Source organism: Sceloporus occidentalis, unplaced genomic scaffold, assembly GCF_023333645.1.
Source record: "Sceloporus occidentalis isolate IW3139 unplaced genomic scaffold, rSceOcc1.0.p SCAF_78, whole genome shotgun sequence".
Classification (NCBI taxonomy): domain Eukaryota; kingdom Metazoa; phylum Chordata; class Lepidosauria; order Squamata; family Phrynosomatidae; genus Sceloporus; species Sceloporus occidentalis.
In genome coordinates, this window is record NW_028317058.1 from 847,525 (window position 1) to 918,509 (window position 70,985).

The 70,985-nt window shown below is 41.4% G+C and overlaps 6 protein-coding genes and 1 non-coding gene across 7 annotated transcripts in view; all 7 read right to left on the reverse strand.

Moving 5' to 3' along the window:
- LOC149285494 (cyclin-dependent kinase 7) overlaps positions 1-1,300 on the reverse strand; it is an 8,822-nt gene extending 7,522 nt beyond the window's left edge. The window contains exons 1-3 of the mRNA XM_089495291.1: positions 1,217-1,300; positions 632-691; positions 181-214 (exon numbers count right to left, since the gene is read on the reverse strand). Of these exons, the coding sequence (XP_089351417.1) occupies positions 181-214; positions 632-691; positions 1,217-1,300 (178 nt within the window). The remainder of the gene's footprint in view (positions 1-180; positions 215-631; positions 692-1,216) is intronic.
- A 4,312-nt stretch (positions 1,301-5,612) lies between these two features.
- Positions 5,613-10,272, reverse strand: KGD4 (alpha-ketoglutarate dehydrogenase subunit 4). The gene is made up of 4 exons (XM_089495268.1): positions 10,234-10,272; positions 9,458-9,521; positions 8,592-8,800; positions 5,613-5,630 (listed from the first exon to the last, which is right to left on the reverse strand). Exons 1-4 carry the CDS (start codon positions 10,270-10,272, stop codon positions 5,613-5,615), a joined length of 330 nt encoding a protein of 109 aa, XP_089351394.1.
- LOC149285496 (small nucleolar RNA SNORA17) lies at positions 9,134-9,271 on the reverse strand. The gene has a single exon (XR_016277765.1). It is a non-coding gene; the product is annotated as a small nucleolar RNA SNORA17 (small nucleolar RNA).
- A 5,103-nt stretch (positions 10,273-15,375) lies between the features above and the next one.
- On the reverse strand, positions 15,376-21,663 carry LOC149285497 (centromere protein H-like). Its single transcript, XM_089495269.1, has 8 exons — positions 21,524-21,663; positions 20,829-20,884; positions 20,269-20,314; positions 19,975-20,046; positions 17,437-17,500; positions 17,063-17,114; positions 15,566-15,726; positions 15,376-15,468 (listed from the first exon to the last, which is right to left on the reverse strand). The coding sequence occupies exons 1-8, from the start codon at positions 21,661-21,663 to the stop codon at positions 15,376-15,378; spliced, it is 684 nt and encodes a 227-aa protein (XP_089351395.1).
- Positions 21,664-26,169: 4,506 nt separating this feature from the next.
- On the reverse strand, positions 26,170-29,274 carry LOC149285498 (G2/mitotic-specific cyclin-B1-like). Its single transcript, XM_089495298.1, has 8 exons — positions 29,137-29,274; positions 28,952-29,041; positions 28,182-28,346; positions 27,343-27,501; positions 27,024-27,260; positions 26,599-26,739; positions 26,387-26,497; positions 26,170-26,271 (listed from the first exon to the last, which is right to left on the reverse strand). The coding sequence occupies exons 1-8, from the start codon at positions 29,272-29,274 to the stop codon at positions 26,170-26,172; spliced, it is 1,143 nt and encodes a 380-aa protein (XP_089351424.1).
- Positions 29,275-32,986: 3,712 nt separating this feature from the next.
- On the reverse strand, positions 32,987-36,845 carry LOC149285499 (G2/mitotic-specific cyclin-B1-like). The gene is made up of 9 exons (XM_089495270.1): positions 36,781-36,845; positions 35,480-35,633; positions 35,322-35,405; positions 34,813-34,977; positions 34,163-34,321; positions 33,846-34,082; positions 33,408-33,548; positions 33,196-33,306; positions 32,987-33,079 (listed from the first exon to the last, which is right to left on the reverse strand). The coding sequence occupies exons 1-9, from the start codon at positions 36,843-36,845 to the stop codon at positions 32,987-32,989; spliced, it is 1,209 nt and encodes a 402-aa protein (XP_089351396.1).
- A 2,430-nt stretch (positions 36,846-39,275) lies between these two features.
- LOC149285500 (proton-coupled zinc antiporter SLC30A5) lies at positions 39,276-54,948 on the reverse strand. The gene is made up of 16 exons (XM_089495242.1): positions 54,878-54,948; positions 54,487-54,609; positions 53,584-53,650; positions 53,409-53,494; positions 52,711-52,798; positions 52,379-52,466; positions 52,022-52,098; positions 50,954-51,124; positions 50,180-50,468; positions 49,616-49,824; positions 48,983-49,140; positions 48,280-48,409; positions 46,689-46,920; positions 45,537-45,763; positions 39,600-39,728; positions 39,276-39,446 (listed from the first exon to the last, which is right to left on the reverse strand). The coding sequence occupies exons 1-16, from the start codon at positions 54,946-54,948 to the stop codon at positions 39,276-39,278; spliced, it is 2,316 nt and encodes a 771-aa protein (XP_089351368.1).
- Positions 54,949-70,985: the final 16,037 nt, after the last annotated feature.

Below are 70,985 nucleotides of genomic sequence, written 5' to 3' on the forward strand. Positions count from 1 at the left end.
CGCATTTATCTTTTATGCTATTGTGCAATGATTCACACTTAAACAGATGTGAACCCTCGTGTATTCCAGTTTTTTGCCCACAACAAGCAATAGACAAGCAGTTTACAAATGCTGCCGTCAAACATTAAAACACATTGCATTCTATCCAGTGGTTATTAATGGGACTTAATTGCAACTTACCATCCTTAGCTTCTGCTCTGTGTCCCAGCTTAATCTACATTACAAGATAATATTAATGTTATAATATGATAAACACTTTTAACACTTATACACATAAATCCACATGATTGGGTCAGCCTTAAATCATCAGAAGTCTTCAGAAAGGCACTGCCATCCTCCAAAAATAAAAAAAGGAACATACAAAACCGAAATGCAAATACGCACCCAGACTTTCACATAGATACGTTTTATGTCAATGAAGACATGAACACTTTAATTTGTCATTTTGATTTTGAGTTTTTACAGGTGTATGCCAAGGGATTAATAAAGGGTTAAACTGTTAAAGGTTCAGGAACCGCCCCCAACAAGACATAACTGACACAGATAACCGGCCTACCCACTGAATAGGACGTCAAAAACCAAACATGTAAAACATGAGCAAAGGAACAGAAGTAAGCAGATGTAGACATACCTTTTTAATTGCCACAATCCGGTCAGTCTTCTTATCCCGGGCTTTATATACTGTGGCAAACTAGAAATAGAAAAAAGGGTCACTTGGCAGTTTAGGATCAGATGTGTTCCTTTAATGTGCAAATCCCTTGGGGCGGGAAGACTCCTACCATTTGTATATTCACTATTCTTCCTACGTTACATAATACAAACACCAAGTGATATGTGGCCTTCATGCTGAGCATTAGCACAAAGAGCATCCAAATTGCACAGTAGAATGCTAATGTAAAGGCGAGAACACTCCATCATTCCGGTGTATGTTAAAGCCTCAAGTTCTCTCCATACTCAGCGGCTCTGGGTCTCCATATGATGGAAAGGTTTTAACTGAATGTTCCTAACACAATGCAGTGATTTGTTTAAATAGGACAATCCCTAAACACTGATCGCCATAGTTTACATTCAGAGAGCTTGCAAGCGAGCTATTTCCTTCAAAATCCTCATAAATTAAATGTTTTCCCTCCCCATACAGTCACCTAACTTCCCATGTGTTCACCAAGAAGCTATGATGATACCTAAGCCCACATGACGCTGCGCAGCATAAGCTCACCTGTCCTTCTCCTAAGAAATCCAACTTCTCGTACTGCTTGGCCCGGGACCGCACCTCAATCCCTGCAGACAACAAACCCTCCATCATCCCAAATACACCATCCACCTTCTACTGTCAATGCCGGCATTTAACACTAGACCACGCCCACTGCACGCCACTTCCGGGCGCGACAGGAGCGCCAAAGTGACGCAGCTACCGTTCTGTCCTGCTTCGAGAGCTTCATACACTAGATACACAAACAAAGCTTTAACCTCGTCGTCTTTACTTATTAAACTCTCTTAGCCGATAACGTAGCGTAGGTAGCAATGATATTGATTTCCATGGAAATACTCAACACCATATGACAATATGGACAGGGACTGAGATGCGTGTTAAGGTAGTTGAAGTGGGGTTTGGGCGTCCTCTGGTGTTTACCACTCTTGTTTCCAGTAACCACATATGACCCCGGGGTATCCGTTACGGCTATTAAAAGACCTTGGCATATGGAAGGCTGTTATCTCCATGGTTACTAACGGCTTCTAAAGTAGGCGGTGCCAGGACCATTGTACAGAATAAAGAAGATACGGAGGATTCCTAGGGCCTTCACGCCGGTATTAGGACGAAGAGCCGGCCCTTTAACCTTTCTGACTAACGGAATTTTTGAGAGTTTACTGTGAACGTGTATTAAATAAGTGGCGTTTTGGGATTATGGATACATTCGAGACAATATTTCAATCGTTTCCTGTTTTGATTCCGTTTAATTCCTTGTTTTTCCTTTTCATCATATGTAGGTTTAACCCTGGGGCGTTGCTAGTTCTGGGGCTAGAGCAGATTTCATAGCAGTCATGCGGGAATAGAAAAGTGCCTTCCCCAAACTGTTCCAACCAACTTGGAAGCACAGCATTGTCCATATGTTGAAGGAGACATGACTGCGCCCCGGTGCACAAAGCAAGCGCCGTAAAGTCTGGTGTGGAAGAACTTGACCCGCCGCACAGAGTCCTGACCTCAACCCCATCGAACACCTTTGAGATGAACTGGAACGGAGGTTCCCAGCCAGACCTTCTCATCCAACATCAGCACCTGACCTCACAAATACTTTACTGTATGAATTTTTGCAAAAACATTAATAAATTAACAAATTACCATTTCTGAAAACAGAATACTCTACTCTTACAAAGGCCTGCCCGTAAACACGTACATACACACGCACAAACATCTTGGCTTATACCTGCCCTTACACACACACACCCTTTCAAGTCACAAACGCAGCTTTTCTCATGATCTGTTCCCTTTCTATTTATCTCTCTATTTCTCATTGATCCTCATTATCGCTTCCATTTCTCATTAGCTCAGCTCTTCTTTTGCTCTTTGTTTTTCCTCATCTTTCTCTTTCATTGCTCCATTTTCTCTCTTCCCTTTTTCTTTATCTCGCGACACTCTTGCACTTACACGGATGCTAACACCCTCTTGAATACACCCCTTACCCTCACTCACACTTTGCAAGCAGCCTCACTTTAGCTGTGGGGTCATGTGACCTCCCATTACTCTGCTCTGTTCTTGCCACCCTGGGCCACTCCAAAATTGTTTATGAAGGGCTTGACTGCCCTGGGGGCAAATGTGGGAACTCTCCCTGATGTGTGGCACCCAGGCTGGAACATGCCAGTGCTCTTCAAGAGGCCAGTGAGAGGGAGATCTATGATCTCCATAGCCTCAAATGGAGGCTTTGAGGCTAAAGATTTTTTAAAAAAATTTCAGTGGTAGGACTTAGGGACATTAAAAAAAAAATTATTTGTTTTGTGCTGTTCCTAAGGCAGTGTGCTTCAGGATCCCTTCGGGGACCACTCACACTTTTCTTATGTCAAAACCGGGCCCCCAATAAATTTTTATTTATATTTAATTTTGTTACTTCCTCTGCTCCCCTGATCTAGAAAGCCTTCCTGTCCTTCAGCGAACTTCCAGTGAGTATCAACACCGACACCTACTGGAACAAAGTGCCCGATCACGAATTCCTTGTATAATGGCGTACTGGCACTCGTGCCGTTACACACAAACAGTGTGACAGGGAAGAGATCAGACTGTCTATTGACAGTGCAACCGGGAGATGTCTCTGAGACTGCAACAAAGTCAGGACAAACCTAATAGGCATCTTGGCCAGTAGTGTACCTAAGTAGGGCGTCTGTCCCGGGTGCCCCTCATCAGATGGGTACCCGGTGGCCTGGCTTGAGCAGATGTCTTTGCAGCCCAACAGCCACCTAACCCAGGCCCGCAGCTTAACGTTATACAGCTTGCACCCTGTGGCGAGGAAAAGAGTGTAAGTGGTAAGCAGCGAACCCGCCTTAGGTGACCGTCAGCAGCATAGATATCGAGGCCCCAGGGCAGCTCGACCGGCCCCGGGACCAGTGAAAACTGCAGGATAGGTAAGGGGTGCAGGAGACTGAATGTGTGAATGAGTGTTAAGAGGCAGAAATAGAACCAGCAGGCTGTTTAGGGAGGGCAGAGGGGGACAGGCATGCTGTTTCAGAGGCCTACTACATCAATGTCTGGCTTTGCATATAGCAATGGGGGGGTTATGGTGCACTACTGTCAATGTCTGGCTCAGTATATACTTATGGGAGTTATCCTGTACCATATCTGTTCAGTAAATGTTATTTCATTTACTTTTTCAGATTTCTTTTTTTTCCAGTTATTTATTTTATATAGCACCATCAAATTCCATAGCGCTGTACACGGGGTAGACAGGACATAAGTAGTATGTAACATAACAAATTGACTAACAGAGATAACAGGTGAGGAGGGCCCTGCTCAAACAAGCTTACAGTCTAGAGGGAGATACAATTGACATACAATTAACAAATTTGTGAAATAAATATTCTTGCCAACTTTTTTTGTGGGTGTCTTTACATTTTAAAGGGTGTGTGTGGGAGCCACATAAAGGATCTGCTCCCTGTGCCAAATACTCCAAGTACGTCCCTGGTCTGTGCACAGAGAGACTCAAAAGCTTCCCCCCTGAAGGACAATGATACAAGACTATCATCGAGTTATTTCATTATACAGAAGACAGACCCAGGACTAGAAACAGATATAGAAGCTGCGTAATTGTAAAAGGTTTGAGGCTACATAGTTAGTGCATGAGCAGAGCAAAAAGCCGGACTGGGCTAGTCAACCATGCACAAGTCGGATTCACCCACCACATACGGCTGTTAGACAAGCCGTTTGGATGCCCATAAAAAGGTCCAAACTACTGGGTAAGTAGAGTCGGAGCCAACTCTTATTACGTGAGAAAGGTAGTCTAATGTAATAAAAAATAACAAAGTGCTCAATTATTTTTTTATTTATTCCATAAGGGTTTTAAATGCACTAAGGCAAACTTTTACAATACTTTTCTGCTGTTGTGGCGATAATGCATTTTCATCAGTTGCCTTCTATATGCATCACCTGACTATAGGTGAGAAGTAAGCATTTCCAAAGAAATAAATCAGGGACTAACATTACATCACTAAAGACTTCAGGCACAGAGTTTAAAAATGCAAAGGTAATACACTCCAAATGTTATATCTACTTAAATGTGCTGCATTCAGCATAATAGGTGGAATATTCATTAGAACAGAGACATCTCTCCTTAGGTAACACACATTAGGTTATACTGGAGAGCCCTATAATTCACAGAGAAATACCTGTCTTAATTATTTATAAGCTTTCTTTTGTGATTGTATCAGAGAAGCATGGTATATTTGTCTAACAGTTCCCAAGAGAATAGAGCATTGAAATATTTCTCAGGTAGACAGCAACAGCTTCCTAATATCACAAGATCAGTAAAGGAGCTCGGTCAGAAGTACACAAGTGTGCAGGTGATTACCGAATCGTGCTCATAAGATCAGCACAGCCTTTAAAATTTGTTAATGTGGCATCAACAAGAAAATATTAGGTTTGCTTCTTTAATGCCCTTCGAAAGTGAGGTCCATGAGGCAGCAGGGACACATGTGCATACATTTTCAATGCAATTTCCAGTGAGCTGGATTCAAGAGTAAGCGCAGTGATGCCCACTTGCAGTGCTAGCATGCTAACCTGCTGCCGCATGAAAGGGCGGGAGGCTTAGCAAGTCTTAAAAAAAACAAACAAAAAAAACAAAACATTAAACCGATTACAAATGCTTTTTGTAATTACTGTATTAAATAATTTCTTCATACCACTACCTAAGAAATATATTAAATTACTGGACTAAGTTAAAAGTTACAAATAAGCATTTAATTAAATTTGTACAAAACGCGAAAACACTTTTCTAATGTAGCGTTTGAGTTTCCCCTGTGCATGAGGAATTGAGTTTCTTTATTAAAGCTAGTCATTTACAATTGTTAACATACAATTATATCGGTCCAAGAACTTGGTTTCTACTGGTGGTAATCTGAGCTCTTCATTTTCATTCAGGACCTCCACGCTGAAAGAAAAAAACAAATGAATGCATGACTCATGATTTTTGAAAAACTAATTATACATTATATATACACAAACATACATAAAGTTAGATATTAGTCTTTTTTAAAGAAAATCACATGCAATGATCTGTTGAACTGGGGGCTGAAGGGGAATTCAATAGAAACACAATTTGACGGTTGCACGTTTAGTCTTCCTATACCTGAAACCTCCTTTGGTCTTGTCTTATAGTCTTAGACCTGCCCCATGTTGTTTTTAATTATGTCACTGTATTAACTTCTACCACTTTTAATCTCATCTATCAGCCTCTTCATAAATTAAAGTTCCTTACATTGCATCCAAGCCTCAGACTCTCTAGTTTTCAATTTTGACAAACCGTATTAACATTTATCTCTCTTTTAAATATACTTTCCTGTATCGTATTAAACCGTTATGTACAGTGCTGTGAAAGTATTTGCCCCTTCTCGATTTCTTCTATTTTTCCATATGTCAGTTAAATCTTTCAGATTATCTAACCGACATTAATATTACACAAACGTGCTGAAACACTTTTTTATTATTTTTTTTTAGGATTCTCATGTATAGAAGGAAAAAAAAAAAAAAATAAAACGCACAAAAGAAAAAACTCATCCAACCCCACGTGAAAAAAATAACCGTACTTTAGTTACCAACTGAGCCAATTAACCATATTTAATTGATAATTGGGTTTGATTTTACTAGACACATCCAGGCGTGATTACTGCCAGCTCTGCTTAATCAAGAGCATAGTCCAAATGCTCTTGATGAGATACTCTGGGTTGTCTGCTTTACAGAAATGTATACTTTTATGGGGGTATTTATAATTAGAGGGGTCCCAAATGAAACATAGGTCTACTAAAGCAAAGTGTGAAAATTTCACGTTTGGAATCTATAACGCGCATGGTCCTGTAATGTCCAGAAAACCACAAAAAAAAAAAAAAAATTAGGCATGTGGGGTATTTCCGTAATCAGGAGAGGCAGCTGAATAATTTAGGATAGATGTCTCACCTTTGACAGTGATTGGTGGGCGAATAACTGCATGTAGAATGCCCAAATATGATAGGATAGCCTGGATTGTCGGCTTTACAGAAATATATACCTTTGTGGGTGTTTTTCATTTTATTTGTTTAAAGTTAGAGTTGCAGTCCCATCATACCTAATGTAAAAATGTAACGGCTTTTTATAAAGAAATACACACCTTATAGTATGTTGCCTATATGTGCTGGGAAAGTATGAAAATTCTATATAAATTAGGTATTTCTGAAATCAGGACACCTGAATTGATAAATTTGGATGGAATTTTCTGTCACTTTACCTAATGTGATGATTTAGAGGGAAAAAATTTTAAACAAATTGGTGGGTTTTTTTTCTAATTTTTACTAAATTTCTCATTCTACATTTTCAGTTAATCATCTAACTATGGTATCAAAAGAAAGCTCTATCTCTCCTTGAAAAAACAATACATAGTTTACATGGGTACACTATTCACAGGAAAAGAGAATAATCACTGAACCGACATACCGCAAAAATGGCAAAATTGCTCCGGGACATGAGGTACCAAAAACTCCTGGGATTGAAGGGGTTAAAATAAGTTGGATGATCTGAAACCTTTAAATGTAACAAATCAGGAAGGGGCAGATACTTTTTCACAGCACTGTATTTTAACGTTTCTATCCCTCTTATTCCATCCTCCTAACATTACATATGGAATACTACACCAAACCTAAAACAAATCCCCGGCACCAGCTTGGTATGCCTATAGTAGTTGGCTATAGGGCGTTGAGGCAGGTTGGGCAGGCACATGGGACCCGTGCACCCTTGTTACAGGACCCTGAAAGGCAGCGGTGGACAGCTTGTACGCAGTGCAGACAGGTATGAGGAAGCTGGAACAGGACACGTATAATGCCGAGTTAGTGTATGTAATATACTGTAGTGTCAGAGTGTGTGTGTGGTGCCAGAGTCATTGTATTGGGGAATATATGTATTACGCGAGTATAGTGCTAGAATTACTGTGTGTGTATTGTACTGTAGTACTCAGAATTACTGCGCAAGTATAGTGTTAGTGTGTATATCTTATTTATGTATAGTGCTAGAGTCAGTATGTGGGCGAGTATGATGTGGTATAGTGTGTGCCTGTTATAAGACTGGTGTTAATGTGTACGTCAGCAAATAGCATGCATGTGCATTAGTGTCTGTTACTGTATAACCCTAAAAATATTCTAAGATTACCTAAAACAATTGATCAGTGTTGGTGAAGATTACAATATTGTTCTCTTTCCGTTTGGAATGCATATGTGTTAGAATGTTGTAAAAGCAAAAATACGTTGCTGAAAGGTTGCATACGTTTATTTGAGAGATAACTAATAGCTCACATCACTTATTCCTTGGCTTTATTTGTTATGCGATTGTGTGTGATTGAGAGAAAGATATTTAGCGCTGCCATCATTTGCTGATTTTTATTAAATGGATTAATGTTTTCACAAATGTATAGATTATTTATCAATTATATATTTGCCAAATATTCAATATACTGATCAATAATTTATTAAAAACATTTTCCCATCTACATATACTTGAGATCTTTATCATCTTTAGAATATATATATATATATATATATATATATATATTATATTATATATATATATTTTATTATTATTTATTTAAGGGAACATTCAGCATCACCTTTGAAGAGATAGGAAATATATAACCAACACTTTACGTGAAAAGATTTTTTTGACTGGCTCCTAGACCAAGTTTGTCAGCCCCTGCATTAGGGCTCATCAGTTTTTTTTCTTTTTTTTTTTTTCTTTTGAACCATCCCTTGCATTTCCTTTTCTCTACATATCAGTAACAGTTTGTCCTCACATGATCCGCGTCACGTGTCAGTTCAATCACCCTAGCTGGATACAACCATGATAAAATCAATGTGGTTATTCATTGCATTACCTGGATATATTCCATTTCCTCACTAGTCACATGTTTTCTCCTGTATTTCTGTGGTAGTGATTTGAATAAGTCAGAAGTATCAGGGGCGCTTTGTGCTTTGCGGGTAGATGGCGTATTATAAAGACCTGGGGGATTTCCACTTGCTGCATTATGAGTCTGTAACGATGGCACACTAAATGGAAAGAGCATGGTCTTCAAGGCTTCCTGCACTGAAAAACATTAAAATATATATTTAGTGTATTCGTCTAAGTGAAAAAAACACATGCAGGTAAAATTATATAATCCACAACAGTTTTGTTCGAAAATGTTATAAGTTTAGCGGCTGTCTTTTTGAGCGGATTACACACAATAAAACAAATTCTTATTAACTGTAAGGCTGAGCCAAACAGACAAAAAAAGCCTCGCAAGTATGATATTGGCAAGTAAAATCCTTCAGGAGGTTCCATGCCATCATGAGAGGTTTTTGGGACGCTTTTTCATGACAGGTAAAAGATCAGTTACCCCACTAGAAGCAGTGGTACTCTTGCAGCAAATGTTCAGCGTGTGTCTGGCTGACAATCAAACTTAATGCCCCTCATGTGGTACTGAGCACTGAGTGTAGACACTGCCAGTTTTATCTATGCCACCTAATGACACAAGCAAGGCACTTCAGAGATGCTTGTAACGCCTCTAGGGGCAATAAAACAATGTTTTAGAAAAGGGGGGTTTTATGTACAAAAAAAAGTTCTGGTGCAAAGCCATGAAATTAGAAGTTCAGAATTGTTTTCCTTCATTGATATGTGATTGATGGCGGAGAGATCCTCACCCATTTGCAGCATAATGAACAGAGATTACTTACTCACGAGGGAAAGAGCTGACATACTCACCATTGGGCTTAGGACTGTTCTTTCTATCAGGGAATCGAATAGCTGGGACATGTGGCTTTACAACCTACAAGTAAAAAAATAAAAATTAATCAGAGATAATGCCACAAATAAAAATGATTTAATTTTCTCTTCACAAAACGGTCCTAAGTCCTCAGCAGCTAAACATGCAGGGGAGCCTCTTCCTATTATCTGCAGTCAAACTGGATCTTCCTCTATTAAGAATCTTACCAGAGTATAATAACATTGCAGTGGTCAAAGCAACCAATGGATTTTTCCCCCTTGTTTTGCTGTTTTCAGTGTAATTTCAGTATAATGATACGGCGTTATGTTAGGATATTGAGGTTATTGTGTGGTTATCATTAGCTTTTACTTCTATTTTACTCAGCACTTCTTAGATTAATTTGACTACAACTGACTAAGACCGGTGCCACAGGAGCTGCTGGGAAAAAAGCAGCCGCTATTTTATTCAGAGATAAAGATGGAAGGAGAGCCCATTATGAGGCAGACAGAGTATGCCAGAGCCAGAGGGGAGGCGGTTATAGATATTATTTCTATCCCTGAGTGACCTTCCACACTCCGAGTGCTTTAGCAGTTGCCTTACTTGTCTTCTCGAAGTATAACCCCAAGGTCTCCTCTTTCAGGGTGACCCACAGCAGCAAAAGAGCGCGCACAGAGCCTCGGACCGGCGCGCCAACGGCAGGGAGAGCCCACACTATTCCCGCCATGTCCACAGCTTCATGTCATCAGGAAACTTTTCCACACAAACTCATTCTTACCTGAACGACCCTGCTGGCTGCCGCCATCTTACTCCCCATGGCGACCCAGTAAGGTTACATCCGCATCCGGGTAACTTGACGTGACGTCACACGAACCCACTCCACGGCGGCTTATAGAGCTGGTTGGTGCCTTGTAAATGTATATGTATTCGTTACACGAATCGATCTATAGCTGTATTCCACTCCGAAGCAACACGAGCTGACGAACCACGAATCCCATCGCGCTCAGCCAATCTTTTGTTGCGCTAAGCTTCATGGGTGTTGTAGCTTGTATTAATGCGTGCAATATGCCTGGATACACAATGTACAAAAAATGTGTCGGCAGCCTCACAGCTTGTTTCTTCCTTTGTTTCTGAAAACCACTTTCCAGGGTCACTAGTGTACTGGGTGAAATTACCGAGACATTTGCTGTGAAAGTGAGACTGATGAGGCGTTCTTCTCTGTGGCTTTATTACTCGCTGTCCTGTATGAAAAGGTTCTGCTGGTTGTGATCGCACCTGGGAACTTTCTAAATCCACTGACCCTGACACTCTGAAAATATTAACCCTTTAGGCTAGGTTTCCACTTGGTTTTTTTTAGCTAAAAACTGCCATAAAAACGCCAATAGCGCCACCTGGCCAGATGTTAGCTGTTTTTCAATAGGAAATCGCAAAATGCCATATCCACTTGGCGTTTTTCTGTCTGGCGTTTTTTCAGTCCTCTTTGGCGTTTTTCTGCTTTTTTGGGCTCTGCGGCAGTTTTTCAGAATCGCAGCATGTTCACACTCTGGCGTTTTTTCAAGGAAATCTTGGCGTTTTTCTCCAATAGAAGTCTATGGGAGAGAAAAAACGCCATGAACAAGCCATGTGGGTTTTGCCTTGGCGTTTTTTATGGCGTTTTTTCCACAGTTACAATGCAGAGGATGGACCCAGTATCTGTGTGTCCTACGAGAAATAGGCTGAAAACAAACAGTTTCACACAAAACAAAGTCCTGGACTGGTTCATATTGAATTTTACACCATTTGGAACAAACATGCCATTACAAACAAACATACCCGACGCATCAACTGGATCCTGCGTGCCAAAAGCAACAGCAAACAATTTGCACCATCATTTGGGGCCAATCTTCCTAGAGGAGCAGACATTCGGAATAAAGCAGGCCTTACAAACCACAGAAAAGAGACAAAGGGGTCCGCCGGGGCGAGTTTAAGTAGAACTCTACCAAGTAAATGACATCGGGGGCAGATACTTGCCATTTATCCTAATCCCTTTTAGCTGGGTGAAACTGCTAATTTGTAAAGGCTGGAAAAACTGCCTAAGGTCAAAAAAAGCAATTTCCACAGAAAGGCTAAAACGCCAGAAAAAACTCCAGAAAAAAACGCCAAAACGCAGGAAAATGCAGTGGCAGTTTTCTTGGCGTTTTTCATCAAGAAAAAAAACGCAGGACAAAAACCCAAGTGGAAACCTAGCCTTAATCCCATTGGTAAGATTCTAGGTAGGGACTGGCCAAACGTGTTGATATACCGGCCCTCATGGAAACCCATTTATTAAATATGCCGCTGAATTATGTCTAGGGCTGCAACTAACGATTATTTTAATAATCGATTAGTTGGCCGATTATTTTTTCGATTAATCGATTAATCGGATAAAAAAAAACAATATGCAAATTTTTCGTTTATTTAAAATAATTTAATGAACTGGATGTTAAAAAACAACTTAAAATTTACATTAACATTCTTATTTTGTTATGATGTAATAAAAAAACAATATTTTCAAAGTACAAAAACCCAAACACAATATTTATGAAACAAAATAACCCCAAACATTCTGAAAAGAGGTGGACTATTACTGTTCAAGAAACTTTGCCCCAGCCCTGGCACTTTGCACCCAGCACTTTGCCCCACCCCTGGCACTTTGCACCCGGCACTTTGCACCCAGCACTTTGCACCCAGCCCTGGCACTTTGCACCCAGAACTTTGCACCCAGCCCTGGCACTTTGCACCCAGAACTTTGCACCCAGCCCTGGCACTTTGCACCCAGCCCTGGCACTTTGCACCCAGCACTTTGCACCCGGCACTTTGCACCCAGCCCTGGCACTTTGCACCCAGCACTTTGCACCCAGCCCTGGCACTTTGCACCCAGAACTTTGCACCCAGCCCTGGCACTTTGCACCCAGAACTTTGCACCCAGCCCTGGCACTTTGCACCCAGCACTTTGCACCCGGCACTTTGCACCCAGCCCTGGCACTTTGCACCCAGCACTTTGCACCCAGCCCTGGCACTTTGCACCCAGAACTTTGCACCCAGCCCTGGCACTTTGCACCCAGAACTTTGCACCCAGCCCTGGCACTTTGCACCCAGCCCTGGCACTTTGCACCCAGCACTTTGCACCCGGCACTTTGCACCCAGCCCTGGCACTTTGCACCCAGCACTTTGCACCCAGCCCTGGCACTTTGCACCCAGCCCTGGCACTTTGCACCCAGCACTTTGCACCCGGCACTTTGCACCCAGCCCTGGCACTTTGCACCCAGCACTTTGCACCCAGCCCTGGCACTTTGCACCCAGCCCTGGCACTTTGCACCTGCACCCAGTCTCCAACTCTGCCCTGCACCCAGCCCTACCCCCACATTCTGCCCTGCCCCCACACTCACACCCTGCACCCACACTCTGCCCTGCACCCAGTCTCCAACTCTGCCCTGCACCCAGTCTCCTGCCCTGCCCCCACACTCACACCCTGCCCTGCATCCCCACCCCCACCCTGCCCTCAGTCTCCTACCCTGGCCTGCCCCCCCACCCCCACTCTGCCCTGCATCCCCTGAAACCCCACCCCCACGGTGTTTCAGCCCTAATTATGTCACCTGCATTCAAGCAGGGATATCAACCATAACATTGTGGAAGCAAAAGCACCCATTGGGAGTCTTCGATATGTAGAATAGGAAGGCGTCAGAGCTGCAGACAGCGTGACTCTGAGAATCTGCCCCACCACCCCGAGATTGTGGTAAAAATCATAAGTTACCAGATATGTGCGCAATTCACCAAATTGAGTTGCCCCTTACACCCCCCCCAGTATAACACTAGATTAGGAGGACTGTACTAAAACAAAGCTATCGCCCAGGGCACGTATAACCAACTATAGTTTTTGAAGGATCCTAGAGCACAAGGTTGTCTGATTTGACACACAATAGCCGGGTTATTCACTAAACGGAGAGATGACGAGAACTTTGTGATTTTAAGTTTATTATTAAAGGCCAGCACTAGCAACTTTCTCCTTGGTGGTGAGCTGACCCTGTGTAATGTATAATTCAATGTGCAGAGACTTTGAAGAAACCTCACTGATATAACTATATATTACACAGGTTGGCTCTTTATAACATAAAGTCAAGTCAAGAAGCTGCAACACGACTATCCGGATTTTGAATAAACGTCAATGTTTATCATTTGATTAGAAGAAGTCTCATGGGAAAACAATACATTTCAAGTTGAGCATTAAACACAGCGTGCCATACGGTAACGTGGGCCAGCATTGAGGAAAAACCTGTTTTATCTTATTTTGTGACAATTATCTTTACCCGCAGACTAAAGGCTGCTATTGTTGCGTGATATTTTGATGGACTTGTGCGGTCACCACGCTGAGCCGATTCTTTACGTCAATGCTAATGAAGTCCGTTCCTCCATAGACTTCTATTGGTCAGTAAGTCCAGCTGGGTGGTTAGCAATGAGCCATCATATCGTTTATTTCAGGCAGTTAGATAAGGAGTCAGGGTGTTAGGTTGGGCCGAGATAACATGTAGCACACATGTTAGTAATGTAGCCCTTGTATGAAAGCCCTTGCTCTGATTAAGTAACCCATTTTTCTAATGTGAATCTTATAATTTTTCTACCTCAAATTATCTGCAAGGTCATACGTGATCATCATCTTCACCGAGACTCGTCCATCTCTGGCAGCGTTAATCATGTATAATTAACATTTCATCATTATGCTAACATGCCAAGTAAATGAGAAACCTCACAGGCTCCGGTATAAACACGGCTTCTTGAAGCAAGGACTCCCTTAAAGTCTAAGTGGCCCCAGTGTCACTAACATTAAGAGTCCTAGAAGCATGGAAGCCTAGAGCTATATAACAGGTATAATGCGGGGAAAATGTGCCTTGTGGGGCTGATTTGAATATTTTGGGCCAATACCAGTTGTATTTTGCCACAACGATGCTTGCGTAAATGTTTGCGATCATTTGTATTTGTTCCCAGAGCCCGTCAGCTCTATTACATGCATACAGGTCAAGGCTCCTTCCTCCACGTGGAGCTTGATACCCTATATTCATCCGAAAGACAATGTGTCGGTAAAGGAATGTAAATATTAAGGGGTTAATAAAGCAGTGGGAAAGGCTATAGATGGACAAACTGATCACATAATAGCTCAGGAATGTACTTGTTACTATGACATATGAAGCAGAATGAAAAATGAAAAACGTAGAGACAAACAAAAATGTGCAAGGCTACGCTTGTGTGTATTCTATATATTTCAACACATTTTTCAGCTCTTTGTTGATGATACAATTTCCCCCCCAATCCCAGCAGACAGTTTCACACTTTATGAAATTACAAAAACAAAACAAAAAACCCAGCACTAGACGGATGGATTACATAAAGGATGTTCCGGGGTCCCATCACATCCCGGATCCTCTGCTTTAAAAGATAAAACGTAATAAACCGTTCCATACAAACCTTTTTCCTCATAAAGATCCATTTATTGAGCCATTACAGAGATGGGAAGGCTAGGGATTTTTTTGTTTAGTATTTGTTTCTGAAAACACATTTCATTTAAAAATTACGAATACAACAAGCAAGACTCACTCTGTCTATCGGAAAGGTACGGGGGTCCTCGTATTTCATTGTAGGGCAGAAAACACAATCTTCTGTTTAAACTACAACTTTGTTGGTTGCTTCTATATTTTTTTTTCTAGCATTTTTGCCCTTATCATAAACTTGCAAAAGTATTTTTTTTTTTTTTTAAAACATGCCACAGAAAATATTACATGGAACGCTGGTAATTGTCCAAATAAACTACATCTTTGCACATATTGCAAATATAAAAATAGATCATAATAAAATAAATCAATAAAACAAAAATGTACAAAATTAAAATAATGGATTAAATATAAATTTCTTATAACGTGGTTGGATTCTTCTCAAGCTTTAGGACAATTTCTCTTAGCTTTGAATCATCTGCCCAGTTAACACGACTGCCTAGGATAAGATTCTAAGGGGAAAAGAAATCATGAAATTAAAAACAGAAGAAAACAATTGTAATGCATATCCAGAACAAGTTTGGGAGCTTTCTGTTACAATGGATTTACCTGGAATACACTTTGTATCACTCTTGTGGTGTTCACCTCCTCTTCTAGGCGTTTACAGATCTTCTTTGTTTTTGCATTGTCGGCTACTTCCAAGTCATGTCTCTGGCTAATTTTTATGTTTTGGATCTCTGACATTATTTTAGAGCCCTTTTCCTTTAGTCCTAGAAACCAACAAAAAAAAAAAAAAAAAAAGAAGAAACTTACACATTACTGAGCAGCGCCATGCTTTTCAGAATTATCCCAAGTTTAAATGAAGGATCCGCTTTGGAGACTGTTTTTGTTTTTTTGCAATGTGCTTCTTTCTCTGAACTGTCCCGGAACTAGTGCATTGTTATTGTGGGGATATTTCTTGGAAGTCATTTACTTGCATTATATAGATTTGGCCCTAAATGTTTATTATTATTACTATTTATTATTGATTTATATAACTCCATCATATTCCATAGTGGTGTGGAGATGATTGAAGAGATGTAGGTAGGGGAACCGTCATGAAGAGCTTTGAAAGGGACAGTCAGGATTTTAAAATTGAATCTTGAAGAGCACAGGCAGCCAGTGAGGAGACTGACGGGGGGGGGGGTGGGGGGGGGTAGTGTGATGGGCCTTCATGATGGATTGTAACAAGTAACAACGCAGTTCTCATTTCTGACTATACTGTAAATCTTTAAGGTCAAACCCATGAAACTGCCCCTACAGAAAGGGCTGAGCTGGCCATGCTTTAAGTATAGTTAATGCTGTGAAATGTCCTCACTCTTCAGTTTGTATTCAGGGCTAGCTCAGCCCTTCTTCCAGGATCAGCTCATGTTTCCGCTCCTTTACTTCGCTAAACATTATGAAGAGCTGCAACGAGCCTCTCCTACAGAAAGCATTTGGATGGCCCTGTGTAACTTATAGTTAAACTAAAGAGAATTCTTCAGTGCCCTCACCCATTGAATGTTGCGTTCTACAAGGCTAGCTCAGCTCTTCATGCTGGAGAATCTTGCTAGTGTTTTCCCTTCAGAATGAAGCAAGGAAGATGAAACCACAAGTTTTGCGAACTTGGTCACTAATCAAGTTTCAAAACAGAACACAAAGCTTCCCGTTTGCCTCTCTGAACCATCGATGCTTGATAACTGCGATACATATCGCCTGCTTGAGCAAAATTATATTTGCATAATAACAAAAATAAGAGCTGGCCTCTACACATATAACGATGGGGCTGGACTAATATTTTTAGCACCTGGTAAAAGAAAAACTTCCAGAGAGATGCATATAACTCAGCACAAAATCTTACACTTAACAGTAGATGCCTAAGAACCACAGATACCTGGTATCTAGGAAAATAGCGAATATGTCCAAAGTATCAGGGATGCTTATTAGTAGTAACAATATTACAATATCTTCTCCAGAATGACATTCCCACTAAAGATAGCTGAAAATGACAAGACTAATGCTTCATTAAAAGCTGGAGACACAAGCTATACATTCATTTTAATCACCAAGCTGTTAAAACAGACTTACTTAATCTCTTTTTTCTGACTTCATATATTTTTTCTTGTAATTCTCTCGTCTCCTGTAGAACAAAAATTAACATGGATCAACAGTATTAGACCAGGGGTTCTCAAACTGCGGCCCTCCAGCTGCTGCAGGACTACATCTCCCATACTCCTCAGCCAGCCCCTTAGCTGAAGGAGCATTATGGGAGATGTAGTCCTGCAGCAGCTGGAGGGCCGCAGTTTGAGAACCCCTGGTATTAGACTATAATGCACATATGTTTAAAGTGATCACGACGGAGCCCAGCTACAAGCTGTCTTTGCAAAGAAGCTTTTACAGAATTACAGTAGGAATAGCAATGCCAAATATACATTCACAAACACACACAACACACCACTTGCCTGGTGCACTTTCAGCGCTGAAGATGAAAGCTCCACTGTATGTTTAATTGTGTTATGAATTAACCTACAGGGAAAAAGAATGACTTATTTAAACAGAATCTGTCTGTGATACTCGAAGGATGCTAAATATGAAATTGCAAAAACCAGCTCAATATTATGTGCCATTTATAAAAGGTGGCACAAAGTGAAAATTAGCTGTAAAATGTATGTATATTTGTATGTACCGTATTTGCTCGATTATAAGACGACCCTGATTATAAGACGACCCCCCAAAATCTGAATATTAACTTAGGAAAAAAAGAAAAAGCCTGAATATAAGACGACCCTAAAGGAAAAAAGTTTTACCAGTAAATGTTAATTCATGTAAACTATTTTTTTTAATAAAAGCTATGATTGAGAAAAATATTTTTTTTGTTTTTATTTCTTGTATTTTCCAACCTGTCCCCCAGTTACGCACATCTGCCCCCAGGCTTGCCACTCCAATATGGCACTGTGGCCCATGATATGCCTTTTAACCCTCTATATGCCACTGTGCCCCATGGTATGCCTTTTGACCCCCTATGTGCCACTCTGCCTCCAGAAATGCCTTATACCCCTATATGCCACTCTGCCTCCAGAAATGCCTTATACCCCTATATCCCATTCTGGCATTTAGGGGGTTAAAATGCATATTATGGGGCAGAGTGGCATATAGGGAGGTATAAGGCATTTCAGGAGGCAGAGTGGCATTAAGGGAGTTAAAAGGCATTGTATAGAGCACTCTGCCTCCAGAAATGCCTTATACCCCTATATGCCACTCTGGCATTTAGGGGGTTAAAATGCATATTATGGGGCAGAGTGGCATATAGGTGTATAAGGCATTTCAGGAGGCAGAGTGCTCTATTAAATGCCCCCTTAACGCCACTCCAGAAATGCCCTATGCCCCCATTTAACACACACACACACACCCTATACCCCCATTTAACTAACACACACACACACACACACACACACTCTCCCCTCCCCTCCCCTCTCAGCCCTCTCTTACCGGTGCTTCCAGCCGGGGCAGCGGGTTGACGTCGCCTTCTGCTGCAGCCGGAAGGAGGTGGAGTTGGCAGCGGGGGTTTGTCTGCGTCCGTCGCGTATACTTTCCCCGGCTGTCAGAGATCAGAGTTCCCCGCACCGGTGCGGGGAACTCTGATCTCTGACAGTCGGGGAAGGTTTGCGCGACGGACGCAGACAACCCCCGCTGCTAGCCACACCTCCTTCCGGCTGCAGCGGACGTTGTCTACGCGGATCGCGTAGACGTCAACCCGCTGCCCCGGCAATACAGCAGGAAGCACCGGTAAGTGTGTGTATGATGGGGGGGTGAGACAGGAGGATCCAGGTCCCCTGCAGCGGTGCGGGGGATCTGGATCTTAGTCTCCTAATCAGACTCTATTTGAGGTCTGATTAGAAGACGACCCCGATTAGAAGACGAGGGGTATTTTTCAGAGCATTTGCTCTGAAAAAAACCTCGTCTTATAATCGAGCAAATACGGTATTTAGTGCTAACAGATGCACTTTACAGTATATTAAAAAGGGGTTGGTACGACAAGAAAAGTTTTCATACAGAGTTTCTGAAACAATAGGTATGGATAAATTAGTAAAGGAGGTCTCTGCCCCATAGACCTTACAGCCCAAGTAAAGAATTTAGTGACAGAAAGCATTACCAAAAGGCAACTTTTTTTTAAAATTTTTTTTTTTTTTACATAGTTTAGCACCAGGTTTGCAAGCCACAAAGACAATATGAAGTTATACTGTTTACAATATATGTGCAAGATAGCAACACCATTTTAACTGTACAAAATGTTTTATGGACATTAACATGACCTTAAAGGGCAGTCAGTACTAGCCTGGGTGACACCAGACCCGCCGTACGAAACAGTATCTTTTCCTAAAATAACATGGCTTGCATAAGGATGTCTGACGCCATTTGTGGCATAAGTATTTATGCAATTATGTTGCACGCTGCATCACGTGACATATCCGGCGCCACGTTGTAATCTCCAGGAGGCTAGGTTGCGAATAACATAACAAAAGTTTTGGGGTTGGTAAGCACTCACATGAAACAGAAATAAATAACTAAACGATATAAAAGCATAGTGGGAGTTCCCTTCATGATATCCAATAATACTTCTAGGAAATCATTTTCTTTGTTTTCATCACTCTTGTGAACGTCTTTTTGGATAGTCGAGTCGAAGAGTATGACAATTACATTTAACACGATCATACACAGAAAATGTGAAAACTAGACGTTACCTTGATTCGCTGTCGTTTTCCTGCAGCTTTTTTTGAATCGCGTGCATGTATTGCATCCTACAGAAAACAAATCATTTTAAAAGCCATGTCTTTTTAAATCTTCAGATTTTATTGAAAGCTTGAAACCACTGGCATTCATTTGCCCTCTGCAGGGTTTTCCTCAACTGCCACAGCAAATATTAAGGACATTTTTATATATAAAGTTACGAAAGGACCAGAAAATAATAATACTAAACATCAATTCGGAAAACAAATTACCTTTGCAACACTGCTGTTTTGTTTTTATAGGAAAGCTTTACGTTTTCAATTTCTTTTCGCAACTCTTTTGCTCTGTGAAAAATGAACATTAATTATCCTGTAACGTATCAAATCAATCATATACGTTAGCATAATGTGTATCACTATGTTACATTGTTTTTGAACACGGAGGCTTGAGGAAAATACATTTCAAAAATAGCTTGGCACATAAAATGTTAGCAATTATTATTGCACTGATGCCTAGTATTCAATAAAAAGCGTCTGCAAATTTTAATGGGGGGGGAGAACACTTACACTTCAGTCAGATTCTCTTCGGGATAAAAGTCTGAGGAAGATTCGTCTGCAAATAATAACGAAAGTACAGATTTGTTTCATTTCACTTAGAAAAGGAACTTGATTTTGCCAAAAGGCTTTGACATCAACATATTGCTAATGAACAACCACCCTTCCATTGAACGCATCTCATAGGAATACTCCATGTGTTACCAAGCCAGATCTTATAGTTTTTACCATTTCTTCTAGATTCGTTACTTAATTTATAACTTCATTTCTAACTCCCTGGCTCATTTGTGCTTCATGTATTAAGTGATGAATAAGCAAGTGAACAAATGAGAGTATATAATATGTAGTGGCACTGGTGATAGACCCAGTCAATTCATCTCAAAATAAAATGTGACTGTTCAAGTGACTAAATGACCCAGGAAGGAAGCGCAATGAGAAGTGATCATGATTTAGTAGTAATTTACTTGTCCCAGTCTCTGGGTGGAAGGAAACATTCTCCGCCCATAAGGAGATTTACGCTTTCAAAATTCCAAAATAACATGTTAAATGTTAAAGTAACCACACACACTTACTTGATTGAACCATGTTTTGTAGCTCAAAAAGCTGGTGTTTAACTTGTTCTCGGAGCCTGGAAGAGAAAATTAGAAAAGTCAAATGAGGAAGGTCTCATTAGTCCCCCTGGAACTCACATGAGCCAGCCAAAGGCGGGTATACCGTGAGGGAGCACTGGCAAGCCAAGGACCAAGGGGTGCAGATACATGGTGGGGAGCCTGATGAACCCCACTGTTTATTTTCACGGTGAAGAACGACTATGTAAAGGGGACCCTCGGCTATCATACAAATTTCTATAGTGTAGGGAGGCTGCCCATTGGCTATTAAGCAGCAGAAGCCCCTCAAACACTGAGTTTATTCTTATACACTGAACCGCCATCATCGGGAGAAAAAGGAACCTGCACACAGCACCCATACTGCATAACGTTTGTGATATACGTTATGTTAGCGATTTCACCAGCACAGCGCATGTTTGTCATACTTTTCTGCGGCGAACCCGTCAGGCATAGATCTGACATTTCAGAGTATTTCAGCAGTGAATCCTTTTTAGTTCCTTAGTGAAAGCCGGGCATTGCTGCTCGTTGGGGGGGGGGGCAAATAATAAGAAAGGGGCACAGGATCACTGCAAGGCAGGAGGGTGCTAAGAGGCCTAATAGACTGACTGGCTAAGTGTGGTGGGCGTTGCAGTTATTACCCCTTCAGACTCTTAACTCACCGTAGCAGTTGCAGAAGATCAACGTTCGGCTGCTCGTTCTTCTCCTGCCCACAGGCTCCCACCAATGCCACCTTCCCTAGCTCGGCGCTGTGCAGCTTCAGGGATTCTAGAGACCCGGACAGCGCCTCCGCGGCATCCATAACGACCCCCTTACAAAACCCCTTCCCACCGGAAAAAGTACGAAATGCCCCCAAGGCCCTGGTACCCTAAAACGTCATCAGATGCCCGAACATAGTAAACAGCGGCGCACAGAACTTTCCCTTAGTTCAAACTCCCTGCCGCCTTCCGTGGTGGGAGTGGCCTAACAATGTGTGCATTTTTTTTTCTATACCTAACTTTATTAGTAATGTAATTGACAAAGCTCCGTTATGGGGTAACGTGACGAAAGAAACCACAGTTAGGAGGAGAATGTCTATGAACTCAAAAACAAACTCACGTGCTGCTTGGACAACGATACACTTTATTACTAGTATAATGAGTAATACACAGGCGCACAAGTTCATATAAGTAGCATGAGATATGTAGATGTTGCTCTCTTTTTTTCGAGCAGGTTGCCATGGTTACCTCCTATAACAAATGCACAACGAACATACAATTGCATACCAAAAAAGGTTTGTCTTTTTGAGTAATGCCAAATAAGCGAGCTTTTCGCAAGACCTGACTGGCCATTGGGCACATGTGGCCTCCTGTTGGAAACACGTGGCCTTGTTTCCACATCCAGTAAAGGCAGCGTGTAGCACGTGGCCACGCGTGTACAACAGGCAGCCACTTGCCTATATTTATTGGTCTTTGGGCCTAATGTCCCAAATGTTGGCCCAGTCTGGTGGTTGTTCATAGCAGGTTGCGTTATGAGCGTATAGGAGCCACTAGACCTCTATGTATCGTTCACCTATAAATAAGGCCTAAATTTGCCCTGGGGTAAAATGTTCTAGATTTTGCAATGTCTACACTAAATCCCAAATCACGAGCGTTGGACTGGAGGGAGGTATCCTGCAGTTTCCCAATTAGCGCCTGAAGTTCAGTATTCAGATTCTGAAGGGCTTTGTTTTCACTGCAGATAATGTTCCGTTCTTTCATAACAAGATCCCTCTTCCATTTGGCCAAAGAGATTTGTTCTTCAAGCTCTTTCAACCTGTGACAAAATAAGATGCAGAAATATATTTTTTCCACTGTTTAAGATCTCATACTCGTAGATGTCTTTCATGATGTAATGTATGACAGCCAATATTGCTTGAGCAATGTTTTGGTAGAACATCAAATTCTCTCCAGGTTATACAAGGACTTTGTTATGCTTCAGTCCCACCACTTCCCATCTGAATGAGACTCGTTTCAAGCTGCCACAGTTATGGAAATCTGGGTGCAGATATGAACTATCCTGACCAAATTAAAGATTTCTAGTAGCCATAACTTTGTTAAAAACAAATCCTCATATTTTGTAATACATTTTAAGTAAAAATTGGACTTTCTGCCTTGTTTTGGAGTTAAAGATGGGAGAAATGTCAATGACAAGAACAGCTAATGATTACCAACAAAATAATGTATATACATATACTGTATAACCCAATGAGCCTTAATTTAAAAGGGGCAATTCTTACACTCTTAATTCCTCATTCGAAATAGAGCAATAAGAACAGTATATTATTAGAATTATACATGAATTCACATTGCTACTCACTTTGTCGTGTACTTCCTTCTCATGGCTTGCAATTTTTTCCCCAGTTGTATATTTTCTTCCTTCATCATGTTGTCATATTTATAATGCAGTAAAACTGTTTCGTTTACTATCTGTTTTGGTGATGACAGTGACGGAACTTGAAAGAAAAAAAAAAACCATCATGTAACATATGAGAAATCACATTCTAAACTTTCTTATTCTTCCAAAAGATTTAATATATATTTGTTATTTTTGCTTTCGCTAGATGCGCAGGACTTCATTATGCTTCATGTCAGTCTATAAAGCATGGCTCAACAATCAGAAAAATGACAATTTAGCAGGGCCAATCCCAGTCCAACTGGCCTCACCTCCCTTTTTTCCATTTTCCTTTGAGTTACGTTTTTACAATTGTGTACACAGCAGTATTTATAAACATATCTGTTTTGCATTGCTGTGTTATGAAACCATTCTTGTGACTTTTAGGGCTGTAGAACATTGATGTATTCTTGGCCTAGGTTGACAGATCTCCCTTCTGCCAAACCAGGGGCAGATTGTCGTCGGGTGATCAGGCCCCCAAGTATCCTGCTGCTCCACCGGCCCATTTACACTATGGAGGCTGTACCGGCTCAGCACAGCCCCCATAGCCTGGAATAGAAGGTGATGACATCATATATCAGATGCCCTGTTTCTCAGACGAGGAAGGGGCAGCTGGGGGTGCTACCCTAGTACGTAAGGAAAGAGTCAACAGTCAACATTTGAATGTATCCGAGGGATATTAGCGATCTTACCCTTTGGTAGCACTTCTCTTTTGGATCTTATTGCGTTTTGCAGTGTTTGAGCGAGCCGATGGTGTCCAGTCTCATACAGTATAACACAAAACGTTGTAAAAACATGATGATCTGCATTCCTTAAGACTTCTATAAGTTTAGATATTTTCCCATCTTGAGTCTCTTCCAGCTAATGCAGCAAACAACATAAATGAGTAAGCATGTAAATTGTCCTCATCCAATGCAATTACATTTAAAGTCCATGGAACATGTTTATAAGCACCCAAAAAACAATGACCACACAAGCATTTTTTTTTTACATGTCGGCGTTCAGGTGTTTTTTCATTATGACTGCCTGAGGACAATACGTCACCATATGGGGTTTGGTAGGATTGGAAACCATATGCCAAGAAGAGCCATTTTACCTCTAAAAGTCCAATCTGCTCTGTTGTGAGAATTCCATTTTCTTTTAGCTTTCTGTACACATGTGATGTTAGAGTAAGTTGCTTCGCTATCTGTGGATAGTAATGGTGTAAGATCCCAGAATGAGTATGATTTTCCATTGGCCTTCTACCCGAGCCTAATTGGAAAATATCAACTTTAGATTAACCTTGCGAGAAAATCAGTTCTCATTCATCACAGGCCGTTCAAATGTTATAAAGCTGCCTTTGTCTATTTTGACATATGTAACTTGTCTACCTGCTTTGTGTACCCTCTGGAAAAAACTAACTACTAATTACTGGAACTGCCAATTAGCATTACCCTTAAGTGTTGATATTCCTAGTGATATGAAGAATTCAAGTTAAATCGTTTTGCAACTTAAATCAGACAGATTTATTGTTTGCTACAATCTGGTTTCTATTTACACGGGCTTTGTATTGTATATTAGTGAATTTAAATGGGCAAGTCATTTCTAAGGTACATTATGACTTAAAACATATAGGTTCAATCTACTGGTTATTTTTAAAATGTATTACATAACATCCCATCTTCCATCCCAAAACCTTACATGCAACAACCTGAGACAGCATGTCTTTTCATACCGAGGTCCACTCACCAAACACTAGTTCCTCACTGAACGTGACTTTCTTGAAGGATCTGTTCATTCTGAAAGGTCACTCCGTTAACATGTATGAAAGTTATATATGGTGAAATCTCCATGGCTTCATCCCCTTGCTTTTGCTAGAAGAGGAGAACACATAGATCCAAATGGTACAGACAAAATGAGGCACCTGGGGTGCAGATGTCCTGCTACCTGTGTGTTTGAATGCCTATGGCTTTGTGTTCTGAGTTGCTATGCAATTGTGAGTTCCTCCTTTGGGTTGAAAGAAACCTTCAGCGAAAGTTGCCTAGCATCGTTATCTGAGTAACTTAATCCCTTTCATCTTGCCCAAGATGTGCTTTGTGTGCACTTCCTGGTCTTTAGTGATTAATACCTGTAACTACACTTCAACTTAGTTAATAGCAGGATATAAAAACACACACGGCATCTACGATCAGCAGGGATCTAAATAGATTTATTCAAGTATGTTAAAATAAATAGAGAAAGTGGTAGGAAATTGAATTGTCCCAGTTATGGGCTTTAAAAAAAAAAAAAAGATAATTTTGGAGGCATGAATTTAATTAAGTCCTAATCACAGGGCAGCTTCCTAATTAGACTGCTCAGGGTGAATGACGCTTAATTCCCAGTTACTATAGGGAACAGGGATAGTTAGATTGAAAGCAGAACAATCACTCCTAGCATAAATATATTTAATGGCTCAACAGCTAGAACTTGTGCTTTCATTCTAGAAATGTGGACTGAAAACAAGACTATTTCAACTGGGCTCTTAAGCCATATTGGCCCATTAGACAGCTGTGGCACCAAAGTCCTTTTCACAAGTGCAAGATGGTGGCACACAAGTGCAAGACACAAAATTAAAAAGCCGCTGCCAAACCAATCAAAGAGTGGCCAGCTAAAGCAGTGCTTAGGAAGCTATCAGCAATCACATGGAAAAGGGTTAAAATATTGACATTTTAAAATCCCGTAGGGCACCTAGTAAAAAGAAAACAAAAAAAGAAATTCCACTATCCACATAAAGACTGTTTTACGTTTAGCACACAATGTGGAGGTGTGTGCAGTTTGTCGCTGTAAATGAATGTATCCGTTTTATATAAAAAGTAATCTTTATTAAAATGATAAAATTTATTTTAAGAGCATCTATGTATACATTTACAAACTCATTTCAGCTAAGCGATTCAGCCAAGCTTTCTAGTAGTTCAGAGTTCAGGTGTGGCAAGCAGCTGGCCTTCATCTGACGACTGCTGGCATATTTGTTCTTCACAGCCTGCAGGAGATGGATAAGACACTCAAATCAAGAAAGCCAAACATACACGAGGCCTTTATTCAATGGTACAATGCATTTAGACTCAGATTTTCCTACTTCTGCACAGAAGTCTCACCATGAACTTTGTAAGGCCTCTGTTGACGATCAGAACATTCTTTGCCAAGTGCTGCATGACTCGTAGCAGAGAGCTCTCAGTGTAGGCCATGTAATGTTCAAGAGTAGGAGTCTGAAGAGAAGGAACAGTTATGGAGGCAATGCTTGCCATGCATAGTCTACTATAATGCAACCCTATCAATTCATACCATCTCCCTTTAGGCAGAATCTTACCCATTCACCAGTATTCAGGACCTTCATGGAGAGACAGAAAGCTCCTGCTGCTACCTGTGATGGAGGGATGTGCACCATATCATAATCAAGCATAGCTAGCTCCATAAGGTACTTGGCCAATGTGTGGTGTATAGCATCCACCTATAGCAAGGAACAAGCACATGCAGAAATGCTGGATTATGAACATCGTACACATGACTAGGGTGTTCAGAATGTATGGGCATTGTGCAATCCTTTCAATTAGGTGTAGCCTCTGAGCGCTAGACCAACTAGGGAAACTGCTAATCCATTTAGTGCCTTGTCTGGACCACTTACCAGTTTCCCAGAGATATATGCTATAAGCTTCAAATTTTAGTTCAATCTCTCCAGCTGTTTATTGCTGGAGTTACCAGGAAGACAATGGGAGATTAGCAACCAAGACTCACCTCCCCAATCTTTGATGCTCTCCTCAGGAAGTGCAGGGGTAATGGTCGGCCAATGTCAAATTTGAGCGTGCTGAGGATCTGCATTTCCATGTCCCTGATCTGCGCTGTGGTATATGTGTGATCAGTCACAAAGGCAAAGTCTCCAATGGTTGGACAATAGATCTCCTCATATTTACAGGCAACAAACATGGCAGTCACGCCAGCTAGCTGGAGCAGCTTCTTTGGCACAGGATTCACCTGTTGAAATGCAAGGCTACAAGTCAGGGATTCATAGAGAGAACCATAGAGTCAGTGTTATTCTCATATGGGAGAGACCCACCTGAAGGAAGCGATCCAGAATGGCCACAGTCATGAATAGAGTCTCCTGGAGCAATTTGAAGCGCAGATGAACCTGCACAAGCCAGTCAATCAGTATGGCCCTCATGTTTCCATTGATGCTTTGGCCTTCAAGATAGTGTAGCTTGATTGCCTGTGCTTCCTGAAGAAAAGAAACCCCACACAAGGAGCTTTTGATTACAATATCTAGTAATTTTATTTGGCCAGTAATCAGTCTCTACAAGTAGAAGACAAACTATCCATGGTATAAGGAGGTTATGTTGTCAAGAGGTGACCAAGTAATTTTTTGACTGAAAGGCAGACATTTTAAGCTAGCAGGCTGCATGTTGTATTCCCAATGGAATCATAGAGAGTGAGATTTTATTCCTGCCTTGCACAAAATAGGCGAGACTGGGCCATAGAGCGGAGGTTCTGGAGACCCCATTAGCAGAAGGACAGAAGATCTAGAGTGTTCAGAGAAAGGCTACTAAACAAATACTGAGGAAAGCTGTGGCAGATATAAATAGTTATACATCAAAGGAGTCAAAATAAAAAGGTTAATCACAGGAGAAGGAGGATTAGGTGGAATTCAGTAGTAGCATGAGGGAAACTAGACATTTATGGATAGATATGCTATACTTAATAAACCAGACCAAGGGCCAAATATTGTGTCGAGGGTTTTACAGGTCAAGATGAGCCATATTTTGTTTCTGGTGCCACTCAAGTCTATAGATGTTCTTACAGAAGGGAAATGTAAATGCCCTTTAGTTGACATTAACACACCAACGATGCCCTACTGCAAGAAATTTTTGTAATCATAACCCAATTCAAAATGTATCATACCTCCAGGCTCCTCAGGTAGCAGTAAATGTCTTTCACGTAATCACTACACAGCATGGGATTGTCTGCATCATCTTCATCCACATCCTTTATCTGGAGGAGGGCATTGGAAAAGGCTTGGGGCAGCTCTTCATCTGTGTCCATAGGGACAGGAGAGACTGGCACCGGCTAGTGAGCAACACCAAGAAATATCAGCTCTGCACAGTCACAACTGTGCCGATACATTATACCATAGAGCGGCATCAAAGATGAGCATCTTTAGGAACGGGAGCTTGGGGCAAGTAATGAAATTATAATTTAGTATTGTTATTAACAAGAATATCTATCAACCTTATTCCTGTACTGAAATGTTAAGTTTAGAATGGGGAGCACATGTGTGCAACTTTCACAAGATATGACCACTCGACAGTAACAGTCTGGGCATTAATAATTGCAGACCTGAAGTAGGGACAGGTTTGTCAGTCTGCATCTAGCATGTGGTTATAGCACTAAATCTCACATGAGCTTTCCACTGTAGCAAGTGCTTTTTGTAAGAGTCACCCAGGCCACAAGGGTGAAGTGTGTAAGCAGACTAGTCTTTCCAGGTCCAAGAGGCAAGGCGATACAAAGTTATTCCTACAGGGGAACCCTATCACTGTAAAAGTACTGGCTCAAGGAATATAGAATTAATGCAGTCAGCCCAATACTTGAAACCAGCCATGCACCAAAAAGCTGTTAACCAAGATTTCTAGTATGGTTTAGTCGATATCAAGCCATTTAAAGCAATAGATCACCTTCTCTGGCTCCTTCAGCATAGTCTGCTGCTGCTGAACAGAGGCTTTGGTCTGCTTAGTTGCATTTGGTTTTTTGAGAGCTTTTGTTTCCTGATGCAGTGGGGAATAAGAAAAAAAAAAAGTTAGAGTAGATTCTGCTAAATCACAGGTTAAATATCCACTAGCTGTGCATTTCTTAACCTTACCTTCTTTGGCACATTTGTCTTGACCATTTTGTTCCCAATATCACCCAGGGCATTTCTTTGCCGTGGCTTGCAGACTGCAGCCTTTCCAGCCACCATTTTGTTCTCGGCATCCAGCCGCATGCTCTGAGAATGTAGCATAGTTACATTTTACACCGAGAACGCGGTAGATAAATTGAACAGCTTCCTATCAGAAGCCAATACAAGGGATTTTAAACCTGCATATTGCTATCCTGATTCCAAGCCAAAATATTCACATCAGGAAAGAGTCAAACAAGATAGACATAACTGTCTTACATTGCCATTAATAAAAAGGAATGCATTAGTTATGTTACCTAAATACTAATAAGTCCAATACAAGGACAAAGGCCAAGTCTTAAACACACCTTAACATCTCCCAAGGCATTTTATAGAGGCAGCTATCCTTTGACTTGGAACCCCCATGGAAGCTGCATGCAGTGTAGATAAAGGAGAGGTTTGTGACACAGCAGGTTACCCCTTTTGGTCCCACAAACATCTTTGTAGGATGTAAGGGACCAGAAGATTACAGAAATCTAGGTATTCTGTACACATAGATAGAACCTCAACACCAGCCAGTTCTCCCTTGCAGCAACTTCACAAAAATCATTAGCAAGTTAAAGTTCACCACCGAGTATGATCTGTGGAGTGTTGCAGTAGGACACAAAGATACTACATTTCAATACCAAACAATTAAAGGGGTGCAGAGTCACCTACACCAAAATATACAAGGGGAAGCATTAAACCAGGATTCACTAAAACCCATCATGTGCGAAAGCAAATGTTTGTTGGCTTTAAATAACTCCAATGTTACATTTGTTAAACCACAACCCAAAGATAGCCCACCCCCCAAACAAACACCCAACCTTACCCTAGTCCTCATCGATGCCATTGTCACAATAAAAAGTATAAAACCTTCACACCTACAATAAAACCTGAGCAATGTCTCTGGTTTAAATAGCTAAGACACAAGTACTTAACAAGTGGCATCTTGTTTGTATTATAGCTTACAGGTGATTTAATTGACGCCTTAATTAGAGAGTAATTACATTCCATGCTACTAGCAGTACTGGATTTAAGGAATGGAATGGATTTAATTGGATGGTACATTGAGACACCTGCTTGGGTGCATGGTGGATTGAAGAATGATGTTGACTACCATTGATTTAGACAAGGGTAATCCACAATATATATGGGAATTGATTTCTTTATTCCATTCCACATTTTGAAGTCTTCATGTACTGGTCACCAACATGTGAAGCGTATACGTGCCCAGAAATAAAGGGCTCATATGGTCAGGGTAGCAGGGTATGACTATTCACTGAAGAAAGAGAGTGGCAATTTCAAGTCACCATCTTCATTACGCCTTAGGGACCATTTTTGCCATCACTATTTTGGATTTTGAAGTACCATACAAAAAGTGCTGAATTAGCCCTGCTTAATACATAATTCAGACAAAGCGGTGACTGGTTTAACGTTTGCATTACGTATAGTTGAAACTCTCTATACAGGAGATAAGCTCATTAGAGGTAGCCTTTATAGAAGCAACTCTGCAGAAACCTACTGCTAATACCCCCATTATAAAGAGAGTCATCATTCTCTGTACCCTGTACCAACTAGGCCTGTGTTCTTAGCAGCCAAGCATTGGGGAGATTTCTTTGCTGCCTTGTTAGTCACTGTCAAATGAGCCACTTAAAACTGAACACCTAACAATTCTGCATACTGGGAGTCTAATTAAATTGACTACATGTTTGCTATTTGTGAGTTTTTAAATTAATGACATCACGTTGCAGTAATGATACTTTATGAACAGCTAATTCAGTTCTAGAGGAGAAAATTGCTGGGGTTGGAGCTCTTAACAGTTAAAGTCATCCTGAATCTAAGACAAGATCGATGACTGATTAAGGTCGGATCCCTCACATCAGGATAAATGGGCAAACTAGATGGCCGAATGGTTATCATCTGCTGTCAAATTCTATCTTTCTATCTTGAAAGTGACACTTGACAGTGACCTGCTCTATCTTAGTCAATCACCGCTCCAGCAAGTACATCAAGTAAGAGGAGAATTTACTAGATCCTCACTACAGATTTTGCGTAAAAGTGAATTTCACTTACTCCAAGAGCAGTGAGACAATTCACTAAAAAAACTTTCCTGGGTCCCCTGAGGATGCTTAATGGTTATGCCCATGCCAGCCTACAAAACATGGGAAGTAGCAAAACAAACATCACAGGGTGGTCTGCCCAGAGCTACTTAGTCTAGATATGTCCATTGCTCATAGAACAATGCTGGTACTCCCACAATTTAGGATATCTGCTAAAAGAGCCAACAGCTGGAGCTTGGACTGTATGTCAAAACTGTTCCCACAAATTACTGTTAGAGGTTGTCCTGTAACCTCTAAGAATTAAACACGATATCTGCTTTCAGGATCTGATTAGTTAATATATATCAAGGGGTCTTACAGTGAGTCAGAAACAGTGAGTCACTAAAGATACTAACATGTGACTCAAATTGTAGAGTTATGAAAGTGGCCAAAAAAAGCCCAGTAGATTCACTATAGGTTCTGATAGGTATCGTGGTTAAGTACCAGAAATTATAGTTGGTGCTGCATCCTCCAGGTACAATGTATACATTATATCCCTCCTTATACCCCCGCCTAAATGTACACCATGTTTTCTTGATCCTTTGCATGAATGTGTGCATTTCTATCATGTCACTTTTCTGAATACTCTTCTTTCTGTAATATGGGGCTTTGCAGTCACAAATAGAGCAGTTATGAAGATGCATAGATAACGTCTGCATTGGATAGTAGAGCACCATAATTCAACAGAAATTTCAATTGAAAGAAACCCAAACAGCAGCTCCAGTTGTAGAGGTTATGCAGAGATTCAATGTCCCCATGATTATATATATATATATATATCTATCAGTTTTTATCTATGAAATATCACACTATGTAGTAAATCTTAGAATTTGACACCAGATAAGAACCATTTAGCTAATCTAGTTTCCCCATTAGTCCCTCTACTCACTTAGGATAACCATATACAATGCATATTTAAGTTTACTTTTACATTTGATTTGGCTCTACTTGCTCTTTTTTCTCATGGACTCAATTATTGTATGCTGAACTTGCATTTTGCATAACTAAAACCATTGATTGATGGAATGCAGTTCTTATTGTACAACTCATTATGTACAAGTTTTTTTTTTTTTGTTTTTTTTATATATATAGTTTTATATAAGTCATTGTATTGAAGTCAGTGTCCACATTAGCACATAATCACACCTTTTTAGCCAAGCCCTAGCTTTGAGAGGGCCAGATTTTGCATTGTATACAGACCAAGACCAGGTGTTACTTTTCCTAAGGGTAAAATGTCAAATGCCAATGGTAGAATCTTGCAATAACATTGAAACTGGGCCTAAAGATGGATATCTGCTCATGATCTGGGGTTGAATCACACCCCAGAATGCCATTAGTTGTATTAAACCAGCTACAGCAGTTATACCAATGGGTTCACACAGAAGGAGCTGCGGGTGACTGAAGCAAGTCTATGTAGTGTTCCAATACACGTAGATGGGAAGCTTTTGATTTCACAATAAAACGCACAGATCGCCGATATTACAGATGGAAGCTGGCAGGAACCAACAAGTCCATCAATATTTTGGATCTGACATTACATGAGGGGCGTTGAGCCCCCACCAGATCTAGCTTTAGTAGGAAAGAGCCAAACATTTATAAAATAAAAGCTTTATTAAAAGTGCATCAGTTCATTACAATAAAAATTTAAGAGCAGACATTACATGTTTAATTTAAAACAAGTCATTTTTTGAAGTCTATTTGGCCAAGACTTCCAGTAGTTCAGAGTTCAGGTGTGGCAAGCAGCTGATCTTCATCTGACGACTGCTGGCATATTTGTTCTTTATAGCCTGCAAGAGATGATAGAACACTCAAGTCAAGAAAAATCGAGTATCAATGATGCCTTTTAGTTAATGGTACAATGCATTTATCCCCAGATTTTTCTACTTCAGCACGGAAGTCTCACCGTGAACTTTGTAAGGCCTCTGTTGACGATCAGAACATTCTTTGCCAAGTGCTGCATGACTGGTAGCAGAGAGCTCTCAGTGTAGGCCATGTAATGTTCAAGAGTAGGAGTCTGAAGAGAAGGAACAGTTATGGAGGCAACTCTTGCCATGCATAGTCTACTATAATGCAACCCCATCAATTCATACCATCTCCCTTTAGGCAGAATCTTACCCATTCACCAGTATTCAGGACCTTCACGGAGAGACAGAAAGCTCCTGCTGCTACCTGTGATGGAGGGATGTGCGCCATATCATAATCAAGCATAGCTAGCTCCATAAGGTACTTGGCCAATGTGTGGTGTATAGCATCCACCTATAGCAAGGAACAAGCACATGTGGAAATTCTGGATTGTAAACATAATGCCCATACATTCTGAACACCCTATTCATGTGTACCATGTGATCCTTTCAATTAGGTGTAGCCTCTGAGCTCTAGACCAGCTAGTGGTAAACCGCTGATCCATTTAGTGCTTTATCTGGACCACTTACCGTTTTCCCAGAGATATATGTCATGATATTGCGATAAGCTTCAAATTTTAGTTCAATCTTTCCAGCTGTTTATTGCTGGAGTTAACAGGCAGCCAAGGGGAGATTAGCAGCCAAGACTCACCTCCCCAATCTTTGATGCTCTCCTCAGGAAGTGCAGGGGCAGCGGTCGGCCAATGTCAAATTTGAGCGTGCTGAGGATCTGCATTTCCATGTCCCTGATTTGCACTGTGGTATATGTGTGATCAGTCACAAAGGCAAAGTCTCCAATGGTTGGACAATAGATCTCCTCATATTTACAGGCAACAAACATGGCAGTCACACCAACCAGCTGGAGCAGCTTCTTTGGTACAGGATTCACCTGTTGAAATGCAAGGTTACAAGTCAGGGATTCATAGAGAGACAACCATAGAGTCAGTGTTATTCTCATATGGGAGACACCTGAAGGAAGCGATCCAGAATGGCCACAGTCATGAATAGAGTCTCCTGGAGCAATTTGAAGCGCATATGAACCTGCACAAGCCAGTCAATCAGTATGGCCCTCATGTTTCCATTGATGGTTTGGTCTTCAAGATAATGTAGCTTGATTGCCTGTTCTTCCTGAAGAGACACCCCACACAAGGAGCTTTCCATTAGTTTGCAGTATATCAGAGTTCACTTCATGTTGTGTTAAACAAATTAAACATATTATGCAAGGAAGTTGAACATTTAACACCTCTCCCCCCCGTGGCTTTTTTTTTTTTGAAGCCTTTATTTCTTGGAAGTCCTTATGTAGCAGCTGATTCTTAGAACAATGACTAAGATGTGCGCTGCTACAACAGAGCAGGTGGCATGGGGCAATTGCCGACATGTTCCCAGAGTATACTGAATACATGGAGTAGTGTAGAAGTTTAGAACCTTCATGGCGAGTATTTCATGCTTCTTCATTTGCTGGTTTAACAGCAACCATCACTCAAGCCAGGAGCCAGTTTATAATGCCAGAGGGCAAACCAGTTCAACACTTAACAGTGGAATTTAAGACAGCTGGTTTTTGCATAACATTACATGCATCCCATTTTAGGCTCCAGGTGCCACAGGGTTATGCAACATACCTCCAGGCTCCTCAGGTAACAGTAAATGTCTTTCACGTAATCACTACACAGCATGGGATTGTCTGCATCATCTTCATCCACATCCTTTATCTGGAGGAGGGCATTGGAAAAGGCTTGGGACAGCTCTTCATCTGTGTCCATAGGGATAGGAGAGACCGGCACCAGCTAGTGTATAACAGGTTTGTCAGTAAATAGTCAGGTTCACAATGTTATAGACACATTAAACACTATTCACAACAAGGGGGGGGGGGTGAAGACCCCATAAAGTTTACATGAGAACAAATTAATTTGTAGAAACAGCAAGAGAACATGCTGTTCGGAAGCTGAGCACCTTCACATTAGTTAAGAGTGACTAGTGTGCCATGGGCTAATAAAGACATTTGCACGCTCAGATTCATAATACAAATTAAGTACCTTTTAGACATCAGCCATTTGTAGACCTCATCCTAGGAAAGTGAAGCAGATGCAGAGCAAGAGTCCTATCTTTATAGCTAAAATATACAACTTACCATTTCTGGTTCTTTTAGTACAACCTCTTCCTGAACCGCAGGCTTGACCTTGTTTACATTAGCTTTTTTGATAACCTTTGCAGCCTGTTGAGGATAGGATCAGAGATTATACACTGACAAATTAATTAAGAGGCCTCCTTGCTATGTATTTGTCTTACCTTCTTTGGCACATTTGTCTTGACCATTTTGTTCCCAATATCACCCAGAGCATTTCTTTGCTGTGGCCTGCAGACTGCAGCCTTCCCAGCCATAGCAGGCTCCGTTTTGTTCTCTGCATCCAGTCTCATAAGGCTCAGATTCTGCAATATTACACTGGAAGCATGCAGAATATAAAAATGCCAGAACTAACCATAGGAGTTTAAGTTACTACTGCAATAACTTAAGATTGGGGGGACCCCTTGCTTTTTACAATAAAACCATGAATGGGTTTCACAGCCTACTACCATATTTACCAGAAAGCCTGTACCAAAACCACAAAATGGGCTACTTACCCTAGTCCTGATCAATGCCCTCAACCAGCTCTTAACTTCAACAACTCAGCTCACACTATAGACCAAGCCTGCTGATCTGGTATAAATACTCAAGAGCCTTCTCCTATTGGCTGAGTCTATCCAATTGCAAGCTCAGTTCTCATGTGATTTGCATGATCATTTACTTAAGCCTTAATTGAACTATAAAGGGTAACAATAGTCTTAAAGGCTACTCACTAACACACACCTGGGTTTAATCACACCTATCGCTAGCTGCAAGCCTTGACAGCCCCTGATTATTCTGGTCAAGGGGATCACAGATGATGATTTGAGGAAAATGTTTTCTGTATCTTTAAGCCATGCAGCATTCTGTTTGATTACTTAATTAGAGTGCAACCAGTCGCTGCACACAGCTGATAACACGCACAGATTCTATCAGCGCTATCTTTCTTTTAATTCTGTAAAAAGGTGTGTTATGCATCAAGTATTTTAATAGCTGTGTAGGAAACTTTCTTTTTCAGAAACCTCGCCAGCGATAGATGAAATCTAATGTTAAAAGAGTAGGTATTTTAGAAGGCGTGTTTAGAGTAGAAATAAGTAGCTTTTAAAGAAGCGCAGGGAGTATAATCAGATACGTCTGAGATGTACTGACTGCGCTGACTCTGAGACTTTTCAGGCCCTTTACTGGTCCATCACAAAGATAAGTAACAACGCACTTACGGTGATTACAAAAATGGGTCCAGCAATGAACCTTATGATAATGTGCCCATATGGCTCCTTTAACTGAAGACAGTACAAAATGGACCACGTGGGGCAGCATTGATTTTCAGGAAGCCCCCAACTACACAGTTTATATAAGCATCCTTTAGTCAAATAGGCCATCTGCCCCCCCACCTGATGACCCTGAAATCTGTGTAAAATCTATGAAGATCTGAGCGTCGTCAAAAACGCTCAAGTAACAGAATCAGCTTTACGGGTTTATTCTTTACCGCGTGAGTTTGTAGGCGACTTTGGATGAGTTCAAACATTTCACCTCCTTGACTTCACTACTCATGACCGTGAAATGCCTAACCTCTAATGTATTTTTCTGCAAGAAGGGTTGGGTTTCCAATTTAGGACCAGGACTGCCACCTTTTCTACTAAAATACTGACCATGTTATGCACTCCAAACACCCTTTTTTTTACTGGCCTATTGCTATAATATTGGCTGCGTGGTAACCCAATTATGATACAGAACCATGACTGTGATAGCTTTACTTCTGTGGTGGTATTTAATTTTAACAAACACATAAAACAACACAAATAACGGAGATCTGTGCCTACTGATGCCATATTGACCACTTTCCCCTAATTGTACATGCTGCCGACCGCCACATATCGTGATACCCTGCACTGTGCTAGATTAACTCACAGAAGAAAATTGATTACTCAAATTTATACAAAAATTATAATGCAGGGAGGTGCTGGAAGTATGGCAGCACTGCGACTAACAGGTTTCAATGGAGTTGCTGGGGATGTATTGTCATTTCCATAATTCCAGTAGCAAATCACATACTATTTGTGCACCTCTTTTTGTAAGTAAAGTGTGACAGGGCAGAGGATATATGCCTGTCATGACCACATCAGCCATTTTTTCCAGGACACATAACTTTCACGTGTTGTTGACGTCCTGGTGACACGTTGCCCTTCCGTAGCTGAGTAACTGATTCCCTTCTGTGAGTTTATACTTCCAACACACTGCAGGGAACCGTTTTATCTACGATTATCAGCAACATATGAAAATTACGTGCATTCTGGAAACCAGGAGAAATGTGGCCACCCTAGACGCAAGAGGTTAATTGATAACTTTCCAGAGAGCTTGTCCTGCAGGAAGGGCTTGGCTGGCCCTGAATAATGTATAGTCAAATATGAGATATCTCACCCATTGAGTTATGTATTATACAGCTCATCCCTTTTGACTGATTGAACCTGTCAGTGCTGGCCCTTCAAAATGCATAGTGAAGTGAGGGAGCTTTAACCACAACCCTCCTGTCTGCTTTTTAGTGCATAGACTCTAAATACCGGAAGCCTCACCCCTTTCAATGCATTGGTACCCCGGCCATCATATTAGTACAGCAATAGCAGGACAGGATAAGCTGGAACTGTATGAATGTGGGCTCCCACTGTACCCATATATTCAAATACACTGCCCAGCAGATGCCAGGAGACTGGCACTGGGTGAGTAATTTACAGAAGTAATACGGCTCAGTTTGGCTTCACTGATCGCACAAAAGAAAAAAATTACTTTCATGTCCTGCAGCTGTCGGTCTGTGCTCATCAAAGAACAAAGTACTTGTTGGATCGGAGTAGTGTGTACACGAGGCACACCACAGGAAGGAGGAGAGAGGAGGAGGAGAGAGGAGGGGGGGAAGCGACAGGTCGGGAGCAAGCATTGCCCAACTCTACCGAGCATACGGCACAAAACATTTTTTTTTAAATTTCTTCTGGGCTCTAGCCAGGGACATCTCTAGATGCTGCTTTACAAAATAAGCACACACAGCATAGATGATCCCACTCCAATTTCTGTGAGGTTGAAATAATGACATTGGAAACGTTGTCTGTACCAGCCCCAAAGCCAAGTCATTGTCTTTTCAGGTAGATGCAAACTTCTTGCAATCTGTCCTCCGGAGGTGAAAACATAGTGGTCCTCATTTTGCAAGCTGTGGGCTTTGGGGCATGAATAATTTACAAACTCAGGAAAAGCTGAGCTAGCCCCGCGCAATTCACTGCTATATTAGTGAAATTTCACGTCGCCTCATTGCATTAACTATTCAGGGCTGAGCCGGGCTATTGTGAAGGTTACACTTACTAGGATCGGCTAACAAGAATACAGCGGCTAATCTCAGTCATCTATTAGAGTTTTAGTGGAAAAACCACAGAATCCTCTCGATTAAAGAAACGCTACTCTCCACAAATGCACAGAAACGTAATTTTGTTATCAGATCCTGAGAAACCAGCATGTCATAAAACAACAAGTTAGACAATAGCCAGTTGGGTGATTAAACCACAAACCCTTCCCCAAAGGCACACAGGAAAAAGTATTTTATAAAAGTAAAAACCCCTTAAAACAATGCAATTTATTTAAAATATTTTTTCAACTGTTTTTTTTTCCTCTTTTCTGTTGAAAAACAGGTCCCTTGGCTGTTATAATCATACAAAACAGTTCAGGAATTGATAAAGGTGCCGTTTTACAGATTATCCATACCTAGAATTAACATGATTATACAACATCTGCTTCGGATACAGGCCCCCCATTACATAAGAAATGAGCGAAGAATAGATTGAGTTTTATAATCGAATTATAAGAACATTCTGATCCAGTCTTGACAGACGAAACATGTTTTATAAAATCCAGGTTTAGAACATATATCATTTCTATACATTTATATCCAAGTCTTTTTTGCCCCTTGACAGCAAAGAATACTGAGGAAATGCTAGTCTTCATTCACATGATGTAGGTCCCATCCTTATAATATTTGGAGGAGTCCATCTGCATTGTCATGTCTAGGACATCCTGAAAGCCTGTACTTAGACCAGACATATGCTGAAAATAAGCTTCTTTCTCCACTTGGACAGTGAGGTTACTGACGCCCGCATCCTTAAGTACCGATGTCACCTAATAATAATAAAGAAAAAAGTAATCAACATTAAAGACTCCACAAGTTCTAGAAATTTGGCACAGTAAATAAACCTCTTAAATTCTCTTATGGCAAAGCTTATTGAACCGGGAAATAAAGTCGCAGCAAAAAACTGCCGGATACTACCGTACCTGCTGTATAATCCTTTGTTCCACTACCTCTGACATCACCTGCATATGTATTGTTCCTGCAACAACAGAGGCAGAATGGCGCCAAAAATGTGGATCCCGGTAGGAAATCACGCCATCGATATTAGAAATCTGGAAGTCAAAATACACATTTCAATAAACGGCCTTTTGTTCAGGGTGCTGTCACTATAGTCTCACATTAGAATGACTTGTTTTTCATATCTCATAAAAGCAACTTTTCATGCTTGGTGGAGAAGTAGCATGAATGATTGGGAATTCATTCAGAGACCGTGGATTCTGGGGTGTCCAACGCAGTCCCCAAGTCTGAAAACCTGGCAGAAAATGTGGGAATCCTGTAATCAATTAACCTGTGTGTTGTCCTTAAAACCTGCAGTGTCAGCAGGCTCAGAGGGCTGGGTTTCACAGTAAGTGAGCCAAGGGAGAAAATGGAAATTTTTTTTACTCACCGTAAATTCCTTTTTCCTTAATACAGTGGCAGTACGACTGGGGTAGTGTTCTGTCCTGTGGACAAGATGCTTAAAAGAATAGAAAGGGTTAAGTCACGGATGACTCCTCCTACTTACCCATAAAACCCGGCTTCCCCTGAACACCACCAGTAAGTAACAAGAACACAAAACTGCTTGCAGAAATAATTTATTAGAAACAAAGGGAGGGAAATCCGTACTGCCACTGTATTAAGGAAAAAGGAATTTACGGTGAGTAAAAAAATTTCCATTTTTCCTGCCATAGAGTGGCAGTACGACTGGGATGTAACAAGATCCCGTAAAAAAGGGGAGGGACAAAAATTCCTTAGGAAACAACAGCTTGGAGCACCTTACGCCCAAAATCCGCTGCCGAGGATGAGAAGGCGTCTAGCCGGTAGTGACGATCGAATATATTGAAAGACGACCACGTAGCTGCTCTGCAAATATCCTCTGGTGAAGCGGAAGCCTTCTCAGCCCAAGAAGCAGACATGGCCCTGGTTGAGTGGGCCGTGATCGAAAATAACAAAAGGTAGGTCAGAGACATGGTAGCCCATATGAATCATTTCTGTGATCCATCTTGACAAGGTAGACTTAATGGCAGCCTTACCTGCCGAACGACCAGACCAAGAAACGAAAAGCTGGTCGGTGGAACGGATGGAGGAAGTCCTAGCAATATACAACTCCAGGGCTCTCTTAACATCCAACATGTGCCACTTAGCTTCATCTGGAGAGGAAGGAGATGGAAAAAATGATGGAAGCACCAAGGGCTGATTAATAGTGGACTTTGACAAAACCTTCGAAGAAAGGAGGGCTGCAGGTGCAGAACAACCTTATCCTGATGGAAGGTGGTAAACTAGTCCGAGGAGGAGAGGGCTTGGATTTCACCTACACGTTTGGCGGATGTAATCGCCACTAAGAACACAGTCTTTAACGAGAGGAATTTAAACGACACTTCTTCCAGAGGTTCAAACGGAGCAGAGCATAGAGCGTTAAGAACTACGGTAAGATCCCAGGACGGGAAGTGAGTTTTTCTCGGAGGACGTTGAATAGTAATGGCCTTAAAAAACCGTCTAACCAGTACATGAGAAGCCAGGTCTTCAAGAAAAAAAAATGACTTAGAGCCATAGAAAAACCATCTTTTAAAAACATCAAAATGGAGCTGATGGAAGGAGGAAAAACCGGAACATCGGGACACCAGACACCAGAGCAGGAACTTCTTCCAGACCCGAAAATAAATTCTTGAAGTAGAGCCCCTGACCGATCACGAAGAAACATCCTTGCAGTAGCCATGCCGTCCACTTGAACATCTGGAGATGATCTGGAGGAAGACTGCCGCCGTCCAACAATTGATCTGATGGAGGTAGTTCCCAATACATTAGACTCAGTTGACTGAGGAGGGAGAACCAACTGCGGTTCGGCCCGTATGGGATAACGGCTAATACCCGAGCCCTGTCCGAACGAATCTTCTGGAGGACACGGGGAATTAATGCGACAGGCGGAAACACGTATCCCAGATGGAAGTTCCACCTGACGGACAGACCGTCCAGGAAGTCGGGCGAAACCTGCCTGTTGATTAAGGCAAACATAGGTACCTTCCTGTTTCGCCTTGAGGCCATCAAATCTAAATCCGGAAGGCCAAATCTTGACACCAGGGAGGTTCTTTCGATCAAGGACCACTCTGCTTGAGACTATCTTAGCCTGCAATACCATTGTCGCAGCCTCTTATGTGGGTAGCCGATAAGTCTTCCAGAAGAAGCTGGGCCCAACTCATTATGGTCCAACAAAGAACTTGCAGGCTCCTCACTCGTGTACCCCCTTGTTTGTTTACATACGCGACTGTTGTAGCGTTGTCTGACTGAATCTTCACGGAACGACCTTCCAATTGGGGCCTGAAGGCCTGACTAGTGCTTTTAGTTCCCGGTAGTTGGACGAACGAAGCGAATCTTCCGGAGACCAGATGCCTTGCCTGAAGCGATAACTTAAATGGGCGCCCCAACCGATACCGGAAGCATCCGTGGTAAGAGTCATCCAATTGCGAGGAGGAAAAGAAAGGCCTTCTGAAAGATGAGAAGAGGTCCTCCACCAGGACAGATGGGATAAGACCTGACTTGAGATAGTTATGTCCCGGTCTAGGTCGTCCTCTCGCCTGGACCAACCCCGAAGAATATCCCACTGAAGGGGACGAAGTTGAGATCTTGCCCACCTGACTGCTGGGATGGAGGATGTCAGTAGACCCAAGACGTTCATGGCCTTCCTGATAGAGCAAGTCGGACGTAATTGAAGCGATCTGACCTTTTTCATGATATTCCTGATCTTTTCGGAAGGTAGAAATATATGTTGGGAAATCGAATCCACCTCTAGGCCTAAGAATTGGATCCCGGTGGAAGGTATGAGGTTGGATTTGCTGTGGTTGATAATCCAGCCGTGCGCTTCCAGCAATCTCATTGTTGTGACTAGATCCGCCCGGAGCTCCCATGAAGATTCGGCCTTGATGAGCCAGTCGTCCAGGTAAGGAACGATGGAAAACCCTTTTCCTCTTAGAGAAGCCATCAAGGGACACAAAATCTTTGTGAAGATTCTTGGGGCCGACGACAGACCGAACGGAAGGGCCTTGAACTGGAAATGATGAATTTTTCCTTTATACGGATTGCAAACCTGATAAACTTTCTGGAAATCTCCGCAATTGGGACGTGAAGGTAAGCGTCCTTCAGGTCCAAAGTTGCCATGACGTCTCCCTTCTGAAGAAGGTGGGTGACTGAAGAAATGATCTCCATACGAAAGTGGCGATACTGGATGCAGCTGTTGACTCTTCGATCCAAACCGGGTCGAAAGGATCCATCCGGCTTTGGGACTAGAAACAGTCTGGAATAGACTCCTTGGAAGCTTTGAGAAATCGGAACTCTCTCTATAACCCCTTTTGATAGGAGAGAGAGGCTCACCGAATGTAGAACTAAATTTTTCACAGAGTAAGGATATGAAGAGATCAGGAACTGACTTCTGGGAAGGGAGAAGAAACCGATCCTGTACCCCTCTGAAACGATTTTCCATATCCAACTGTTGTGTGTAGTCTGTTCCCAAATATGCTTGAACTGCTGCAGCCTTCCTCTCACTTTGTCAGAACTTTCTTTTCTCTTGTTTTTTTTGGGGCGGTCCTCGAACTTACCGTCTCCATAGAAATTCCAAAAATTCTGCGATTTGGAAGACGTCTGGAAAGGCCTGGTTGTCTTGTACGGATATCTCCTGTTCCATCTAGGACGTCTATCCTGAGGAAGAGCCCTCTTGGTCTCCGACATTTGTTTAATCAAATCTTCCAATGGTGCTCCGAACAATTTACTCCCCTTAAAAGGTAAGTCACATAGAGATGCTTTGGAGGCTGAATCCGCCGTCCACGATCTCAACCATAAGGCTCTACAAGCCACAGACGATAACCCCACATTCTTGGTGGATATCTTCACCAACTCTTGAAAGGAATCTGTAAGAAAACTGTTGGATAATCGCAAATCTTTTAGTAGTCTGGAGATTTCGGAATCTTGTTCATCCGGAAAACAGTCCTCCAGGGCCTGCATCCAACAACTCTGTGCTCTAGACACTGCTGTACTGGCCACTGCCGCTCTGCATTGCGCACCTGCTGCCTGAAATATGCGCCGGCAAGAAGTCTACACTCTTCTATCCGTAGAGTCCTTCAGACCTGAGACACCTCCAATGGGAATGGTCGTCTTTTTCGACAGCTGGGCTATGTGGACATCCACCTTGGGAGGTTCATCCCAATGCTCTTCACTTTGAAGCCGGAATAGATGCTTAAAATGCCTGGAGAGAAGCCCTCTTCCCTGGGTATTTCCATTCTCTTGCCATTAGCTGCATCAACTTGGGAAGTATAGGAAAACCCTTGATTTTATCTACCTCTTTGTCTGATAACATGCGAGTCACCTCCTTAGTGAATCTGCAAAGCTCCTGGGGAGGAAAAACCGCTTCGTCCTCAGAACTGAACGAGGTAGAGGAGTCAGAATATTGCAAAATTTCCCCTGATGAGAGATCTGATCTGAAGACCGGGATCTCCGGCGTTTACGGGCAGATTTACCCGGAACCTTCTACTGAGCTTGAGCCGCAGAGACCTGGAACACCTCAAAGGTCTGTGCTAGGTTTTCCTGAAACCATCCCAGGAAGGATTGCAAGCCCTTTTGTTTGTCTTTAGTGAGTTGCTTTGCCGAGCAGGCATTACACATCTTTTTTCTGCTTCCATCCGGCAGAGTAGCAGCACACTCAGAGCAAGCACATGCTTTGATTTAAAAGTGGACTTTCTAGGAATGGGAGCAGATTTCTTGTCTTTATCTCCAGGAGCAACCGGACTAGACATCTGGTTAAAGACAAAATACAAGCGTAAATAAAAAAACAAAAGATATAATTTTTTTTTTTTTATCTATATATCTATATCTATCTTCTGGAGGAAGAGAATATTGAAGGAAAAGTTAAAATAATCTTACCTCCAAATCCTCAGAACCGTGTGGGGGGGCTGGTGACACGGTATCCTGTGCTGAGAAATGCCCATGCAGACAGGAACGAAAAACAACCTTTATAGGTTTGAATTTGGCGCCCTCCAGAAAATCCGATTCGCGCATGCTCAGTAGCGCGATCGGATCTTCAGTGGAAGGCAACGCCACCCGGGCGTGCGTTCCACCTACTGCGCATGCTCCTCTGCCAGACCGCGTTTCGAAGAAAAGGAACTCCGATACAACCCTCCGTAAAGTTCATCGTTACGGAGGGGACCTCGCTCTGCTTACCACCCGGGGAGCAATCGGAGGCTGCAAACCCCCAGGCAACAACCCGTGTGCCTCACCAGCCTTCTGATCTTCGGGGGAAAATTCCCCAGCACAGCATCAAGTCCGTCCCCTGTACGGGACAAGAAGAAAACTGGTGTTGTATAGGGGAAGCCGGGTTTTAGGGGTAAGTAGGAGGAGTCATCCGTGACTTAACCCTTTCTATTCTTTTAAGGAGGAGAGAACACTACCCCAGTCGTACTGCCACTGTATGGCAGGAAAATATTTTCCCAAAATCCCACTCCTGAAATACTCAGTCAAAAATAATTCAATTTTGCTATTTTTTATCTGCATGCCCATATTATTTAGCACTTTTTAAAAGGAACCACATTCTCCCAACAAAACCACCTCCTGTATAATAGTTTATCTGAACATTCCAGTGGGATGACGCAGCAACCATAAGGGTCATCTCTCAGAATAATTACAGCAGTTCTTTCTCAGTGATGCCATTCCTGTAGGATTTGTTTCTACTAAATTCTTCTGGATTATTTGAGTTTATGCTAACAATATTGTTGTGTTAAAGAAATGTAACATTAGAGGGTACTGTCTCCCTGAAATACCCTTTGCCAAAGTAAGTGTGCATACGGGATCTATCTTCCAAACATAAGCCTAGTCAATTTCACCATACAGTTAATTCCAACCTTTTCAAGAGCAATGCTTATCCCTTTCTCGATCTCTGGAGGTATCCTGAGGAGAATCACTTCACACGAATCCTTGAGAAGAGGAATAACGCTGCCAAATATTAGGGTGGCAATGAAAAGCGAACACAGAGGGTCAGCGATCAGCCATCCAAACTGTTTAATCAGTATAGTGGATACAATGACTCCCACACTCCCAAGTGTGTCTGCCAGCACGTGTAAGAAGACACCTACAGCAAAATAAAACATTTTACTGTAATTGACAAAATAAAATGGAAAAAAAAAAAATTTCCATCTACTGTGGCGCTCAATAAGATTACAATTAATTTTGCAGTAGCTCAGAAAACTTGGATATAATTAAAACAGCAGTCACATTCTTGATGCGATAGTTTCTACTATTGTGAGCTTTATTCTCGTGGTGATCATGTCACAAGTGTGCATACGCTCAGGTTTATTTGCATTTCACAGGTAAGGAGTCATGCAGGTGTAATAAGAATCACAAGGTGCCAAATGTTGAGGGGACATCTGAATACATGGTATATGATAAAAGTTGCCATACATTTCATGTCATCCCCTTTTGATAACACTGTTCTGTTACAAGACAGCAAAATATAACATAGGAAAAGGGAGAGGATAGTGGTAAGCGTAGGAGTCCAGTTCTGCAAAGTTCTCTTAAAGAAACTGTTCTAGGTAGTACGGAGCCCTTTTCCCATTTGGGTTGGATCACTAGAATTTATTTGTTCTGTTCATGTCAGGAGGGCCCAATGGAGGTCAGATCTTAGTTTACCCATTTCATGTATGTAGGTGGGCTCACGGGGTTATATTTAAACTATCCTTCTGCTTATTGCACTTTTGCTTTTAACAGAATCATAAGCTATTGTACTTCTTATATGACTGCACAGTCTGTACTGTAAATTAAATAAAAACATTCACAAAAGATAAGAAATGTAAAAATAATTGTTTCATTGACTCCCAATGAATATTGTATCATGGTCAAAAATGATCAGTGCTGCCATATTTTTATTTTTCATAACTATTTGCCAAACTCTTTCCATTACACTCCGAACTGAATGCAAGATTCAGTCCTTAAATAGTGTGATAGGTTTAGGATCCTTATGTATTATCACAGTAAAGCTTAGGTGGAACTGAACTTGCCTCTCATATTGGCATTCATGCCTCCTCCTGAAGACCCATGAGAGTGTCCATGGTTATGGTTGTGCGTGTGTCCATGGTCACTGTGTGAGTGGCCATGGCCATGTCCATGTCCATGATGAGAATGTCCGTGTTCATGAGATGGACAGCCTCCTCGGGAAGCCCCATGAGAGTGGGCATGGCTAAAGGCACAAATTCCAACCAGGTTCACTAGAAGTCCTCCAACTGAAACTGGCTATAAAGAGGAAGGCAAAAGAACAGCTTTATATTGATAGAAGCATTATTCCAGCTACATGTTGAATAAAAAACACAATGTACAGTATATGTATTATTTAAACTGTTAAAACCCAAAGAGGTTGATGGAACACATTTATAGCTGGAATAAGAAGTATTCTCATGTTTATAGCTTAGAGCTGGGGTTGCCAACAGATAGATCTTCAGATACTAGCACCTGTGTGCCTTGGCTGGGTGAGCATCATTAAAATCCACAGTTTCAAAACAGAAGCAGAGCTGACTGCTGGCAACCATTATGCAGACTACAGACTCAAATACTTAACTGCAATCAAATTATCATCCAAGCAGTCACTCACCCCCGTCTCATTCCTAATAGATTGTAAGCTTACAAAGCCTGGACCATATTCTCTGTACCAGTATGTCCTATGCATGTTCATGTTATTGTAAATTGCTACAGAATATGCTTGTACTCCAATATGTCAGAAAATAAACCCACACGTAATCTTCTTTTAACAAAGGGGTTGTTTCTAGGGCTGCAACTAACGATTATTTTAATAATCGATTAGTTGGCCGATAATTTTTTCAATTAATCAATTAAACGGATAAAAAAAAATGCAATTTTTTTAAATTTAAAACAATGTAATAAAACATACAATTTACACTTTCATCTCTTAATTGCAATGGCCTTTCTCTATTCACCTTCTTATTTTACTGACATAATAATAAAAGCTACAAGAACCCAAACACGGTGTTTCTCAAACTAGGTTTTAATACAAAATTAGTAAATATTAATTCATATGTTAACTATTTTTCATATTTAATAAAAACTATGAGAAAAAAGCCTTGTTTATATTCTCTTTTATTTACCAAACTGCCCCCAGTTATGCACATCTGACCCCCAGCTTGCCACTCTGCCCCAATATATGCTCACCTTCACTTACGCTGAGGCTTCTATGAAGCTGCAGTGAAAGTGCCTGTCAGCAACGGAGGTTCACAAAACACCAGGGAGTCGGGAGAGAGGCAGAGGGGTGTATGGAAGTGGAGGGGAGAGACGGAAGTTGTTTGTGCGTATCGCACGGACACCCACCGGCCGACAGTGAGGGGAATCCTGGTACCCTGCAGCGTTGCGGGGGATCTGGATTCTAGTGTTATAATCTGATCTCTGTTTGAGGTCGGATTATATAAAGAGGAGTTTTTCAGAGCATTTGCTCTGAAAAAAACCCCTTTTTATAAATCGATAAAAATCGATTCGACTAATCGATAATGAAAATAGTTGTCAACGATTTTAATTATCGATTAGTTGTTTCAGCCCTAGTTGTTTCTAGAACCATGTATCATAATGTTGGCCTTATGCACTTACTGTTAACATATCTGTATTGATATCTGGAGGGTCAAATATTCTGGCCACAGCTTCAATGAACACAAAAAAAGAGATCACCATCAAAAAAAGTCCATTGATAAATCCAGAAAGAATTTCGACTCGGCCATACCTAGGTAACAAAGAATAATTGAAAAGAGATTAGTTTGCCAAGTTTCAGACTTTATCCTTATAACACCTTCAGTACTCACTTTGCCCAATTCCCTGCACTGAGCATGACTTCTGTTAAGAACAAATATTTAGACCTTGTTCTGCAAAAATACCGAGCTTAGTCCTGCATTATACACAATATAGGGAGATTCGAATAGTTAACCATGCATCAGTAGTAACTCACCAGCCCCGACCCAGGAGAGATAAAAAAAAAGGTTTATTTATTTCCACGGCAGGAGACTCTCTGTCTTGAAACAGGGCTCGATTTAAATGAGCCACAACATTTCTTTTCAGGAAATATATTTCATCATACTGGCGTTGGTAAATGAATGGATTTATCCTCTGCTCCTTTTTAAATTACATAGAAATTATACAGGTATGTTGTCTCTCACTGGTTACATCTAAAGGCATTGTAAAGATTATTTAAAAGATCTCCCTGTATTATTTATCTTGCGTACACAAAAAATGTAACCACAGACTGACAAAACTAAAACAGAAGTGTGCTTCTTGCTAGTAATAAAATAAACGGATTTACCCATAAGAGAATACGCGTGTCGCCTTCCATCGAGTCATTAGTGCAGCAATAAGTCCCATCACCAGCGCTGAACAGTCAAACAACATGTGGAAGCCGTCGGACAATAAACCGAGACTATTTGTCCACACTCCATAGAAAATTTCTACAAACGTGAAGGCCTAAAGAGAGGATGTAATTTTAGAATTATTTCTATAACATTAAAAAATGTCAGGTTTTTTTTTTTAATCAAGGCTTGATTTATCCTATTGCCGAGCGTCCTTTGAAATTGTTACACTGCAGTTAACGCCTAAAGGGTGGAACTGTTTGCTCACTCGAAAGCCTCATTGCCAGTCATCCCTTCAGTTTGCGTTTAAAAAGATTATCTGGGTTGATGGAGCAGTACACGGTATTTTAATACCAAAAATGCACGCATCATCCAACATTGGTCCAGGAAAGCAAATTGTTGAAAGGGCAGCAAAAAAAGTCTTACAGGAATTTTCATGCTACAAAAAACAACTCTAAAATAATAATTCCCAGAAGAAATGTACTATTCATTTCTAGTTTGTACCTGTCTGATAACCCATTTCCACCAACAGCATATCCCACACATTACCCAAATAGACCAATGGAAATAATGAAATACAAAGCACTTACCAGATTTAGGCACAAGAAGTAGAAGATCTGTCTAGAGTCATATTCTGCAAGGATTTGTTTCAGGGAATCCTTAATAAACCTGGGCATAGATGGGGAGGTGCTGTGCAAGGCATCACCCATGAAGTTATACAACGGGGTACCTTCAGGTGAGTAACCCACCAAGGTCCCTTTCTGACCCTTCCTGGAAGATGATGACAGGATGTTTGCAGCTGCAAGAGGGACAGTTTATTTAGAAGCAGATTTATACAACATAGGTCACATATAGCCATACATTTTCCCACTAGCTGAGGCAGTTATTTTATGTCCTAATGAGGTTAGCAGGAATCCAGTGATCTCCTCTACCTTCCCAAAGAGGAAACACCTATTCTTTCCAGCTTGATTGCATATAGACCTATCTTGCAGACTACTGTACCACCGGCACAAACCAGCACTTTGTGTGAGAAACGTAGCAGGTGCATGAACAAACCATTTTAATAATGTTTCTTTCATAGATGTGACACACACACACACAAACATCACGGCTCTCATCTTGTGATCACCTACCCACCTAGATGACATACTCACAAAATATGAAGAAAACTGAGCTCACGACTACGCCTCCCGACAGCACGTGTTCAGTGCTCTGCTGGTGCGCTGGCTTATTCATCGCTCGGAGCTGATCCGTTATTGGATGGGTCCAGAAGTTTCCCAGCAGGAGAGCACTAATGAAAATAAGGAAGGATCCATACCGAGCACGCATAGATGGCTCCATCTTTACTGAGCAGACAGATTCCACGTAGAAATCCAGGATCATGACGAAGAATATAACAGTAATAAAAGGCATTACCAGAGACGACCAGGACTCTACTTTACTCTGAAATAAAGCACATATCACAACATCGAATAGGATTACAAAAGTCAACAAAAACTGCACTGTACATATAACAGCCCGTTCCTAATATCATTGGATGCCAGGGGGTTACTTGCTTTGACAAAGAGCTGGAACCCATTTTTGTGGCATTCAATAAAGACCCCTAGGAATTCATCTCGTTTTAAAAATAAAACAACTTGTCCAGCTATTTTGGGGTAGATTGATTTAAAAAGGAAACATTTTACATTCTATGGTTGTTAATTTCTTCACCAGGTAAAATGAAACAATATACAAGAATTAAACAAATGGAAAAGCATCTCACTTTTAACAGATTGCAGGCACGTGTACCATAAGACAAACTTTACCTTTTAACATGTATATACTATCTTTGTATAAGTACTTCCCCAATATCTCCCCAATATGGCCATTGCTAACTTAATCTATGAATTAAATAGGTTTATAAAGTAAACCACAGATACTTCAATTACCTCAGTAGTCGCAGTAAGAACGATGACCCACGGGCACAGTATTATGACAGAGACAAGGTGAGACAAAGCCTGAAGTCGCTTGGCTCCACCAATATCTAAAGAGAGCTTCCTGGAAGCTGTATGAAAACCAACATTGAAACATAAAGCCGACACAAGCAACAGTACTCCTCCCTGAAACCAACAAGAAAACAGATGATTAATAGATACTACTTTATAACATACAAGTAACATTGTAAATACAAAATAAAAAGTATAAAAAACAAACAAAAAAAAGATCATTAGATCAGACAAGTACAAAGATATAGATATGTAATAAGATAAATACAATTAATTACAATAGGTTCCCCGCCAGAGTGAAACATACACAAGGCAACTGCCTAGGTCCAGTTCAGCTTGGGAGGGGTATTGCAAAAAAAATAAATAAAAAATAAATAAATAAATAAAAAAAAGCAAAGCACATTAATAGCATGTGCTCCACATTTATAAGTGATGTATTCATCATTTATATATATATCACAAGGTTAGTAAAATGTAGGTATAACAGATATGTATGGGCAGGTGTTGCCAACACACCAGAATGTGTGTTGTGTAGGCTACAGTCTGCTAATGGCCCATACAGAACTATGAACTATAGTGTTTATTTAAAGTACATGAAAATGAGTGAAGATGTACTCCGTGGGACTGTTACATACCCGGCTTTCTGTGAATGACTATTTTACGTCAGTGATGAAGAGTTCATGGGGCACATGGCTAAACGTACGAAGCTAATGAAATCCCCTTCTCTCTCATGCTGCTGAGAGATTCAGCGTAAGGCAAGGAACACAATGGGGAGAACTAATCATGGTATATAAATGGTTTAATCAAAGTCTGTCACGTCCGTATTCAATAGCCAATAAAGGCATGGTTGGGAGTTTCATGTTATCCATACTCAGTCAAACTTTTCTATAATATGTATGCCTATGGGTGTCTTGGATGTACAGTGAGCCCCCCTGGAATTAAGCCTTGTTTTGCCCCACTTGAGACATTCTGCTTCCATTCAACTACCGCATGCTTCACAGAGGATCTTACCTTGTGGTCCGCGACTCCCAAGAGTGAGAAGGCTGTGTATAAGAAGTGGGTTAAAGCACTGTCATGATGTCCTTCGGCTGGTGCAAATGGTTAAGGAACAGTACACATGATCTGTTGTAAAAGCACATTTCTTTTCACATAGTAAAATATATCTGAAACCCCCATATAATATTCCATTTTTTTACTTCAGCTACTGATGAGTAAAAAAATGGAATATATACGCTTTCCCAAAAGGTTTAAGAAGATGCACAAAAGTCAATAGAGACTCAATTAAAAATTAAGCGCTTCTGCTATTTACACATTAGTTAACCAGCAATCTTCAACATTCATGCTAGAGAAGAAAAAATTAAAAGATACGGTGTTCAGCAATTTTGGCCATTAGATCATCATTATCAAACAGCAACAGACAGATAACGGCAATGATGAAAAACGCTGCTCCTCGAGTCTGGAGAACAGGCATGAGAAAGATTTAGAGAACAAAACTGTATATCACACATCGCATATAATACAGCATCTACTAAATGGGATTCAATCAGAATAAAAAGTGGATCATTTTGTCCTGTTACATGTACCAGTTTTACACATGCAGATAACAGTGTTATCTGCACTCATAACGATCCATCTATCACAATGCTAGAACTCACATGAAGCCCCCTTTAACATGTATAAACAATAGGAATCTGACATACCTTTGAGGGTCCTCCGCCGGATCCGGTGAAGAGGACAGTAAGCAAAGAAACTATAACAATATCACTATGCTCAAAAAGCAAGCAGGTCCTGAAAACAAAACATGCCAGTAATCAGTGCAGGGACCACCAAGAAGATCTACTGATGTTTCAAACAATGTTATTATTATTATTATTATTATTATCCTTTATTTATATAGCGCCAACAGTTTACGCAGCGCTTAATACAATACATAAATTCAAGGGATATGACAAGACAAGAATTGACAGACTAAGACAAACCGATACATTTGGTGGAGAGAGCCCTGCTCGCAAGCTTACAATGTTGCTTTACTGCTCGCATAACCATGAACAATACTTTCTAACTCAATAAAGGTGGAGCCTAAACTATGTTTTTCTCTCTTTACTTTCTTATCTGTTTTATATGGGGCTACATAGAATAAAGTTACAACTTTTAATCTCTTAGCGAGCCCACCCCAATTACCTAAGACCACTAATGCAGATGGCATAGAAACTTTTTGAAAAACTTACACACACGGAACCCGATGCTATGAAGAGCCTACTATTTACATCTTAGGGGATAGCGAGGACGGAGAAATAAGTCTATCGATATATTTACCCAAGGGCTTTTTAAACAAACTTTTGCTATGATTTAAGAAAACGAAAATAGGTTGACATAAAATAATAATAAGATACTTTACCTTAGAGGCCCACAAAGTGTGAGGCCAAAGAACCAGAGGAGTGAGATAATGCAGCTAACCAGGGCATGTTTTACAATACTGATCCACTGCAAATAAAGCAGATGCACAGTGAGTGATCTTAAGACATTAAGATTTTTAAGACATGCGTATGCATTAATGTGAAAGATCTCCTTACCTGGCGCCTTGTAATGGCCTTTCCAGAGGAAAACGGCTTTTGAAACAAAACCATAAAAAATGCAGACCTGCAGAGATTAAAATATACATATTGCTCAATCCATCACATACAGTTATTGAATGGAGCTCACATAGTCTGTATCCTTAAATATATTCATTTTAACACGAGGTTTATATTAAGATCAATTCTGAGATGCTCCAAAGAGGAATGTCAATTATGCAAAATAAATTCAAAGACCCTTCTCTAGTAAGCTAGTGCCCACTAACACTATAAATGTCAATCGGTTATCCATTAAGGGATAGTTTACAGGGAAGTTACAGCTCCACAACTTCACTATACATTACGAAGAGCCAACCCCCAGTGAGTTTCTGCCACCGGAAGAGCTTGGCTGGCCCTGTATAATGTATATTGTATTCAGTGAAGGCTCTTAAAGTCTCTTAACATATTAAGCTACGCATTTTACAGGGCCAGCTAAGACCCACTGGATGGAAAACTAGGGTGGCCCCTTCAGAATGAATAGCAAAGCGAGTTAAACCACAACTATACAGACAATGCATTTAGTGAATACACCCTTATATTTAACTAAGAAAAGAATGGATGTCACAGATGACATACCCGTTTACGAATTTAGGACAGTACCCAAAATACAAAGAACGTCTCGACACATAAGACTGATTAGAGATCAGAGCGCTCAGAAGGGTTGAAGAGACAAAAAGTTTACTTAGTAAACCGACTGATTTATTCACAGTCTTTTTATTGTTGTTATAATCTCAAAAAAGGTGAAAAGTCTCAACTTTCCCTGACTTTCACCACCTCTCTGGCACTCAAAGGTCCGGATTTCAGACGACAGCAAACGCAATCAATATGAAACACAATTAAACGGCGGCTCTTTAACATACTCACCCGAGTTTTAATATAAAAATGAACTGTACAATGTGAACGACTTTTAGGAGGTCGTACGACTCAAAGATCCCTATAGCTTTTAGGAACTTGGTGAAGCAGAGAAGTAGAATGTATCTCGTCAACCTGCAAGAGAAGAAACATAGTTTGGCTCATACGACATGTCTGATAAATCAACTACATGGGGGGATGAAACCCCAGATCTACCGCTTTTTATACACCTGTGTATAGCTTAACGGGGGGGGGGCTGATTTGGGGGGTCCTTCCCAAATGAGTACATTCAGGAAGTGAATTAGCATTACTGCTGACGGAAGTTCAGTAGAGCGTTAATGCTCCAACCGGGCTGCCAGCCTTCATTACAGTCCGTTCTGATAAACACGTGTATGCTGTGTACCTGGACTCCGGGGCGCCTACAGGCCCCAGCCTGCTGCTACTCATCACATTGCTGCTGTACTTCTCCTCCATGGCTCCCGAACTCCACACCTCTATAACCTCATCTGGTGTTCAGACCCGGTACGTGGCTCCACGGAACGCTATCACAACCCGCAGCTTTTCAGCCTCTCCGCCGGGCCTACGAGAGCCAAGAACGGGTGTGAGCAGCGAGCGGAGCTGAACATTGAGCACACTGACACACAGCTGTTATTTTCCCACTAACCATACTACTGGCACACAGCCTCCAGCACTGCCAACTAGCCGGCCTGCGCTGATGACGGAGCCGGGCGCGTCACTTCTGTCGCTGACGTCATCGGAGTACGGCAAGCGAATGCGGCCAAACTTTCTCTAAACGTTCATCGCCGTTAACTTTTTATTTTCTTTAGTAATATAGTTATATTACAGCACCCGCTCGTGACTCCTGAACGAGAAGCTTTTCCAGCCATGTTACTTTACAGGGAAAATCAGACTAGCATATTTAATGGATTATGTGCCATGGAGGCACTGCTGTAATTTACTAGTAGGCGAATAGCTATTCAAGTGAACTGTATGTGAGTGCAGGTGTCACGCCTCCCAACATTTTAAATGGCCATAGAGGGACACTTTGGTTTTAGGGGTGTGGTTAGATGTGGGGCTGGGGCGGGGCATTACCAAGACTTTGTGACCTCTGGATAGTAATTTATGTGACAGATTGAGGCATTTAAGTAGAAGTACTTTATTTACACAACTTATTTTCCAAACACATGTCTGCTGTTTCTATACACCATACTTTTATGGCTGTAGAACAATAGGATACACTCATACCCAGCAAACATTCTGACATAATAGAAAAGAGGGACCCTGGGGCAGAAGAGAGGAATGCGGGGTTTAGGGCCTAAAGAGGGACACTTGGGAGGTATGATGTATGTATGTATGTATGTGCTGATGAAAGTATTCGGCTAGATTACATCATTTATTGCTAGTGTGTGCTAGAGCTGGACAGTCCTGGAGGGAGGAGGTAGATCTCAGATCCCAGTGTTAAGTGGAAATGCTGGGCTGGTGGCCATGTTGGTCCATTTTCAGCAGGTAGGGGGCAGCCTTTGCACAAATGAAAGTGGCTGACTGCCTGACTTAGCATGTAGAGGGAGATCTATGAAGTTCAGCATCGTTGTTGAAGAGAGTTGATGGCCATGATTGCACTGAGACATGAGTTAAGGCTGGACTATTTTGTACTGTATTGTTTTGTGAACACTCTCAGCCAGTTAAACTGGTTTCCTCTTTCTCATTTCCCACTTCTTTCCTCTCCTTCTGTTCTTGTCAACACTTTTTACTCCTTCCTTCCATCATTCCTCTTTTCTCTCCCTTATCAATCCTTCTCTTTTTTTCACTCTTCTCTCCTTGCCATTTCTCCTTCTTGCTCTAAGTCTCTCCTTTCTTCATTCTTTTCAATTTTCTCTCCTTTGTATTCTCTATCTTTAACTCCCTGTGTCTCTCCTCTCCCTTTTTCTCTTCTCTTTTTTATCTATTTTCTTAGTTTCCTTTTCTCCCCTACCATTTCATATCTTGCCTAGTTTTTCTCCCATTTCCCATCTCCTTTCTCTCTTTTCTTTCAAGATTCTCATTTCTCTCTCTGGAAAAATGAGGCAACCTTAACATGGTCCTGTCTTGCATCCAGGTCACACATAAACTAAAGGTTCATACCATAGTGAACAGTGTCCATATATATATTATCACTAGTTTAACAATTCATTATATAGGGCCAGCCCAGTGTGGTTTGATCTCCATAATGTATGGTGAAGTCAAGAAGCTGAAACAGCAACTTTCCATTTAATGAACAGTCCAAGCACCGCATGTCTAAAAGTTTGAGTTGGCATCTTCATAATGTACACTTAATGCAGCAGCGTGAAATGTTACATTTAATCAACTCACTGTTTAGTGAATAAAACCCACATGTTCAGGTGATGCATAATTTACATACGAGCTATTTATTGTTCCTATGTAGTTATTTGGTTTGTAAAAGGTACACTTTGTGTCAATGTTTAAACTGTGAGATAATGTATTCTCTTTGTTGAATAAATACAAACTGAGAGTCCAGCACAAATTAAAGGCCACAAGCTTTCTTCATGCTGTTACAATAAAATGATTAGAATAAACCCAGATCTGATGTTAATATGAAATGTATTATCAAAGTTTGAATTAGAATCACAGACAATGGTGATTGATACCAAATTGGTATAAAAAGATACAGAATAATTCTTAAGTAATATATGTATGTATATATTATCCTTGAATGTTGCATTGTCAAAGAACAATGCCACCTTTGCCGCCGGATCTGCCCTGGTCTACGATTTCTATGGCCAGGCAGCTACACACAAACCAAAGATCACTATGCACAATGCCAAGTGTCTGCTGGATTGGTGTGAAGCATACTGTCACTGGACTCTTCCAACTCTGTGGCACCAGGTTAGAGAAGGATCTTTCCCGAGCCCTTACCTTAACCCCATTAAACATCTTTCAATTGGAAAACCGATTGTGGTCCAGGCCTTCTCGTGCAACACCCATGCCTGACCTCACAAATGTGGAAAGCCTCTCCATGTTGACCATGGTTTTGGAATTGGGTCCCCAATAAGCTCATATAGGTGTGATGGTCAGAAGTTCACATACTTTTCATTTCATCATATAGTGTATATCAGTGGTGGGATTCAATTTTTTTAGTAACCACTTCCGAGATTTCTTACTAAAAAATAAAAACCTCACACACACTCAGCCAGTCTCTCTCACACACACACACAGACTCAGGCAGTCTCTCTCTCTCACACACACACAGACTCAGGCAGTCTCTCTCTCTCACACACACACAGACTAGGGCAGTCTCTCACACACACACACACACACACAGACTTAGGCAGTTTCTCTCTCACACACACACACAGACTCAGGCAGTCTCTCTCACACACACAGAGACTCAGGCAGTCTCTCACACAGAGACACAGGCAGTCTCTCTCACACAGAGACACAGACAGTCTCTCGTACACTCACACAGGTAGTCTCTCTCACATACACACAGACTCAGGCAGTCTCACACACACACAGAGACTCAGGCATTCTCACACACACACACACACACAGAGAATCAGGCATTCTCACACACACACACACAGACTCAGGCAGTCTCTCACACAAAGACTCAGGCAGTCTCTCTCACACGAACACAGACTCGGGCAGTCTCTCACACATGCACACAGACTCAGGCAGTCTCTCACACACGCACACAGACTCCGGCAGTCTCTCACACACGCACACAGACTCAGGCAGTCTCTCTCTCTCTCACAGACGCACACAGAAACTCAGGCAGTCTCTCTCTCACACATGCACACAGAGACTCAGGCAGTCTCTATCGCACACAGAGACTCAGGCAGTTTCTCTCGCACACAGAGACTCAGGCAGTCTCTCTCACACACAGAGACTCAGGCAGTCTTTCTCGCACACAGAGACTCAGGCACCCTCTCTCGCACACAGAGACTCAGGCAGTCTCTCTCCCACAAAGCGACACAGGCAGTCTCTCTCACACACAGAGACTCGGACAGTCACACATAAATAAGTAAAATCTACTGTACAAAATGCACTTTGAACAATTTCAAGCTGTTTAGCAAATATATATATATATATATATATATATATGAAAAGCAGTTAATCAAAGTGTTCAATAGAAGTCTGGAAAAAGTATGCACTGGTGCTTTTTAGATAATTGATTGTGAATTGTTTATGTGACAAATGCTATTAATAAAACAAAGAGCCACTAAACATTTTTCTAAATCTACTTCTTGAAAACAAGGTGAAAACTGCAAGAAACTATTTGACTCAAATTGGTATATGCAGTTTTCACCTTTTTACAAATCTATGATGCCTCCTTTGATGTTTTATCAATTGCATTTGTCATATTAAAAAAATCTCAAGTATCATATAGAAAGCACCAGTGCTTAGTTTAAATTACCATTAATTAATCCCATTAATTAACTCTGTCCCCAGTTTCCCATAGGCATCTTTGTCACTAAATAGCTTCCCATAGCCCCATGTTTAGTGACAAAGATGCCTATGGGAAACTGGGGACAGAATTTGCCTTTGCCCCCAGTTTCCCATAGGCATCTTTGTCACTAAACATGGGACTATGGGAAGCTATTTAGTGACAAAGATGCCTATAGGAAATTGGGGACAGAGTTTGCTTTTGCCCCCAGTCTCCCATAGCCATCTTTGTCCCATCCTCCCACTGCGAAGCATGCCCCCAGTTACTTCAACTTGCCTGACCGATGTGCTCTCTGTTTGATTCACGCTGTCAAACATCTGTGCGATGCAGACAACCCCGCTGCTGCTGCCGGCGGCTCCACCCACCCTCCTCACTGAATGGGGCTAGCACCACCCACAAAGGTCATTGAGCAGCACTGGTGCCGCTCACGAAAGTTATTGAGCGGCGCCAGCTGACTCACTTCTATTTCAAATCGACAGGGGTGGCATTTTAAGAAGCCGTCCCCGTTGATCGAAAATAGAATTGAGTCAGCTGGCCAGCACGACTCAGTGAGCTTCGTGGGCGGTGACAGCCCCGTTCAGTGAGGAGGGTGGGTGGAGCCGCCGGCAGCAGCGGGGTTGTCTGCATCGCACAGACATCCGCTGCTGCCGGAAAGGAGGATCCAAGTCCTCTGCAGCGCCGCGGGGGATCTGGATCCTAAAACCCAATTATAGGCTGCACAACAACTTTAAGTGGGGGGAAAGTGCGGCCTATAATAGGGTAATTAAGAAATGGTTCGCGCGAACCAATCATTTTTTAAGAAACAGTTCGCGTGAACCGGTGCGAACCGGCTGAATCCCACCACTGGTGTATATATATATATATATATATATATATATATATATATATGTTTTTTTCCTCAGGAGTTTATCTAATCATAGATACTTTATCTAATCATAGATACCATGTGGACTCTTCATAAGTGCGCAGTTAAGAGTTACACTAGACTATCCAGACATCCATCCCTCGTCTTCATGCTTTCATCTAACTACTCCTCTGGCAATCATTAATGTCTGCCATATCTCCTTCTCTTACAGGTATGACTCACACCTTTCACCTGAACCCCTCATTTCCTGCTGTTACCCCTGTTTTCCACCCGGTATGACTATCACACCTTTCACCTGAACCCCTCATTTTCTGCTGTTACCCCTGTTTTCCACCATGGTATGTCTTTATCCTGCATGTCTCCATACCCTGCTGCTCTCAAAGGGTTACATTTGGTGCCCTCTAGTCTAGCTTAATTGCATTTGTTAGCCAAGGTCTGAAACATCTGCCTCCAGCATGCAATCACCTTATCTGACCACTTGTGAGGCAGCCCTATACATTCCTAGGCCTCACTTGGAAACAAGCTTGCTTGGAAATGTAGCTACTGTGGCCCCTTACCCAGTGTACTCCTCATAAGTGGGCAGTTAAGAGTTACACTGGAGTTAAACTGGAGGGAAATGCCATACCAAGTACCACTGCAGAAAGCAGGATTCCACCCGCGCCGCTCCCCTCCTGTGAAATTCCCTTCCCCGTTCCGCCAGACTTTCTGCCTCGTACACAACTCTCAAAACCTCTCTGAAAACCCACTTGTTCAGGGAAGCGCACAACATTCCTTTACAGTGCTCCCAACCATCATCCTAATCACAGCCATCAGAACAAACAGCTTCTACACATCATCGGAACCAGATCAAATCATCCCCATCCAAGCCGTCCTCTCCTATTGTCTCACTTCCCTCAACCACCGACTAGATTGTAAACTCGCAAGAGCAGGGCCCTCTTCTCCTTTGCACCAGTTTGTTATTGTATGTGTTTATAAATTGTTCTACTGACTGTAACAGAGCTGCGGAATCTGCTGGCACTTTATAAATAAATGTAATGTAATGTACGTGGTCTAAGACAAACCTTGTATTTCTGGCACTATAAGCATAGTGCATAGTTGGCATTCTAAGCCCAGTTTAATATTATTATTATATACCATGGTTATTGGAAGGGGTGGGCTTATTTTTGGGATGACTGCAGATTGGCTCAAATATTTAAATATGCCCCAATATGTGCCACTAGGTCTTTTTTGGGTTTCTCCACCCTTAAATATGTGATTTCTTGCCTATTTCATTTCCCAGTAAATCTTAATCAGCTCCTGACTGCAGTTTTTATATACTGTATACTGTATTTACAATATATATATATACATATATATATACATTTAGATATATACATATATACATATACAGTAGTTATAGTTTATACCCAAATACAGGTTATAACCCATCACCGGCAAATCGGCAATGCTCATTGCCACAAGACCCTTTACTAAGGAAAACCTCAGACGGTAATTCCGAATTAATGACAATAGATGGCACTCATAACTAACAATTTCCTCTCCCATTACTTTCACGTACGCAGTCTTTTACCTTTTATTTGGTCAACATAGAAAAAGATGTAGAATCATATAAGCTTGTGTTACTGACTTATTAGGTCAACAATGAGGATGATGACCAGGAGGGAATGGCTAGGGGTGCTGCCCTGGATCGGACCCAGGGCAGCGCCCAAGGTAAATAATTCACTGACTTATAGGACCTTAAAAGCCTATTGTGATTCTATATTATCTTCCGTTTACATAGAGAACGTATTCCATCTTTACAATGGGTTATACAGACAATAACAAATGTACGCAGACACAGTAAGTTTGTTAGATCTTACAACCAGAACACTTCACAATCGACAATTTCAAACTGGATTAGACAATTTTAAAAACAAAGAACCAAGTTCTTTAAAGGGCAATAAAAACTATTACTTAATGGTTCAATCTAATAGTCCTCCGCAACCTACCCATTTTCGGGAAACATTGTTTTGTGATAACAGCAGCTATTGTTGTTCCTTTTTGAGTGGGACAAAATCACACGGAAAACACATTTTTACTTTTGGCCCTGCTCTAACTGGGAGTCTTGAACATGTCTCCAAAACCATTACACTAATTGGATAGCAAAACCCAAGCTATACATATAGCTTTAATAAATAAAGATGCGTCAAAAGCTGTAAAGATGACAGTTCCCTTTTAACCTCTTAGTCAGTCTCTTCACGTTGGGCCTCTCTGCTGGTTGTTGACCTCGGCCAGACAGTGGCTCGTGGAGGACGAGGCTCCTTTAGGGCACAATATATTAATGGATATATCGATGGACAACTCATGGACAAGAAAAGGCAATGTATAATAGTCTTCCTATGTGCTTTTCAGCCAGCAATGACTATGGACAAATATCCCCAGAGTTCTCCAGAGCATTAGCAACATTATTACCATCAAGTGAACATTATATTATTATAATGTGGGAAATATATATTTTTTTATATAGGAGAGGGCTACACCGTTGCCCCAGCTGGACTCCCAGTACCCTAATTTTGCTTAACTTTTGTTTTAACCTTGACTGCCACTGTCTAGAATAGCAAGACTATAAGGCAGCATTTGCATCATGGCTGAGTCATGATCATTTGGACCTTCAGTGCAGACTTTTCTTGTTAATATGCGTATTGTATTCCTAGAGTATGCTGTCTGCCAAGGGTATCTTGGGTTGCTAAATTACTGGATTATTTGGCTGGATTTCCCCACAGAGATAAAAGGTTGCCAGCCTCTGATCATTATCAGTTCTCCATTGACAGTAAACAGTAATAAACTTGGCAAATTTGACAATTGCTTGTATCCTTAGATAGTTTGGTACCGAAGCAATCACTTTCTGGTCTTTCGTTTTTTGTCCTTATTCTCCCAGACATATTTGTAAAACATATTCTTTATTAATTCATTAAAGCTGTGCTTTGTTAAGTGTGGTGTACTATAAGACAAAAGACACCCTACCTAAATATAATGGGTTTGCACAAATGTATCATTGATGGCATTTACTTTTGGCTTTATTATATAATATATTGTTTTATTATATTACACAAGAAAACATATTTTAAAAAAATGCCTGGGGAGTTAAAACAAAAGTTATTATCGAGAAAACAAAGTGTGTCGTTGTTGAAATCACATTTCTTTACTGTAAACAGTATACATTCTTCAATAATAGCAAGGTGGATGGGGATGGAGTAAGATTCTAACACATCAATTTGAAGAATGTGGCTAATGTAGTTCTAGGTCTGGGTGGCAAGGTGAAGGAGGTTTGTTAGGATTATAGTAAAAGTGAAATTTACTGTCATTGCCTTAAGTCGCATGGCTCTAAGGACTTGTAAATTTCCACTAAGCCATAGAGCGTGCAACACACCAAGGAAGTTGGTATTAGTGCTTGGATGTTGTATACAAAACAAAGGTAACTGTAACCAAACATCCTCAAGGGAATCACTGCTCAAATACATTTTTACTTAGAAAGTCGCAAATATGTGTTTGCTGATGACCATCATCTTCTGTGTGTCTTCTTTTGTATCAAAAAAATATTTACAATTTTGAAATATTAACCCGCTTAACATACAATCTAGTTTTCTATTGTAGTGATTCACCTACATTGGGAATCAAATGGTTCTAATGAATGTCTAGGATATTATGAATAGGGGGAAATTATAAAATGCTATCTATATATTCTCCTTGTGTCATTTTTCTTTGTCCACATCTCTGTGTACCTGGCCTCGTGGATCCAGGGCCGGCCCAAGACTTAATGCCGCCTGGGTCGAAGATTAATATGACGCCCCCCCTGCCGACGCTTGGGGGGGGCGTCACTTTAAACTTTGCCGACGCCATTATCTACCCTCCCTATTATATACCCTACCCCCCCCTTTGTACTTACCTTTAAACAGTCCTGCGGCGAGTCTCCCTGCTCTGCCACGGTGCCGGCTTGTAATGCTGAGTGCCGGAAATTGACGTCACTTCCGACGCTCAGCATTACAAGGGCTCGCAGAGGAGAGAGAGGGGCGCCGAGCGGGTAAGTGAAAACCCCTCGGCGCCCCTCTCTCCCCTCCGCTTCAAAAAAAAAAAAGCGCTTGGGGCGGCAAAGTTCCGCCCCTTCAAAAGTGCCGCCTGGGGCAATTGCCCCACTCGGCTCCATTGTAGGGCCGGCCCTGCGTGGATCATATACACAATGTAACTGATATACACAATGGCACATATTTTTACACACTCAGGCCAACACACATAATCACTCTAACACACATGCATGCTCACACATACACAAACATGCTCAAACCCACATACACATTAATCCTCCTACATGCTCATACACATCCAGGCTCATTCATACACATCCATGCTCACACACACTTACACATCCATGCTCGTACACACACATACTCATTTATGCTCACACACACACACAAACACATCCATGCTCATACACACACATCCATGTTCACACACACATCCATACTCACACTGTTACACACTCTTACATTTACACACTCATGCACATACTCCCTCTCACACACTTACACATACACTTAGGTGTTCAGGTGCCCTGTGCGGGCCACCCCCATGGTGTCCCCCTGTAATCAACCCCAGAGTCTCTTTGTCCCCTTCTTCATTCTGCCACACCTCTCGTTTCCCCATGTAGGTCAAATACAGATCAAAAAAACAACACAAGTAACCACAGCATTGCAGATATAGATTAACTGACTAAGACATACAAATCCTGTATTTGCAGCTATAGCATAAATAACACATGGAAACATTAAGTTGCATTATACCAGTAATTATATAACATGTAAACCCAGCTCTCCTTTCTCTTTATCTCCCACCCTTCCCTTTAATCCCTCTTCCTCTTCCTCTCTTCCTCTTTCATCCCCGTTCTCTTTACCTCATCCTTTTCCCTATGCCTAACCTTTCTGTTTGTCTCTCTTTCTCTTCATCTGTCCTCCTGATCTTTCTCTTTTCTTCATATCTAGTTATCTCTACCTTTTCTCTGTATCTCTCACCTTATCTTTGATCCTCCCCTATTTTATTATCTTGCCCATTTCTCTTTATCTCATATTTCCTTAGGCATCCCTTTTCTTCATATTTATTCTTCCTCTTTATATCTCATTTTCTTCCTACCTCTTTCCTTTCTGTTTATCGATCTCTCTTTTATTCTCATTATCTCTCATGTTTCTCATGCTCTCTTCCCTTTTCTCATTATCTCTTCCACTTCCCATGATCTCTCCTATTCTCATTATCTTCCCCTTTATATTTATCTCTTCTCTTCCTTTTCTCTTTTTTCCGCTCTTCTTTATCTCTCTCCTCATTGATATCTCTATCTCCCTTCTTTCTCTTTATCTCTCCCCTTTGTCCTCACTCCTCCTCCTTCTTATTATCTCTCCTCTTTTTCTCTCCCCTATCCATTATCTCTCCGCTGCTGCCCTGCACTTCTGTCGGGCTTCTATGACAGGAAGGTCATGTCTCGCCAGAGCTCCATCATAAAAGCCCAGACGGAAGTGCCAGGCAGTGGCAGAGGTTGTTTATGCGCATTGGGGGCGAAGTGGCATATTGGGGGGTATAAGGCATATCTAGTGTGGCAGAGTGGCATATCTGGGAGGCAGGTTGGTAAATAAAAAAAAGTTTACATGTGAATTAATATTTACTAGTATATTTTTTTTCTATAGTAGTTTTATATTCAGGCTTTTTCTTTCTTTCCTAAATTAATATTTAAATTTCCAGGGGCTGTCTTTGGAGAGACTGTTGCCTCTTATTACATATCCTCTGCTCTTTTCCTTTGTCATAAAGTATAAATGACACTTCATAACAACATTATTACAACATTATTACAAGAGTAGGAAAATTATCGAGAAGCAGGTAGGGCCATAAAAACATATGTGGTATGTTACACTAAAATTAGACTATACATAAAATTAGGACATTTTAGCACCCATTGCATTTCATAAATTAGCAGTCATGAAGAACAGATTTTTAAATAATGATGAGCAGCTGAACTTGCTTTGATGTAATCAGGTTTACTGTCTTGTAATTCTCCAAGCATAAACTACATGTTAAATGGACTGTCTGCTTTATTATAAGCAAACCTAATTTGAAGATAGATCACCACACATTCTTGTGTTCTTACCTCCTTCTTTTATGTGAAATGCCAGGTTTCTTTCAAGTTGTCTCTTGCTTGCCCTGCAGGATGTGTTCCCATATAAGGTGCCAAGTAACATGAGCATTCAAGATTCATAGGACAAGGGACGTTAATAGCAGATATCTGAAGACCACAAATGATCTTAAGACTTTTGCTAGGGCAGGTTAAATGTAAATGTTATGACAGCTCCTTTATTGTTCATTTGAAGGCACACCAGTGTCCGTGACAAAGCTTGTGGAAGTCATTATTGCTTTAGGTCTCTCCTGAGGAGGAACCAATGACTTGGGCTGTGGTCTTCTGGAAAATGATCATCCTGTCCTTAGCAGTTTCACCTCCTTTTTGGAAGCTTTATCCTTGCTTTATGGGTATCCACAGAAAACTGCCTCTGCTCAATTTGCCCTATGTGAAACAGGGTAAACATCCTATGAAACTCAGAATGTGCCTCTGAGTTTCATAGGTGGGCAGGTACCTGCTGAAATGAACCAGCACCGAAATCTCAATATCGATGGGGACTGTCAACTTTACTAAAAGACGGAGCTTGCACAAATTGCTGTGCCTAATTCTTTGGAGGATCTATTATGTCTCTCTCTAGCCAGATTTATAGACATTTTTATGAACGTCAACAGGAGCTAACATCCACATCTTGCTTTCTGCTTCCTGTTGCTAGTGTCAAACTACATCCCACGCCAAGCCATCCTGCCTCTAGTGTCTCCAACCGAGCCTATGCAGATAGACCTAATGCGGTCATCTCTATCCCATAGGAGAAAACAAGATGGAAAGTACATGGACAATCATTTTATTGCAATGATTATGGGCATTATCTGGACTTCTGCCTTGTTCGATCCTCTAAAATTAGTAGTTGGTAAAATGGGTGTTACATACGCTCAGGTACCTTTCTGTAAATCTCATTGTGTTCACTTCTAAGGTACTTCTTTGCCCAGTACATATCCCAACTGTACAGTTGATGAGGATAAAAAAAGAACTATTAATGCAAACTTTAAGTCTACTTCTGAAGCCCTCAACTTGGGACAAGGGAACATAGATTTTGCTTACAATGAAGAGACATCTAATCTTATGTCTATAACTCCTGCAGTGACTTCATCATAATAACATCCTCTGTACTAAGGGCTGGCCTTAGGGGTGTGCGACCTGTGCACAGGGGGCAATGGTAGCAGGGGCGCCGAGCGGTTGCTTGTGAAGTTCTCAGCAACCGCTCGGCGCCCCTTACTCTCCGTGACTCCGTCGCGGTGCTGGCATCTCATGTTGAGCGCCGGCACCTCGAGAAGACGGACGCCTCCCGCTCTCACCGCAGGACTCCGGCAACAAGGTAAGTGAGGGGGGCTGTAGTTTGAAGGGGCAGAGGGGGGGTGTAGTTTAAAGGGGCAGAGGGGGGGTGTAGTTTGAAGGGGCAGAGAGGGGGGGTAGTTTGAAGGGGCAGAGGGGGGGTAGTGGGGGGGGGCGCCAGAGGAGTAGTCCGCACAGGGCACCACAACGCCTAAGGCCGGCTCTGTCTGTACTCCTCTCCTAGACCTTTCACTCATTTGGATTATACAAGTCTAGAAAATGGTAATGGAACCAATGGTGTGTGCCCAGAGGTCACACCTATGAGGAGGACTATGTCAGGGTTTCACTCCAGCCCATATTAAGAGCCTGCAGGGACATCAAATGTTCAGGCAGGTTCCTTGTTCTGCCTTCCACATCTCTGATTGTGCTGCTGATGCACAGTATTGCAGTTAACTACCGGCTCAGCTATTTTGGTATCTGCACTCAGGGTACTTCCACCCGCCACCACTAAGTGCTGATTACCTGCACCTGGTTCCTGTTTAGAAGACCATTTAAACCTGCTCCTAGCCCAGATTTCTTGCTCAATTTGAGCTGGTGTTGAGCTCTGTTGAGCTCGTGTGATTTGCAGTCTGCAAGAGTGCGCATTCCCTCCAACAGGACTTTACTATTATACCGTGTCCCTGTGTGGGACTCTGACAAAGAAGCAACTACCAGAGTAAAAGGGGGAAGACCAGCTACAAGAAGGAATAATTTTCAGGGTGGGGGCAAGTGCCACCCTCTTGTTCCCCCTCTGGACACTATGAGTTAGGCTCAGATTTCAGTTTATTTATCTTGATCACAACGCACAAGCTGCCATTTCTTTCATACTATCTGTTTGATGGCTGTTTTTGTCTCAAGATAATTTTTTTTAATGTAGCTGATGCACTTGTTCCCACTGTTCTTATACCAATCTTCTTCTAAACTTTAACTCATGTCCCATTTATGTACCTTAGGGAATTATTTTTGTTGAAGTTGAAACAGTTACAGAGTCATATAGATCAAGAAGTGTTTTTATTAAAGGGAATATTATTTTTGTCATAAGGGTACTGAACAATGTGTGCTAAGAAAAACTTACATAACATTTAGTTCTTTAGTTCGGGGTTTCCCAGTATGGTTTATGTACAGTTTATATGTAGTAATCCAGTGTCCACTACAGTTGTACGTCGATTACTAAAGATTTCAATTTTTGGCAATATGTGGCCTGCGCAAGGATGCTTGGTACCATTTCTGGAATAAATATTATGTGATTAAAACGAACATTGCATCACTTGTTATTCAATGGTGCCATGTTCTAATTTCCAAGAAGCTTCCAGGTTACGGGAATTGGCTGTGTTACCTGCCGTGCTGGGATGTGTGATGCGTGTTGTTTGATAAAGAATATTGTGTGTGCCTGAGAATGGTGCGTGAGCTTAGAACATTTAGTATGAGTTTGTAACAGTGTGGCTTAGAGCAGTGAGTGTGTTTGTGTCAGTTTGGCTGAGGGTAGTCAGTGGGTTGAGTTTTTGTTAGTTTGGCTCAATGTGGAATGTGCGGGGAACTCTGATCTCTGACAGTCAGGGAAGGTCTGCGCGATGGACGCAGACAACCCCCGCTGCTAGCCACGCCTCCTTCCGGCTGCAGCGTAAGTGCGTGGGATCTACACGCTGCCCCGGCAACATGACAGGGAAGTCAGAAGCACCGGTAAGTTGGGGGGGGCGGGGGAGTGTTAAATGGGGGGCATAAGGCATTTCTGGAGGCAGAGTGCTCTGTGAAATGCCTTTTAACCCCCTTAATGCCACTCTGCCTCCAGAAATGCCTTTTTAACCCTCTATACGCCACTCTGCCTCCTGAATGCCTTAAACCTCCCTATATGCCACTCTTCCCATTAATATGCCTTTTAACCCTCTAAATGCCAGAGTGGCATATAGGGGTATAAGGCATTTCTGGAGGCAGAGTGGCACATAGGGGGTCAAAAGGCATATCATGGGGCACAGTGGCATATAGGGTTAAAAGGCATATCGTGGGGCACAGTGGCATTTAGAGGGTTAAAAGGCATTTCATGGGGCACAGTGGCATATAGGGGGTATAAGGCATTTCTGGGGCAGATGTGCATAACTGGGGGGCAGGTTGGAAAATAGAAGGAAATAAAACCAAAATATTTTTCTCAATCATAGCTTTTATTAAAAAAAAATAGTTTAGATGAATTAACATTTACTGGTAAAACTTTTTTCCTATAGGGTCGTCTTATATTCAGGCTTTTTCTTTTTTTCCTAAATTAATATTCAGATTTGGGGGGTCGTCTTATAATCGAGCAAATACGGTACTCAGTGAATAGTTTAATAGACAGTCTTAATAACCAACCAAACAAAAAAATACTAGTTGCTTCCCAAGTAACACTTAAAATCCACAGCACTTCATAAGTATTGTGTCCCTGACATGAAAGGGTAATTTATCTAGCTGTAAGGAATTATATTCAGCATAAAAAAACAATAAACCAATGTGCAGAACAAAAAGCCCTCATAGTAATTTGGCATATAGAGGGTTTCAACAGGCAGAGAAAGGAAGGGAACAGGGAGGAACTGACCCCTGTGCTTCCCTGTTGGAAATTTTGTATTAGTTGATTTGAGGCAGATAATGGTGACAGTGACTAGAAAGTTATCCTTTTCTAGACGCATGGGGTCACGGTGGTGCACGTGTGGGTGTTGAGAAACTGCCAGACAGGCGTGACTTGCTGCTATTGTGTAAACAGTTCAACGTTTCGTGCTAAAATGGCTCATCATGTTGCCTATGATTTCCTCCTTTGTGTTGTCCTCTCTTGTTTGTATTGAATCTTCACATTGGGCTTTAAACTAACCAGGTTTCCTTATCAACCACATTTCTTCTATCCATTAATTCAGATGGATTTTGTAGGGAATGGATGAATTATGGGAAAAGGGTGATGTTAGGTGATATCATATGTTTGGTAAAAATATAACAGTATATATATGAATTATAGACCAAGGAGTAGCAAAGGGCTTACTTAATGAGTGAATGTGTGGTTTGTGGGTATTTATAGGAGTTACAAGTCAACTTCCAAGTTCCATGTTAGGTTAAAACCTACAGATCGACGAGATCTGCCATCACCGATGGGACCAGTTTGAAACTGTTATTTTTTTCCTTGAGCATAAAATACAGTGCCACGTACAGTAATGTAGGTTTACATTGACAAAAAACTGTTTTATACTGGTTCCAATAAATGTACCAGAGGCAGTATGGTAAGATAACAAAGCTATTTATCTATATGTGAATGATTTAGATTGTTGACTAGCATAACTATGTGATAGTAAAATAGATTGTTGTTCTGATCTCACCCTATTACTTCTCCAACAAATCTGTACCAGCCTGAAGTGGTTGATGTTATTATGGTTGATATAGCTCAATTGTGGCATGAGTACCACATTTAGTAATATTCAAGTGTTCTCACTGGTAGAGTGGTGGAACCAAGAGGTAACTGTGCAGAAGAGAGGAATACACAAGTTCAATGAAACTTTGAAAGTAAAAAAAACGTATGCACAAAGGACACGGATTAGTCATTATTAATGTAAGCATCATAAATGGTTATCATAATGCAGGAACTTAAGTGTTTTATTGCTTCAATGACAATACTTCTAGGTTCCATCGCCGAGATTGCATGTTAAGCAGATAAATTATTAATTCCCCAGTAGCAATAGATTTAAAAACTT

Coding starts and splice junctions, on each gene's coding strand:
- KGD4 (XM_089495268.1), bottom strand. CDS start 10,272: ATGGGGAGTAAGATGGCGGCAGCCAGCAGGGTCGTTCAG. Junction 9,522..10,233: donor CAGCCAGCAGGGTCGTTCAG/GTAAGAATGAGT, acceptor TTTTACTTGTAG/GTTGTAAAGCCACATGTCCC. Junction 8,801..9,457: donor GAACAGTCCTAAGCCCAATG/GTGAGTATGTCA, acceptor AATGTTTTTCAG/TGCAGGAAGCCTTGAAGACC.
- LOC149285497 (XM_089495269.1), bottom strand. CDS start 21,663: ATGGATGCCGCGGAGGCGCTGTCCGGGTCTCTAGAATCCCTGAAGCTG. Junction 20,885..21,523: donor GATCTTCTGCAACTGCTACG/GTGAGTTAAGAG, acceptor TTTCTCTTCCAG/GCTCCGAGAACAAGTTAAAC. Junction 17,115..17,436: donor CAGCGCTGAAAGTGCACCAG/GCAAGTGGTGTG, acceptor TTTGTTCTACAG/GAGACGAGAGAATTACAAGA.
- LOC149285498 (XM_089495298.1), bottom strand. CDS start 29,274: ATGCTACATTCTCAGAGCATGCGGCTGGATGCCGAGAACAAAATGGTG. Junction 29,042..29,136: donor AGACAAATGTGCCAAAGAAG/GTAAGGTTAAGA, acceptor CCACTGCATCAG/GAAACAAAAGCTCTCAAAAA. Junction 27,502..28,181: donor GCTACCTGAGGAGCCTGGAG/GTATGATACATT, acceptor TCTTTTCTTCAG/GAAGCACAGGCAATCAAGCT.
- LOC149285499 (XM_089495270.1), bottom strand. CDS start 36,845: ATGAGTAGTGAAGTCAAGGAGGTGAAATGTTTGAACTCATCCAAAGTC. Junction 35,634..36,780: donor GTCGCCTACAAACTCACGCG/GTAAAGAATAAA, acceptor GCATGCTTCCAG/TGTAATATTGCAGAATCTGA. Junction 33,549..33,845: donor GAGCATCAAAGATTGGGGAG/GTGAGTCTTGGC, acceptor TCCTTGCTATAG/GTGGATGCTATACACCACAC.
- LOC149285500 (XM_089495242.1), bottom strand. CDS start 54,948: ATGGAGGAGAAGTACAGCAGCAATGTGATGAGTAGCAGCAGGCTGGGG. Junction 51,125..52,021: donor TGGGAGTCGCGGACCACAAG/GTAAGATCCTCT, acceptor TGTTGGTTTCAG/GGAGGAGTACTGTTGCTTGT. Junction 50,469..50,953: donor TTCTTACTGCGACTACTGAG/GTAATTGAAGTA, acceptor GCTTTATTTCAG/AGTAAAGTAGAGTCCTGGTC.